At 34.1% G+C, this 72,089-nt stretch overlaps 6 protein-coding genes across 7 annotated transcripts in view; 4 read left to right on the top strand and 2 right to left on the bottom strand.

Annotated features, from left to right (window-relative positions):
• The first annotated feature begins 1,358 nt into the window (after positions 1–1,358).
• Positions 1,359–4,688, top strand: LOC120115076 (probable serine/threonine-protein kinase abkC). Its single transcript, XM_039135836.1, has 5 exons — positions 1,359–1,601; positions 1,848–3,192; positions 3,353–3,622; positions 3,852–4,007; positions 4,313–4,688. The coding sequence occupies exons 1-5, from the start codon at positions 1,594–1,596 to the stop codon at positions 4,430–4,432; spliced, it is 1,899 nt and encodes a 632-aa protein (XP_038991767.1). The 5' UTR covers positions 1,359–1,593; the 3' UTR covers positions 4,433–4,688.
• A 12,819-nt stretch (positions 4,689–17,507) lies between these two features.
• Positions 17,508–19,575, top strand: LOC120219137 (transcription termination factor MTEF18, mitochondrial-like). Its single transcript, XM_039216012.1, has one exon. The coding sequence runs from the start codon at positions 17,791–17,793 to the stop codon at positions 19,573–19,575; it is 1,785 nt and encodes a 594-aa protein (XP_039071943.1). The 5' UTR covers positions 17,508–17,790.
• A 205-nt stretch (positions 19,576–19,780) lies between these two features.
• On the bottom strand, positions 19,781–22,522 carry LOC120115087 (BTB/POZ domain and ankyrin repeat-containing protein NPR1-like). Its single transcript, XM_039135840.1, has 4 exons — positions 21,910–22,522; positions 20,962–21,718; positions 20,244–20,438; positions 19,781–20,164 (listed from the first exon to the last, which is right to left on the bottom strand). Exons 1-4 carry the CDS (start codon positions 22,474–22,476, stop codon positions 19,905–19,907), a joined length of 1,779 nt encoding a protein of 592 aa, XP_038991771.1. The 5' UTR covers positions 22,477–22,522; the 3' UTR covers positions 19,781–19,904.
• Positions 22,523–38,571: 16,049 nt separating this feature from the next.
• Positions 38,572–44,227, top strand: LOC120115067 (phospholipid:diacylglycerol acyltransferase 1-like). Its single transcript, XM_039135829.1, has 7 exons — positions 38,572–39,170; positions 41,055–41,277; positions 41,415–41,698; positions 42,437–42,764; positions 42,881–43,140; positions 43,496–43,970; positions 44,061–44,227. The coding sequence occupies exons 1-7, from the start codon at positions 38,662–38,664 to the stop codon at positions 44,091–44,093; spliced, it is 2,112 nt and encodes a 703-aa protein (XP_038991760.1). The 5' UTR covers positions 38,572–38,661; the 3' UTR covers positions 44,094–44,227.
• Positions 44,228–52,545: 8,318 nt separating this feature from the next.
• On the top strand, positions 52,546–58,093 carry LOC120115056 (probable phospholipid-transporting ATPase 4). Its single transcript, XM_039135826.1, has 10 exons — positions 52,546–54,347; positions 54,440–54,550; positions 54,671–54,947; positions 55,032–55,120; positions 55,234–55,306; positions 55,398–55,607; positions 56,091–56,216; positions 56,902–57,000; positions 57,104–57,295; positions 57,389–58,093. Exons 1-10 carry the CDS (start codon positions 52,570–52,572, stop codon positions 58,055–58,057), a joined length of 3,624 nt encoding a protein of 1,207 aa, XP_038991757.1. The 5' UTR covers positions 52,546–52,569; the 3' UTR covers positions 58,058–58,093.
• A 1,390-nt stretch (positions 58,094–59,483) lies between these two features.
• The window catches only part of LOC120115039 (ubiquitin carboxyl-terminal hydrolase 6-like), a 15,758-nt gene continuing 3,152 nt past the window's right edge, over positions 59,484–72,089 (bottom strand). For both annotated transcript variants that reach the window (XM_039135812.1, XM_039135818.1), the window contains exons 5-18: positions 71,343–71,443; positions 71,110–71,236; positions 70,633–70,692; positions 70,483–70,550; positions 69,981–70,031; positions 69,367–69,475; positions 68,163–68,251; positions 67,901–67,970; positions 67,650–67,730; positions 67,461–67,556; positions 67,329–67,377; positions 66,692–66,811; positions 66,522–66,596; positions 59,484–59,688 (exon numbers count right to left, since the gene is read on the bottom strand). In XM_039135812.1, coding sequence (XP_038991743.1) covers positions 59,633–59,688; positions 66,522–66,596; positions 66,692–66,811; positions 67,329–67,377; positions 67,461–67,556; positions 67,650–67,730; positions 67,901–67,970; positions 68,163–68,251; positions 69,367–69,475; positions 69,981–70,031; positions 70,483–70,550; positions 70,633–70,692; positions 71,110–71,236; positions 71,343–71,443 — 1,152 coding nt within the window. In that variant the 3' untranslated portion in view covers positions 59,484–59,632. The remainder of the gene's footprint in view (positions 59,689–66,521; positions 66,597–66,691; positions 66,812–67,328; positions 67,378–67,460; positions 67,557–67,649; positions 67,731–67,900; positions 67,971–68,162; positions 68,252–69,366; positions 69,476–69,980; positions 70,032–70,482; positions 70,551–70,632; positions 70,693–71,109; positions 71,237–71,342; positions 71,444–72,089) is intronic.

Here is a 72,089-nt window from a genome sequence, read left to right as displayed (position 1 = left end):
TTTTAAATTTTTTAAATTAAGTTATTATTAATATTAATATTTATATGTTAATTTTAGAAAACGATACAATGCAAGACTTTCATATACTTAAGTTTCGGGTTCGAGCTTCAATTTTTTATTTTGAGTGAAACTTGAAATTTTTAAGTTTGCGAGTTTTCGAGTCGAGTTGAACTCCAATTTTTTTTTATTTTATGGTGTGCTTATTTTATAACTTATAAACTTATTTTTTTATCAAAATATAATTATATGAGTAATGAATCATATATAAATTGAAAATATTATATCAATTTTTAGATGAAAAATATTTTTAAATTATATATATTCTCATGAAAAATGTATAATTATTATAAACTTACTTTTTAATAAAAATATTTTTATATTATTATCCTATTTTAAGTTGATATATTTTATGTATTATACCATTAAAATTTTAAATAGTATTTGAATGTATAATTTTTAACTTATAACATAATATTAAAATGGTCATTTACCCTTTTAAAAGTACATATTAACAATAATGTTAAATACTTAAATTATAAATTGAACTTTTCAAAATATTTTTCTATAACACTTTTTAAAAATATTTCCCAACGAAAATAATATTAAACTAGTCTTTAAATTAATAAAAATTGTTGGGGTGCTAAAGGAGTAATTTAATTATAGTGTAGGAGCCAAAAGAAGTATTAAATCATAGTTAAGAGTATGCATTTAGTGCATAAATTATTCATTTTGGTCTATTTTAGTACCTAAATTTTTAATTTTTTTAAAACTATACCTAATGTTTAGTTTTTATTTCATTTTACTATCCGTTGTTAAAAACTTAACGTGTTTAGTACCTAAAGTATCATTTTTGATCTGTTTTAGCACCTAAACTTTCATTTTTTTTCCAAAACTTAACGTTAAATTTTGTTCAACTATTTCAACTATGTATTTATTGACTTATTTATCCATGCATTGTATTTTATCTTTATTTTTAATTTTCTTACTGCCGGAGGTCTTTCACGGAAGCTGCTCTCAACCTGGCGTTGGGGCCAGCCTACTACCCCACCTCCCCCTTATCCCATTGCATATGAGAATAGGGTTTTGTTGTTGTTGTTGTTGTTAACGTTAAATTTTGAATGGGATGCGAAAATGAATAAAAAATAAAACTTTAATTATGGTTTTGAAAAAATTATAAATTTAGATACTAAAACGGATCAAAATTAATAATTTAGATATAAATGCGTAAGTTACCCTAAATCATATTACCCAAGCCCAGAAAGAATGGATAAAAAAATAGCAGAGTTGAATTCATCTTCAATCTTCTTAGGCCCATTGAGGTTGGCGCGGATCTCTTTTTCTTCTTCTTCTTCCTCCTCTCGCTCCGCTAGGTTTTAGCAGACCTACAGAAAGTGAATGAAGAAGTTTGGGCAATTGGAAATTCATCGGAGCTTTGATCGTTACTTAGAAGGGAAACATCAATGAGACAATGCATTCAAGATCTTCTTCTTCGCCTTCGTTTTCCTATTCCCATTCTCTTATTCACCGCCTTCGCTCGTTAGCCTCTCCGACGCTCCCTTTTTTTCACCTTCTTTTTTCTGTATACATACCTCCATGTCCAGGTTCATCTCTTTAATCTTCTTGTTATGATCACATGTATTGATGAATTTCACAATGAATTATTAGATTAAAATCTGTTTCCAATAGCTTTATATGTTGATTTTGATGAATTAAAGAATTCTTGGTTGCATGCTGTCTGAAATTAACAATTGGAGTTGGAATATTTTCCTTTCTGCTTAAGTTATAAATTGCTTATAAGGTTTTATAGAATATGCTTAGTAAATGATGCGAGAATTTTCGGGATGCAGACTTTTGACATTTGCAAATATTAGGAAAGCTGCAGCATCTGCCACTTCAAACCCAACTAGGAGCCATTCAGAATTTAGCAAGTATGGAACAGTCGTTGCTATGGGGCTGCGATTACCTCAGTATAGAGTATACTCCCATTTTAGGTTCAACATTGGAGGACTGGCTCCATTGTTTTTGCATAATGCCAAGGAAGAGATATCTCGAGGTTCTTTTTCTAGGTACTGTTTGTTCCTTTCTGCAAGTAATGCTGTGACTCATAATGCCCAAGTTGCTTGGAAAAAGCTCAGGCGAAAATGTTCTTCTGGTTGTCATACGCTCCCCTGCATGAGCAGGATTGCTCAAGCAGTCAGCTTGGCTTTGTTTCGCTCACATTTGATAGTTCCTGGTATTTTTGGATTGGGATGCGGACAATTGGCATTGGCACTGGCACAGAGGAAGGTAGTAGAGACAGATTATTTCCCATCACCGAATTCTTTGTATATGCGTGCACAGGATGGGCATGCGTTTGTTTCATCTATACTACTTTCAGTGATGGAAGTTGTTATCTTGTTAGTGAGGGCTCTGTATCTTGGTGTTTTGTTCTCTCCGAGCATAATAATGGCACCATTTGCCAACTCTTGTGGCCTCCAGTTCAGGAAAATGTGGCTTGAGGTTGTGCATCGCACACTTGAAACAGCAGGTCCAGCATTCATAAAATGGGGTCAATGGGCAGCAACACGACCTGATCTCTTCCCTAAAGATCTATGCACCAAGCTTTCAGAGCTTCACAGCAAAGCTCCTGAACACAGCTTTGCCTACACAAAGAAAACTATTGAGAGAGCATTTGGACGCAAGCTTTCTGAAATTTTTGAAGGCTTTGAAGAAGAACCTGTGGCTTCTGGAAGTATAGCTCAGATACACCGGGCTTTTTTGAGGTTCCGCTATCCTGGTAAACGGGTCAAGCCCATGTTAGTTGCGGTAAAGGTTAGACATCCTGGTGTTGGTGAATCAATTAGGAGAGATTTTATTATTATCAACTCTGTGGCAAAATTATCAAAGTTCATTCCAACTCTTAACTGGTTGAGATTGGATGAAAGCGTCCAGCAGTTTGCTGTTTTCATGATGTCTCAAGTTGATCTTGCCAGGGAAGCGGCCAATTTGAACCGTTTTATATATAATTTCCGAAGCTGGAAAGATGTCTCTTTTCCTAAGCCAGTGTATCCACTTGTGCACCCTGCTGTTTTAGTGGAAACATATGAACAAGGGGAAAGCGTTGCACACTATGTCGATGGATTTGAAGGACCTGAAAGGATTAAGACCAAGCTTGCTCATATTGGAACTCATGCACTTTTAAAGATGCTTTTGGTAGGCAACTACTTTTACTTGGTTTTCTTATGCTTATGGGGGGAAAATGATTGATTTCTACTTGATGATGCTTGATTCCTGTTTCCCATTGTCTTGTTTATTTGAAATATAAGAATTCGGTGCGACTCGGGTAACCAAAAGATTCCTTTTCTTCTTCCAGGTGGACAACTTTATTCATGCTGACATGCATCCTGGAAATATCCTTGTTCGAGTGTCTCAGCGCAAGTCTTCTCGAAAACAACTCTTTAAATCAAAGCCTCATGTCATTTTCCTTGATGTAGGCATGACTGCTGAACTTTCTAAGAGTGATCGTTTAAATTTATTGGAATTTTTTAAGGCTGTTGCCCGAAGAGATGGCCTGACCGCTGCTGAGAGTACACTTAGATTATCACATCGACAAAACTGCCCAAACCCAAAGGCTTTTATTGAGGTGATGTAAATAGATAAAATCTAAACTGTGCTGAAGGCTTTCAGGACAGTGAGGAGTTTGGAAAATGCTTTCTTTGTTATCTTGTTAGTGTCCCATTTAGTCAACCCGTCCAGAATGCTTTTTTTATTAACCCTTCCTCTATGTTTGTCATTTTAGGCAAATGCTTAAAGGTGTATTTCTATACATGTGTTCATCTTCTGCTTGGTTCTCTAATATCGTGTTTCAACAGGAAGTAGATGAAGCATTCACTTTTTGGGGTACTCCAGAGGGTGATCTAGTCCATCCGGCCGAATGCATGGAACAACTGCTTGAGAAAGCAAGGCGTCATAAAGTCAATATTGATGGCAACGTATGCACTGTGTTGGTCACAATGTTGGTTCTTGAGGTAACTCCTCCACTTCACGAGAGTCCGAACATTCATTTTGAATCTTTTACCGATCACTCAAGACGTCTTTTTCAACCCCGACTCCCCTCGTCTTTTGCTGTCCTTTATCTCCTAGGAAGGAAGTCCTTGTCTGTGTGTTTACTCTTGTTTACATGTTAGGAGGATTACATTTTCTCGACTAGTTGAGCCTGGAAGATAGAATCGAGATCATTTCGTAATAGTCCTAGGGCTGAAATGCCTTTACAATATGAAAATAGACGCATTTAATCGTTATTGAATTCGATATTGTGTTCTGATGCTTGTAGGGTTGGCAAAGGAAACTTGATCCCGAATATAACGTGATGCAAACGCTACAAACATTGCTACTCAAAGCAGACTGGGCAAAATCTCTTTCCTACACCATTGATGGCCTGATGGCTCCATGAAACATGCATGACGCCTCGCTCTCGAGATGGTAAGGTTCACGTTTTGCTGTTTCTAGGAAACAATTTTTGATAGAGCCAAGACACTAGAATATATACCAGTGTGGAAAAGCATATCATCATTTCATCTTGAAAATTTTGAGCTAATCTGAAGTTTCATTCCTTTAGTGTAATTACTTGCTACTTTCAACAATGACTCACAAAACAAAAACAGGGGAAAAGAGGAAATAAAGTGAAAAAAAAAAACTATTCTTTTCCTTCAAATTGCTTGTACAAAATGGAGTTCAAAACAATTCCAAGTTTACAAGTATTGTGATAATAATCATAAATCTCTTGTTTTATGTTGTGATCATTTGTAATGAAATATAGGATTTGCTTGAACCTGAGCGGCCTCATTAGTTAAAGGGTGTGTATATTGTCAATGGTTAAAGAAATATTATAAACATATATTGTCTTGTAATCGTCCCAAACAATTAAAAAAAATAGAATTTGTGTGGTTTGGTCCGGTACGTTAGTTTGGTATAAAGATTTAATATCTAATCTATTGATAGATTAATTGGGATTCGAGTACCATAAGGATTCATTATGGGATGTTCTTCTCGATTTAACTTTTTGCATTTTTATAATGTTGGGATTCAAACGAATTAGGAAAATCATTAAGCCAACTTAGGAAAATCATTAAGCCAACTTCTTTAAACGAATTGTAAACAAAAACGTCTATTTAATTTTGGGTAAACTACACATTTCGTACCTAAATTATTACTTTTGCTCTATTTTGTTACCCAAATTTTATCTTCTTTAAAATCATACTTAACATTTAGTTTAGATTTCATTTTGGTACCCATCAATAAAAACATAACAGTATTATTCACGTGTCACCATAAGATAATGTCGCATCATCATCGAAAAATAGAAAGAATATCTCATCAACCTTTCTATTAATTTTTTTAACAACGAATATCAAATTAAAACTTAAACTAAACGTTAGATATAATTTTTTTAGGATATAAAGTTTAGATACCAAGACGCAACAATAAATAATAATTTAGACCATTGATTTATTTTCTTTAACTTCCAAATAATTAAGACTATGGTTCCTCTCATAGTTGGGTAACTCCTTTCTACACCACCACCATGAATTCCTTCCTCAATATTCAATCCCTTTTCTACATGCCTTGCCAATGTTACATCCGAATACTCCCCAAGACTCATTCTGCTGTACATCTCATCACCATAACCCTGGGAGGGCAAACCATTTTCAACTTCCGAATGTTTACCAACTTCGACATCTTTCTGAACTTGAAGGGACTGCTTTGACTGCCATCGACCCGAAGAAACCTTTTCAAGAGCACTAGCATGAGCCAACTTTGAGGCGGCACTTTGCTCAGACCATGCCGATTGTACAGGCTCCAGAGCACTTAATGTCACCTCCTTCCGAGATGTCCCAGCATTAAGGGTACAATCCTAAAGCAGCCTGGGCAGCATTCAAACCCGAAGTCTGAGAACCCAAACCAATATGTGCAGCTTCAGATACTCAAGAGCATGAATGCCCCCTCCAGTTGACAATGGAGACACCGGCGCTGATCCATGCCGACCTGAAACCCTACCCGAATCAAAGGCTAAGCTAGACATGTGCAATGTGCGCGACGCAACAGGGTCCCGGAATAGCAAGGGTCCCAAAAAATTCACAATGAAATTATTGATATTACCGTAGATGATTAAACTATAAAAAAGGAACCCAAAAAACTTTGTTCGAAGGACGATATGAGAAATATCAATAATTAGTATTATGCTCAGCTATAAAGGTTATATCATTTTTCTTTATCTAACTCACTTTACGAAAAAAATTCCTCTTTTTAAGAATTTGCACAGGATTCCAACGTCCTAACCCCGACCATGACCCGAATAAGCAGACTCCAGCTTAGCTCCACATGTCTAGCCGGAACCCGAAAACTCTCATCACTGACGGTTCTAGGCGGAGCAGAAACCCCATCTAACGACAATATAGCCCGAGTGTATTAGGATAGTCGAAACTTGGGCCCAATATTTAAGCAATCTAATCTAACTTTGATTTGGGCTCAATTATTAACTACAGTCGAGAATATTATATTATGATAAGTTCTAATCTAAAATGTTATTTGGTTATTCAAAAAAAGTTATATAATTAATAATAATTTTATTTATAATTAATAATATCTTTACGATAATGTTTTAAGTTGTAACCAGAATAATTATGTAATTCGTTATAAAAATATAATATTTTTTATTAAATTTAAAATGTTGTCCAAATTACTCTAAAGAATTATACTCTTAATAGATTTTTTTATTAAAATTGATTTTTATCGTTTTTATTAGAGGTTTTCAAAAATACCCAACCAATCAACCCGTCGATTCAATATAAAATTATCGAGTATTTTAGAAGTACACACTCGATTTTGCGAATCGAGTACTTGGCCTGTTATTTTTAACGGATTTTCGGGTCGGGCCCGGTCACAAAATTACCCTTAATCGGGTACATGCCAACTTGGTTCCCTTTTTTATTTTATTACTATTTTTTATTTTTAATTAGATTTTTCATTTCTAATTTCAAAATTATTTTACTCTAATGTTTTAAATCTCTATTTTCTTCAAATTATTCCATCTTAACATTTAATTACTTCTTAAATTATTTCTTTTAATCCTAAATTATTTTAAATTTAGTTGTAATTTTATTATTTTATTTTATTTTATTTTTTATATTTTTATATTTTATTTTTAGACTATATATTTTGAATTTATAAATTTTATGTTTATATTATATATTATAAACTTTTAAGTTTTAAATTTTGTGTTTTTTCTAAAAAGATTATTCTAAAAATTAATATAAATTAATAAAATAAAATAAATATTAACCTTGTAACCTAACCTGAAAATACAAATACCCGAGTTTTATGGGTACTCATCTTTTACGGGCTAAATAATGGGTAGAATTTTTGTGTTCAAAAAGTCTCAGGTACCCAAATTTGAACACCCCTAATTTTTTATCCATATATTAACCTATTATATTTTAGGGAAAAATATGTAAATGGTCATCTAATTATAGGGTATTATTTTGTTGAGTGCCCGATTATTAAAAGTAACAAAATGATACTCTAACTATAAGATGTTACTTTGTTAAGTCCATCGACTAATAAAAGTTATAAAATAGTCATCCAACTATTTATATGTTTCAAACTCACTGTTGAGTTAATCAATCGACGGAATCGGCCAAGAGGGGGGTGAATTGGCAATTAAAAATTTCGTGGAAGCTTTTGCAGAAAATTTGAAAGTAATTGCACAGCGATTTACAGTGGTTCGACTTTCTCAAATAAAGTCTACGTCCACTACCTTAGCTATCCACACTAAGGATTTTCCAACAAATTCACTAATTTGTTCTTTCTTTTGAGGCCAAAGAGATAACCTTACAAAATCCCTCAAGAGTATACCCCAACTCTTGAGAACACTCTTTTTCCCAAAGAGAAGATTACAAATTTGCAAACTTACAAGAAAACCTCACAAGGTAAGATGTTTGCACAATTCTAGAACAAGAAAAAAACACTCAAAGATAATTACAAATGAGCACAAATGGTGTTCTTGAAAGCAAAATGAACATTGAAAGGAAAATTGGCTTGATTTGCACAAACTTGGTGTTTGATGCTTTCTCTCTTGTTTCTATATGATTTCTTGTTGATCAAGGGCTTCAGAACTTGTTTAAATACACCTTGAATCTCTTCTGAACGTTGGGGATGATTAGTGAAGATCATATAGCCGTTTTAGTGTGAAAACAATTAATAAAACAGTTTGGAGCGTGGGGGGAATCGGTACCCCCTATGGGGAATCGGTTCCCTAAGTGTAAAATTCAAATATTTCGACCGTTGAACAGGGGGAATCGGTACCCCCTATGGGGGAATCGGTTCCCTCCGAGCATTCTGGAAATCTCGGAGCCAAACCATTCAGGGGGGAATCGGTACCCCCTTGGGGGGGAATCGGTTCCCTCTGAGCAATCTGGAATTTTTGGCTTTGAAATGGTTCGAAATACTTTGAAAGATTATTTTGAAATTGTTTTAAGATTAAAACTTAATTTTACACTTAAGTAAGGATTAAAAATGATTTTTGAAATATTTTGAGTAATGTTTTGATATTCGAATAATTATATCGAATATACTTAGAAAATCATTTTGGAAAATCTTAAAATTCATTTAACTTAATTTGTTATATCGAAATATCAAAATGTTTTCAACAATCTCCCCCTTTTTGATATAACAAAACATTTTAGTAATTTTAAGATTTTGAAATCAAGTTTTGAAATTACTCCCCCTTACTTTAACACTTCTCCCATTTATCATTTTAAAAACACACTTAAAACACACTTCTCCCCCTTTTTGTTAAATCAAAAAGATTCAAATAAACGTGAAAAATATTAAGCCAATTGATTAGGTATATGTATGCATAAGCTGCTAAGATCACAATTAAGAGAAACGTTAGCCATTAGTTCCATAATCAATATTCATAAACAATGTGATATGGTAAAATTGGTCATATTGCTAATAATGATGTAAATGATGCAATAATGAATAAATCACACCAAACATATAAGTATATAAGTTCAAATATCCATTTATCCAACAAATTCAAACACCCAAAATAAAACAATCCATGAACATCAAAATGTTTCACAATTAAAAGTTCTGAGTTCAGGACGATAAACCCATTGACCCAAAGACCGAGTTTGATAAACAAATTACTAAGGAGACAACCATAAACCAAGGTTTCTATATTCTTGGAAGGAACAATGTTTATGGAAACTCACTAAAAATGATCTGTGGCAGATAAATCTTCTTTTTATGTTGGATACAATATATCCACCATATCTATGTTCCTAAGGGAGGAGTACCTACCTCCGGATGGTCTAAACCACCAAGAGATCAAATAATGAAGGAATCTATCACGATGAGTTCTTAGGGTACTCTCACTATCCTTAGACTTATAGGGTGAATCCACAGTCTCTTTTTCATTAAACCTGAGGTATCTAGTCCAAAATGGGTAGCGATTGTGCCGGAGTCAATAAAAATGAATTGTCCTAAAAGATAGGATCAAATTCCTATAGTTTCAGATCGGAGCTCGTTTTGGTCACATACCACATTGGAATAGAAAAATAAGGACTAATTGATGATAAACCAAAGGTTTGAGTTAAAAGAGTTTATCAAACTTATAGGATTTAAGAGTAGGAAGATATTGGAAGTCCATATCTTCTATAGCTTGGATCGAAGGGATACACTCTTCCCAGATTTTATAGGACTCAAAACAAGTATGGTACATATGGTATAGATCTTGTCCATAACCAGGTACGTTGAAACAAGAGTTCATAATGGTCATATTTTGGTTATTTGGATTGGGTGGAGGAATAAGAGGTCGGTTTTGACTTGAGCGACTAGACAATGTCCTAGGTCGTTTAGGATTTGACATGGTTTAAGAATCGGAATAGAATATGTAACCTGCAAATTTAAAAAAAACACATGTATGTAATTCAATCAATCCCAAAACTCAATTGAGTCCTCAATATTTCAAGGTTCTCTAAATCAATCCTAATGGGCAAAGTTTTTGAAAACTTTTGAAAAATACGGTTTTGAGAAACAATATAGTTTTCATAACAACAACATAATTCAAGCAAAACACAATTAATGCCTGATCTAAAGTTCATCCTAGAACTAATTAAAACTAGTTCTATGTTTATAAATTGATGAAATAGAAGTTTTGGAAAAATACCTTGAAGGATTTCGGATTTGAGTGAGATTAGATGAAGTTTGCACATTTTTGATGATTTCAACAGGTTTAGAAGATGATATTTGAAGTGAATTCCGATTAAGAATGTTGATTTGAGGCAAGAATGGAGATAGGGAGAGAGTTTAGAGGAAACGGCGGCAAGGAAGAGAAGGGTTTTGAATAAAAGTAAGGGTTCTGCCCATGTATAACCAGAACCCCATGGGGGTATCGATTCCCCTGTGGGGGGAATCGGTTCCCCTTCAAAGGGGGAATCGGTTCCCTCAAGGGGGATCGATTCCCTCTGCACCAAAATGCTAAAATCTGACTTTTAAGCACATAAAATGCTAAATTAATCTTCTCTAGTGGTATAGGCAACTCATATATATTGAAAAATAATTATGTTCAAACAATTAAATTAATCTTTAAACATTATTTGAACATAAAATTAATTTTCACTAAGAATCATAAACTCCCCCTAACTAATAGCAAGAATGCAATCAAAAATTATTATTATAAGCATTTTTCAGTATTTATTAAAAGTGCTAAATTATTTTAAACACTAAGTGAAGATAGGTTAGTTAAACCTAATTCTCTTCTAGGTGTCCAAAACCTTTCCTTGTCTAAGGGTTTTGTAAAGATATCCGCTAATTGATGCAAAGTATCAACATATTCTAGAACTACATCTTCCTTAGTGACATGGTCTCTAATGAAGTGATGTCTTATTTCAATGTGCTTAGTTCTAGAGTGTTGGATGGGATTTTTAGTGAGACAAATAGCACTAGTATTGTCACACTTGATAGGAATGGTACCTACTTCAATTCCATAATCAAAAAAGTTGTTGATTCATCCATAAAACTTGTGCACAACAACTACCGGCTGAAATGTATTCCGCTTCAGTGGTAGATAATGCAACACAATTTTGTTTCTTTGAAAACCAAGAAATCAACATATTTCCAAGGAATTGGCAAGTACCGGAGGTGCTTTTCCTATCTAATTTGCATCCTCCATAATCCGCATCAGAAAAGGCATGCAAGCTAAAGCTAGAGTCTCTAGGATACCAAAGTCCTAAACTAGGAGTGCCCTTAAGGTATCTAAAGATTCTCTTAACAGCTACTAAATGTGATTCCTTAGGACATGATTGAAATCTAGCACATAAGTAAACACTAAACATAATATACGGTCTACTTGCAGTTAGATAAAGTAGAGATCCAATCATGGACCTATATAATTTAACATCTATACATTTAGCTCCTTCATCTAAGTCAAGCTTTGTTGAAGAGCTCATTGGAGTGTCACGAGGTTTCTCATTTTCCAGTCCAAACTTCTTGAGCATATCTTTGACGTACTTAGCTTGATTGATGAAGATGCCATCTTTTCTTTGCTTGATTTGGAGTCCCAAGAAAAATGAGAGCTCCCCCATCATGCTCATCTCAAACTCACTTTGCATTAGCTTAGAAAATTCTTGGCAAAGAACATCATTAGTAGAACCAAATATTATATCATCAACATAAATTTGAACTACTAATAAATCTTTACCTTTATGCTTCAAAAACAATGTAGTGTTAACCTTCCCTTTTGAAAAACCTTTTTCAATTAAAAAATTTGACAATCTTTCATACCAAGCTCTAGGAGCTTGCTTTAAACCATAAAGAGCTTTTGTCAATTTTAAAACATGATCTGGAAAATTTGAATCTTCAAAACCTGGAGGTTGTTCCATGTACACTTCTTCTTTTATAAAACCATTTAAAAATGAACTTTTAACATCCATTTGATATAATTTAAATTCATTGAAACATGCAAATGCTAATAACATTCTAATTGCTTCCATCCTAGCTACGAGAGCGTATGTTTCATCATAGTCTATGCCCTATTCTTGAGTATAGCCTTGAGCAACAAGTCTAACCTTGTTCCTCACTATATTACCACTTTCATCAAGTTTATTTCTAAAAACCCATCTAGTACCTACAGTAGATTTATTACTAGGCCTTTCAACTAATGTCCATACTTTACTTCTCTCAAATTGATTTAATTCTTCTTGCATAGCCATAATCCAATGTTCATCTTTTAATTCTTCTTTGATGTTGTTAGGCTCTATGTATGAAATAAATGCAACATAATTATAGATATTTCTAAGAGAAGATCGAGTAGTTACCCCTTTTAATGGATCACCTATAATTTCACCATCCTTGACATAGTTGTACTCTCTTGGAAAAGATACTTCCCTTTCTTCACTGGTTGGATTCTCGAGGGGATCATGAGTTTCCTCATCTTTTGTTTCTTCCTTTGATGATGATTCTCCAACGTCATGTCTAACGTCATTTGCTTGTACAATACCTACATCATCATTAACAGAAGAATCCTTCCTCGGAAGGGGATTATCATTGAAAACAACATGTATAGACTCTTCTACAACTAAAGTTCTTTTATTAAATACACGATAAGCTTTAGAATTTAAGGAATAACCCAGAAAAATTCCTTCATCACTTTTAGCATCAAATTTGCCAAGGTTTTCTTTACCGTTGTTTAAAACAAAACATTTACATCCAAAAGGATGAAAATAGCTAATGTTAGGCTTTTTATTTTTGAGAATTTCATATGGAGTTTTCTTTAAAATTGGCCTAATCATTACTCGATTTACAACATAACAAGCGGTATTTGTGGCTTCCGCCCAAAAATATTTTGGCAAATTATTTTCACAAAGCATGGTTCTAGCCATTTCTTCTAAAGTTCGATTTTTCCTCTCAACAACTCCATTTTGTTGAGGGGTTCTAGGTGCTGAAAAATTATGGCTAATACCATTAGAATTACAAAACTCAATAAATCCAAGATTTTCAAATTCAGTTCCATGATCACTTCTAACACTAGTGATAGAGTAACCTTTTTCATTTTGGATTATTTTTGAAAATGTGATGAAATTTTCTAATGCTTCATCTTTAGTACTTAAGAATAGAACCCAAGTGTATCTAGAATAGTCATCTACCAAGACAAATGCATATTGTTTTCCTCCCAAGCTAGTAGTTCTAGTTGACCCAAAAAGATCTAAATGGATCAATTGTAATACTCTACTAGTTGATACATCATTAATAGATTTAAAAGAAACTCGTTTTTGTTTTCCTTTAGCACAAGCATCACAGATTTTATCATTATCAAATTTAAGCTTAGGCAACCCTCTTACTAAGTCTCCTTGAATTAACCGTTGCAAAACACTCATAATAGCATGACCTAGTCTCCTATGCCATAACCAACTATCATGCTCATCCTTAGCAACTAGGCATAAATTAGTCATATCAATAGAATCTAAATGCACCATGTAAATGTTTCCTATTCTATGACCAATAAGCATAATCCGATTAGATGCAATGTCAATGACTTTACAACCATTAATTTCAAATAAGACATTGAATCATTTATCGCATAATTGACTAATACTCAATAGATTATGCTTTAATCCATTCACATATAAAACATTCTTAATTTGTATGGAAGAGGTATTACCTATTGTACCAATACCTTCAATGTGACCTTTTGAATTGTCTCCAAAAGTCACTTCTCCTCCATTTTTGGCGTTAAGCTCAATGAACCGGCTTTTGTCTCCGGTCATATGTCTTGAGCATCCACTATCAAGGTACCATGAATTTGAATTTGTTTCCCGTGCCTTGTAGCAATGCTCCTTTCCCTACAAACATAGATTAATTTTTGATTTTTGGTACCCAAATTCTTTTGAGTCCATATTCATTAGTTTCCAAAATCCTAGTCCCCTTAGGTATCCATTTGTGTAGGATATTTTTATCTTTAGTAGTAATGAGTTCTTTAGGAACCCGCATACTTCTAATGATTTTTCCATTAGAAGTTCTTTGGGGACCTCTATGATTGTAGTTTCTAAAACTTTTTCTAACAAAGTTGGATTTTGAATTTCCACCTTTTTCAAAATGTTTTGTTCCAACTTTATCAAAAGAAGTTTTAAGATCATCAATTTTCTTTTGATGATCATCATTGATCTTTGAAAGTAAATTTTGCAAATCTAAATTTTTCTTTTCAAACTCTTCTAGTTTGATTTGCAAATTTTTGATTTTACTTTCAAGATCGTTGTTGGTTTTGGATATGAGTTTGTTTTCATTTTTCAATTTTGAAACATCATTTTTATATTTTAAAAACAATTTCTCATAATCCGAAGCCAACCCATTGTACTCCTCAAATAACTCATCATAAGATAAATCATCAAAATCGGATGAGTTAGAGGTTACCTTAGAATCTTCCCCGAATGCCATCAAGCACAAGTTTGCTACTTCTTGTTCCTCTTCATCGGAACTTTCTTCATCACTCCATGTAGCCACATGAGCCTTGTGCTTATTCTTTGATTGACCCTTTTTCTTCAATTATGGGCAATCATATTTGACATGCCCTGGCTTTTTGCATTCATAGCAAATGATTGGGTCTTTCTCTTTTGGTTCATTTTTTAGGCCTTCGTTTCGTTTGAATTTTCTTCCTTGGTAAGGTCTCATCATTTTTCTGAACCGTTTGGCAAACAATGCCATTTCCTCGTCATCATCATCATTATTAGAATCACTCTCATCTTTTTTGGATTTGAGAGCAACTCCAATATTTTTCTTCTTCTCCATTTCCTTTGGTGTCTCTTCAACTTTATCAAGGTCCACCTCATATTCAAGCATCATCTCATGAGTGAGGAGTGAACCGATAAGTTCTTCAAGAGTTAAGGACGATAGGTCCTTAGACTCGATGATTGCCGTCTTCTTTGATTGCCATGATTTTGGGAGGGAGTAGACTAACTTCCTCACAAGCTTTTCATTTGAGATGATCTCTCCATATGATTTGAGACCATTGACAATCGTTGAAAATCTATCCGTCATAGCTTTGATGTCTTCATTTGGTTTCATCCTGAAATTTTCATAGCTATGCGTTAGAATACTAATTTTTGATTTCTTTACCTCATCTGTACCTTCATGTGTGACTTGAAGCTTGTCCCATATTTCTTTGGCGGTTGTACACGATGAAACTCTTCCGTATTCATCTGGTCCAAGAGCACAAAAAATAATATGGATGGCTTTGGAGTTGAGCTGGAACATTCTTGTCTCTCCTTCACTCCACAACCTTGGATGAGTGAGAGGTTTGATGTATCCTTCTTCTACAGCATTCCATGCTCCCATGTCACTTGCTTTAATGAAGTACATCATTCTATTCTTCCAATAGGTATAGTTAGCTCCATTGAAGAAATGAGGCTTGTTGACGAGCATCGAATCGAGACCGGAGTCGAAGTTTGAAGCGGAGGCCATTGATGACTTTAATAATCGATATAACTCTTCCCGAATCAACTCAAGAGGCGATTAAACCTTCAAATGAGTTAGGCTCTGATACCAATTGTTGAGTTAATCGATCGACGGAATCGGCCAAGAGGGGGGTGAATTGGTAATTAAAAATTTCGTAGAAGCTTTTACAGAAAATTTGAAAGTAATTGCACAGCGATTTACAGTGGTTCGACTTTCTCAAACAAAGTCTACGTCCACTACCTTAGCTATCCACACTAAGGATTTTCCAACAAATTCACTAATTTGTTCTTTCTTTTGAGGCCAAAGAGATAACCTTACAAAATCCCTCAAGAGTATACCCCAACTCTTGAGAACACTCTTTTTCCCAAAGAGAAGATTACAAATTTGCAAACTTACAAGAAAACCTCACAAGGTAAGATGTTTGCACAATTCTAGAACAAGAAAAGAACACTCAAAGATAATTACAAATGAGCACAAATGGTGTTCTTGAAAGCAACATGAATATTGAAAGGAAAATTGGTTTGATTTGCACAAACTTGGTGTTTGATGCTTTCTCTCTTGTTTCTCTATGATTTATTGTTGATCAAGGGCTTTAGAACTTGTTTAAATACACCTTGAATCTCTTCTGAACGTTGGAGATGATTAGTGAAGATCATATAGCCGTTTTAGTGTGAAAACAATTAATAAAACAGTTTGGAGCGTGGGGGGAATCGGTTCCCTAAGTGTAAAATTCAAATATTTCGACCGTTGAACAGGGGGGAATCGGTTCCCTCCGAGCATTCTGGAAATCTCGGAGCCAAACCATTCAGGGGGAATCGGTACCCCCTTGAGGGGGAATCGGTTCCCTCTGAGCAACCTGGAATTTTTGGCTTTGAAATGGTTCGAAATACTTTGAAAGATTATTTTGAAATTATTTTAAGATTAAAACTTAATTTTACACTTAAGTAAGGATTAAAAATGATTTTGGAAATATTTTGAGTAATGTTTTGATATTCGAATAATTATATCGAATATACTTAGAAAATCATTTTGGAAAATCTTAAAATTCATTTAACTTAATTTGTTATATCGAAATATCAAAAGTTTTCAACACTCACCATTTTCCATTAAAAAATTGATGATCATCTAAGTTGGGCATTAACCTACTAAAATATGATAGTCATTTGAGATTTTGAGTTTAAAACATATGAATAATCAAATAACTATTTTACAATTTGTAGTAGTTGAAAGATTTAACAAAATAATATCCTTTAATTAAAAAATTATTTTATATGAAAGGATCAAGAAACTAGGTGTTCACTTGATAAATTATTCCTTTTGGACGAAAGTGAAATATTGAGGGTGCGTTTGGTTCACGGAATGTGAGATTACCCGTGGGAATGTAAGATTACCAGAGAATATGATTATTGGGAATGTTGTATTTTGTGTTTGGTTGGTTTAGCAGGAATGTAAGATTACTGTGTCTGGTTAAAAGAATAAAATATTATTGGAATGTATATTTGACCAAATTGTCCTTATTATATATTTGTTTTTAACAAGTTGGAAAATATTTATATATTTTCTTTAAAAAATTTAAATTCATAAAATTTATATAATTATTTTTACAAAATTGAAAATATAAAAAGATTTAATGAAATGGTAAAATTTTATTTTAACCCCTGAATTTAATATAAAATTTTAATTAGACTTTTTTGTAAATATAAAATAGTTTAAGGATAAATTTGTGATTTATCATTCGTAAAATTTTTATTATTCAATGACAGAAGAATGATATTTTTGAAAAAAATAATAATTTAAGGTCATTTTAATATAAAATACCAGTAATCCAACAATACCTAAGTAAATGGAGATAATGATATTTTCGATAATATACTTTAAAAAATTCACTATTAGTAATCTTATATTATCAAAAATGAAATTTCTGAACTAACCAAACGGAGAAATATGAATCTAATTGCCATGAGAATCCCCCACTCTCCCATCCACCTCAGTTGACGCTGCTGAGTAGTTAAACCCTAAAAACAGGGGTTGGGTTCTAAATTCCGCACTGCCTGATCTTCTCCAAAAACCACCATTTTTTTTAATCCTCTGTTTGATCTTAACCCAAAAAGAAGCTTGTCTGGTGATAAACCCCTTAATCAGGTAAGCAACCCAAATGAGTTGTGTAGTCCATTTTCATGTTCTTGCCAAAAAAAAAAGAGAAAAGAATTAATAACCAAGTATTTTCTATTGATTGTCTCATGAAAACAATTTCGGGTTAGTTTCTTTTGAAAGAAATCGTGTCTTCATCTTGCCATGTTTATTTGTAGAACCAGCAGAAGAGTCGCTAAGTTGTCTAAAATGATCGCTAATTTGGACAAGTTTGTTGTATTGTCTGATGTTGTGTGTGAAAAATCCAAGGTTGTTCAAAACCCATGTTCTGTCTCACTGAATGTTAGATGTTTTAGGAGTTCTAGGCTTGTTTTTAGTGCAGAAGAATCATCTATGGTTGAGTCCATACAATCGAGTTTTGGAATAGCCGGTCGGATCTCTCGGTCGGCTAAAACCGAGGCTCGGGTTGTCCTATTTGATTACTTGCACTCCACTAGGGGCTTTAGTTTCATGGATGCTGAGCATATGAGCAAGAACTCACCTCATTTTCTTCACAAATTGTTGTCCAAGCTTGATCCTGAGAAAGATGTAGCAAAGTCTTTATCTAAGTTCCTTAGATACAATCCAATTAACGAGTTCGAACCGTTCCTAGAGAGTGTTGGTTTGAGCCCTGCGGAGATAGAATTTCTTGTTCCGCAACGGTTGATGTTTTTGACGGATGATAGCGTCTTGCTTGACAATTTTCGCTTTTTGTGCGACTATGGAATTCCTCGTATTAAGATGGGAAAGATGTACAAGGAGGTCAGGGAGATTTTTGGATATGATTACGGGAAATTGGCTTTGGAACTTCAGGCTTATGAGAATCTGGGTCTCAGCAAACCGATAGTTATAAAGCTTGTTAGTTATTGTCCGTCTCTTCTGGTCGGTTGTGTGAATGCCGACTTTGCTGCGGTTCTTGAGCGTTTCGAAGCATTAGGAATGAAAAAGGATGAGATTGGAGGGTTCGTATCGGGTAAGGGTATGTATGATTGGAGTAGAATGCTGGACGCACTTGATTTTCTTGAGAGAGTGGGTTATACCAAGGAGCAATTACGCGATCTATTTAAAACGAATCCGACATTGTTGTTTCAAGGTTCTGGAAAGAAGGTTTATGTACTATTTGGCCGCTTACTGAAACTAGGTCTCGAGATGAACAAGGTTTATTCCTTGTTTATGCTGAACCCGCATATATTGTCCGTTAACGGCACCAAAAATCTTTGCAAGGCATTGGATTTCTTGTTTGATATCGCGATGCAATCCGAAGATATCACATGCATTGTCTCTGCCCACATGGAACTAATGGGTTTGTATTCTTTGAAAGGACCTAAAACAGTTTGTAGAGAGTTGAATGTTAAGAAAGATGAGTTATGCCAAATTATAAAGGCGAATCCTATAAAATGGTTCACTCTGGCTTCTAAATCCGAGGTCCAATGCAGTATGCAGGTAGCTCAGAAGCACCCGAGTACTTATCTAGAGAAAACAGCATTCTTATTGAGATTAGGATATCTCGAAAACTCGGATGAGATGTTGAAAGCATTGAAGAAGTTCCGAGGCAGAGGGGATCAATTGCAGGAGAGATTTGATTGCTTGGTAAACGCGGGTTTGGACAGTAATGTCGTCAAGAACCTAATCAAACATGCTCCGATGGTGCTTAACCAGTCAAAGGAAGTACTGGAGAAGAAAATAGATTGCTTAAAGAATTGGTTAGGGTACCCGATAGAATCAGTCGTGGCGTTCCCGACATATTTATGTTACGAGATGGAAAGAATTAATCAAAGGTTTTTGATGTACGCGTGGCTAAGGGAGAGAGGAGCAGCCAAGGCGATGTTGTCATTGAGCACAATCCTTGCATGTTCCGACACTCGGTTCGTGAAGTATTTCGTAGAAGTCCATCCTGAAGGTCCAGCCAAATGGGAGAGTCTAAAGAAATCATCATCGAGTTCACTGTAAGATAATTACATTCATTATTTGTACTCATTATACAGTGACTATTTCCTTTGTTAAAATTTTCACGTCTTCATAAGTATACGAATGGTGAATGGTGTTCGTTCGTTTCTTGTTTTAATTCTTAATCTTAATCTTGTTTTATTTTGTTTTCACAACAAGCTACTCAGGGTTTTACTTCAAAAATACAGTTAAAACCAAGTCACACAGGTCATGAAAAGGGTTAAAGAGATATGAACCAGTTGTGATTTTCTATGCAATCCAACCTCTGAAGATCACTACTGACATTTTAATGGTTTTTCAAGCTTTAATCTCACAAATACACCCACATTTCTTCATAATTTCCGGAGCTTATTCGGTCCACCATCTTTTAACGAGGACGATGACGACGAAGTTAATCTGTTGCGGTTAAATTCGGCCTTGTCTTTGTTGAATGCTTTCTGAACATCCTCCTTCAGCTCCCTGAAGCGCGATCTCTTTAACTTCTGCTCCTCCAGAGAGCCGCGCTCGAGGTAAAACAAATCGGGAAGGTCGTCTTCCATGAACTTATCTAGCACTTCCGAGCAATGCGGGAAATAACGACGGCCCATTTCAACTGTCGGAAACAACAATCACATCATTTAAACCAACAGTGACACCAAAAACATGCAGGGTTATATAGAACCTTCCATCACCTGTTTTCATAAGGGCCTCCATCCTTGCAAAAAGTCTCTTCTTCTGCATCACAGGCGTCTCATTCAAGTCCACCTGACTTAAATTTCCATTCGAACCCTTCGAAGAGAGGCCGGAAAACTCCGAGGTTCTTTCAGCATGTGCTATGTCCATGGCAAGTTTTGCTTCACTCGGGAAAAGTAACCTCGCGAACGAGACTGCAATACGCAACATTACTCGGAGATGATTTTCTAAAGAAAACAAACTCACAAAGAATCGTATGCAGCTTTTAAGTGCAACGATGAATGCAAATGAGCAAAGCTATACATTAAACCAAATCACAAAGAGAAAGTGTTACCATGAATGAGTCGATTGAAAAGCCAACTAAGCGAAACCCGAAACCCGACTTTTACCAAGTATTTCATTACATCATACTTTCTCAATTAACAATGAGTCTTTCAGCTCAGAAAATGAACCAAAACATAGTTAGCTGTTAGTCTGCAATCTTAGCCATATGCATACTGGGGAATGGATCCAAGTCCAACTCTTTCATGAACACACTCAAACTATGTGGCTTATTAAGACTTATAATCTCCTAAACATTATTCAGAAACTCGATACATGGTCGATTCGTTTCATGCACACGGATACTATTTGCAGAAACTCGAGACGGCATATAAAGATATATTACAGCTAGAGAGTAGATAAAGAGCCAAGGGAAATCCCTGCATAGAGTAATACCTCGGTTCTCTAGGTACAGAAGTCGCATATGCATGTCATCGGCCAATGTATGAGAAGTAATGGAAACATCTCCTGCCATCGGATTTCTCCTCATTTCCCTCTCTAAAACGTCGATGCATATCCGATCTTTATTTGTTTCCTTTCCCTGCTCTGTTTTCGCATGATAATCCTTCGGTCTCGTCAACCTCTGGCAGATGTTAAAAGCACTCCGTCCATCCCACGTCAATTCCGAAGCAGATGCCCCTTTCGCAAGAAGCGACATTATCACCGACGGTTCTTTACGCATTGCAGCTACGTGAAGAACGGTATAACCACGAGAATTCCGTTGATTGACATCAGCCAGGCCCAGGGCGAGAATCTCGGAAACAATCTTGGGATCACAATAAGCAGCTGCGTAATGGAGGGCAGCGGCATCATCCAAAGTTATGTGCGACTCCCTTAAAAGCAGTTTAACGAGTTCAATGTCATCCGAGTCCAACGCTTTGTGTATTCTCCGTATTCTTTTCTCTCTAGTAGGATCGACGACAGCTGCCTCGCTATCTTCGCCTTCAGGCGGAGGCTTGCAGCGAAGCATCCGAATACTCTCCGCAACCTCATAAGGAAGCTCTTTCTCGATAGAGATGCTATCGAGATCCGACCTTGTCACCCTATCAACACATTGCGAAACAAGCTGACTACACTGGCAATGGAAAGCAACCTCAAGAATCGGAATAATATCTTCTACCAGAGCCTTATCAACAAAATTAAGAAGCCGTCGCTGCAAATATATATCCATGCTTTCAATTACTACGAAGTTAAAGGCTTTTCATTACATATTCACAGAAGACTGAAGAATCCATAGGCTATTCACATCCAACACGTATGCTTACAGAGATTACAACAATCAACAGTAAATAAAACCGGTAAGAAAGAAGAAGAAAACCATAAAAAAAACTCAACTTTACAGACCTGAAAAAGTGAAACCATCTCAGGCACTTGAAATATCGACGAAGCATACATCAACTCGACAGCAAAATTAATGGCGGGACGACAAGCATCATTTGCACAAGCAGTGTCAACACATGTGGAAACCTCCATGGGAGAAGCCTTGAGCTTCCCTGTATACAAATAACTCAACAAAACCTGAAAAGCTTCAACCCCAATCTTGCCATAAGGCAAGAAATCACTCATCTTGTAGCTTGGTTTCTTCTTCCCCACACCTTCTTCTTCCCCAGACCCATTTTCTTTCTTGAACAGTTCATTGAAGAACTTGCTTCGAACAGCTAGAATACATCTATGGACACCCACTGAAACACCTTCAACAACCACATCCGCATCGCTAAAAGGGGGGGAATCGTCTGAAATAAGGTTCTCTAAGCTTGAACTAAGCTTGGTCAAGCTTATAACTTCGAGGTTTGCACTTGCACCAGTTTCGGGAAGGGAAAGTGAAGGGATATTGTGAGTGATTGAGTCATTTGAGGGATGGGATGATGAACTGAAGCTCAATGAAGATGATGGCTCGGACAAATTAGCCATTAAAGCTTAATCTAAGAACCCCACAAATTAAAAATTAAAACTTCGTAACGAAATCACATGACTGAAATCAAATAAATAAATAAAAACTTTCTTGAATTTCCAGGACCTCTTGATTATCATAACAAGGAGAAAAACAAGGGTTTTTAGAAAAGACCAGGAATCAGATCCTTGAAAAAGGAAATCCCACTAAATATTAATGTGATTTGCTTTATAAAATGTAATAAAAATGGAAACTTGGCAGAGATCAAAGAGAGAATTTGATGCTTAGTGAAGAGCCGAAGACTTGGGGAAGACACGAAGAAAGTCAATAGAGGGATAATACTAATAACAATTATTAAAAATTATATTTTTTTCTAAAAAAAGAGGAAATTTTATATTTCGCTTTCGAAAGGGCGATGAAGTGGTTTGGATGACTTCGAAGATGACGTGGTCAATTGGAGCTGGGTTCCACTGATGTCATGCATGACATCATCTTGTGAGGTGATTGGGGCTTATCTTCAATCATCAATAGTAAGGGTTAGTTGAGAGGTAAATTACGTATTTAGTTATTCCTCTATTTATACGGTTTTATTTTTATCATTTAATATTCTTTTATCATATTTAATATTATATTTTTATTTCATTTCGATTATTTGCTACTAAAAAATAGAATAAATTATGTATTTAATTACTTAACTATTTGCGGTTATACTTTTGTCACTCAATAATTTTTTTTAAAATCATAATTAATGTTATGATTTTGTCTTATTTTTACCATTTATTATTAAAACATAACACTGATGTTGACATATCACCATAAGATAATATCACATTATTATTGTAAAAATAAAAAACGTTATGTTAACAGTTTTATTAATTTTTTTAGTGACAAATGATTTAAATGAAACTAAAATATAACATTATATATGATTTTGAAGAAAAATAATCATTAGGTGACCAAAACATAATCACATGAATAGTTGACTGACTAAATTCATATTTTACCCTAAATATAAAATAATGACATGACAATTTTTTATATATTTCATTAATGACATGATCTTACCTCTAGGTATATGCATACGATCCCATGGGGTAAAATGCATACCATTATTTTTATATTATATATTAAATATAATTTAATATATTAAAATAAAAAAAGTAAGAAATTGTGTATACCCATTATTTTACTCCAAATTGATTAATTAAAGAAAATTCTTCAAATTGACAAGAAATCTCGAGATTTGCAATACTCCGTCGGGAAAGTTATCTCACCTATTTCTTATCTGTAAAGAATATTCTATATTTGAATTACTTAAAAATTAAATTAATATCGAAATTTTGCATAAAACAAAATATGACTCAATTTTCTAAAACACACGTCATTAATACCAACATTAAATATAAAAAATGAAAAATAAAATAAAAATACCATTATTTTAATAAATACATAAAAAGGCTTGTGTTTTCAAGTTCATATTTCGTTTGAACGTCGTATCAGATTATACTATTTCGATCAAGTAGTGTTTTCCACGCCCGTTCTACAAATAAAGTGTTCTTGAAAATATTTGAGTCAAATACATAGAAAGGAAATTATCAATATCAAGCAACTTATAAGTATATAGGTTTAACAACTACGTCATAAATTAATTAAAGTTTACTATAATAGTAAAAAATCTATTAAATAATATGTATACATATGGCATAAAAAACAAGGTCCTAAAAAACATAATATTATAAGGACCAAAAAAATACACATATATCTTTAAGAGAGACCTGAAACAAACCTAATTAAAATAACAAGGTCTAAACATGTAAATAGACTAAACTATATCTAAACAAGGACTAAAATTGCCTACAAGCTAACTTTAAGGACCTGGTACATAAATTACCATTTTCGTGAAGTAAAATAAATGACTAAAAAAGATGAAGGGAAAACAAGTTGGCATGATTCAACATCTACCCTAAAAACTAAAATAGTGACCAAAATACAAAATTCAGAAATAAAGAGGACAATGTCTAATACTAGCAAAAATATATAATACACAACAAGTGACCAAAATGAACATTACATAAATAATGAGCTCGAAACAATAGAAAATAAAGCTTTATTAGTGACTAGAATAAAAAGTTACAAAACGAGAAGGCCCCAAAGTAGAGTTCACCCACACGCTAAAGTGATATCTTGCCCCTTCCCGAAACGGTGTAGTTTGAGGCCTTGAATATAAAGCCAAACAACAGGACAAAATTCGACCAGACCCTTCATTTGTCATATTTCACCATCTCTCTTCAAAACCATATAGAAAAAAGCTCTCAAATCCTCTCTTCTCCTCTCCTATTCTCCTCACATCCTCCGCTGAGGAAAGAAACCACAACTCCCCGACCACCTTATATCGGTGGCCACGGGGAGTAAAAATGTGCCAAAAGCCCCATTCTTCACTCATTGTCTATCTCTCTCCTCTGTCTTTCTCTAAAAAACTCGAAAAACCTGAATCCCAAAACCAGCTCCATAAAATACAAGACTTTTACCTTCAAAGATAGAGGTTCCTTGGTTCGATGAAGCAACGATTGATGATTTTTCTGGGTAAGGATTATTGTTTTCTTTTTTAGTCTCGTTTGTTTTTTGTTCTCTTTTTTTTTGGTTGTTTGAAGTACCTTCTTCTTCTCTGGTTTCTCCTTTTTATCCTGCATGTGATGGTTTTGGTGAGATCCTTTTGTTGTTACCGAGAGGATAAGATATTATTATCCTAATTTCAATGATTGACATAGTAGGATTTGTTTTGGATTTGTTTTGACTATTTTATGGCTTTTTCCTTATATCTGATTTGCTTGGTGATTGACTGGTGGATGGTCTGCTGAAACGACGATGGCAGGAGCAGACAGTGGCTGTGACGGGACTGACTTGGCTCCGACGACAGCGGCGGGGGGAGCTGTACATGGTTCAGCTTGAGTGGCGACAGAGAGCTTTAGGGTGAAAACCCTAACTTGTTATCACAATCTAGATCGTTGGATCTCTCACAGATCCAACGGTTGATACTGTACGACGGCTGGGAAAAGTCTAGAACCCTTAACTGATGGCATAGGTCACACGTGGACTGTAACATCCCAAATCAGGACTGGTGACTAAAATGCAATTTTTGAAAACTTTGTGCTTAATTTCGAAATAAGTTAAAAGTTTAGGAACTTAATTAAAAATATTTTGTAAAAGATGATTTAGTAAAGATCGAAAGAAAGAAGGGTAAAATGGTTATTTGACATGAAAGATTTTTATCTTTCTTTTGAAAGCTATACAGCACGTGGAAAAGATAGAAATTCTCCAGAGTCTTCTTCAGTTTCTTCTTCCTCTCCACCACCGTGGGTTCTTGCATAAGGTAAGTTGGTCTCTAGTTAAGATTTTCTTTTGTTTTAAAGTTGGATTTTATTCTTGGGATAGTAAAGAAGCTTAAGCAAAGCTTAAGGTAGCTTAAAACTCTAAGATAATTAAGTTGGAAAGGATTAAAGATAACATGATTATAAGTGAAATCTTGGAATAGAGTTCATAACTAGAATTGGAAGTTAAATTTGACTTGTCATCAATCTAATTAAGACGTATGAAGTGTTAAAATTAGAATTCAAACATGTTGCAAAGTTGGTGTAATTCTTGAATTACATATGGATGATAGGATTTTAAGGTTAAAAAGGTGATTAATGAATAGAAATGAGTTTGAATATGAGTAGGTGAGTTAGTAATATGTAAAGGAATGAAATATAAAGCGTTGAGCTAAAAATGAAGTATTTTTGTACTCAAAATGCAATTTTGGGCTAGTGTGTATCGATACACATTCAACATGTAACGATAGATCAAGGGTAAATTTTCAGAAAATATTCAGAGTGTACCGATACACAGGAAGTGTATCGATACACCCCTTAAAATAAAAAATTGAATGTAATTTGTGTACCGATACATAGGTAGCGTATCGATACACACTTTAAGGGATGTATCGATACACACGTTAAGGGATGTATCGATACCCCGTAGAGTGTATCAATACCTACCTTATATAAGAAATAAAATTACCTTTCTTTTAGTTTAAGGAATAAAATATTAGAGTAAGTTATTTAGAATACTTATATGTATCAATATATGATTGTGTAGATATTGATCTAGAGCAACATCCGAACAAGTCGACAAGAAATAGTCATCGAGAAAAAGATAAGAGATCGATATTGACTAGTGATGACAGGTGAGTGTGTATTAGTTAGTATATTACGATGAATGGAAATAAGACTTGTGACAAGTCTATTTCCTATATTAGCATACATATAAGCATGTTATTGATATGAGCATATTTTTGATATATTATTGTATATGTGGTATGATCTGTGTGAATATATGCTATTGTTATGTGATTAAGATATCAATTATGTGATAATGAATTGTATGGATATATGAAAGGTGAAGTAAGCTAAATAACGTGGACCTAGGTGACTATGTGTGAAAATGGTATAAATAGTGTGACCATAAAGTATGTGAACATATGTATATGAGATAAACCATGTGGATATGATCTATGAGAGTATAAGTGATATGATAAGAAACTATAATAATATATGTATATGTGATATGGCTATATGAATATATGGTAAACATAATAATAATGCCCATATTACGTGTCATGAGAACTAGAGGTATAGTTGGCATGCCAAGAGTCGAGGATTCTACGTGGTCCTTCAGGACATATATGTAATTATGTGGAACATACATATGGTACTTCAGTACACTTATTTGGTCCATTATATTATGTATATGGTTCTTAAGGAGTGGTCATTCGGGACATAGTGGTCCTTCGGGACATAGTGGTCTTTCGGGACATAGTGGTCATTCGGGACAAATATACAGTGCTCCTAGTGGGAATTTATTTGAGTTGTTGTGACAGCATCAGTGCACAACCTCAATGAACTCACATATATTTAGTTCTCTAAAGTGTACATGGGCCAATAAAGAAATAATATACCTAAACTTACTATGATTGTTATATGTGATTGAACATTTGGATATGAATGTATGAGTTTCATTTATTGCATATGTTATAGGTTCTATGTAAAATATGTTGGTATGATATATTGAAATGAAAGTGAATATAATATAATTATATGATATGTTATCAGTAATTACATGAGAAATCTATTGAACACTATACATATATGCATAGGCAATGAAGTGGTGAACTATATGATTAATGAAAATTGAGATAAGCAGATAGTATATTAACTATGAAGTATGTATATAAATAAGTATAAGAGTATATTAGATAAGTTGTGTAGGAAGGTGTATACGTTTAAAATAGAACTGTGAACTAATCTTGCTAAATTAATAAAATATATGAAATTTAGTATAAGAATCTAAGAAATCGTATGAGAATGTCAGGGGAATCAAATAACAATAAGTTATGCAAATGTATGTTTTTGTAATGAAGATTAGGCGAGGAATGAATTAAGAGAATATAAGAAATTAGTATACCAGAATATGATATAGAATATGTAACGAGAATTTATAGGTAAAATGTTAAATAGAAACATATAGAAATAAGAGATAAGATATGTAGGATTATGATCAAAATTACATGATTAGGAATAATGTAAGTAAACATCTTAAATGAAGATAGTAGAAGGTGATATAAGCTAAGTAGTGTAAATTAAATGATTATAAGAATATGAAATAATAAAACTCATATGTGATATTATAATGTTTGTGTATGTATGTATTTATTTTATGAAGTGGACATGAAGATGTATATTATAATAGCATTAATTATTCATGCATTGTTAGAAGTTATAGTTTATATTATATGTTTATATGCCTCACTAAGTCATAGACTTAGCGTGTGAGTGTTTCACACGTAGGTTCCGGAAAGCGAGAAGTGAAGTGATGAGGAGCAAGACATGTCAGATTCTCCTTACCATAGCTCTGATATGTTCTGTAAAAATAATTGATTTTAATAAATGAAAAGTAATCATTTTCTTGAATTATGAATTTGAATTTTAGTCATTTTATAAAGGAAAATGTTTGAATAGTCATTGTGACACCTCGGACTCGGATCCGGGTCGGATACGGGTTGGGGGTGTTATATGGACCTCCTCTATTGGGCCCAAGTTGGTGGGCTGCTAGGCAAATACATTGGGCTTCGGGTTGGCTGGGAGTAACTATAGCATCCCAAACTACGGGTTAGTGACTAAATTGTAAATTTTCAGAATTTGGTGATAAAAGTAGAATAGTTGAATAATTCAATGATTTATTTGGGGATATTTCCTGAAAGTTGTTAGTAATTATCCAAAGAATTAAAGGGTAAAATGGTCATTTGACAAGAAAGATTTTTTATTTCCTTATAAGATAAGAAAACCCACGTAGATTGTGAAGGATGATAATAAGCTTTCATAGTTATCTTCTTCTTCATTCTTCTCTCAAACGTAAGAGCTCAAAGGAAAAGGCAAGTTTCCTCATTAGTTGATTATTTGTTCAATTAAAGGTTGGGTTTTGATCCTTAGATGATAATTAAGCTTAAGGAAAGCTTAATTTGTCTTAAAATCAAAATATTAAGAAGTTGTGAAAGATTAAAGAAAATGGGTTTTAAAGAGAATTTCTAGAAAAGAGTTTATAAGTTGAATTTAAAACTAAATTTGACTTGTCATCAACATAATTAAGAGATATGAAGTGTTAGAAATGAATTCAGAACATGTGGAAAATTCGGTATGATTCTTAATTTTAAGAATCATAATGAGATATGGAATATAAAGATGGTTTATATGGATATAAGTTGGTTTAAGTAATGGTATCGATACCCCCTAATGGTATGATAGTTGCTAGAGTCGCCACCGATCATTTGGTTGACTGGATACCTTAATTTATCATCTTACTTGATCTGCGTTTTGTCATAAATATGTTGGATTCGAGAGTCGATTACAACCAATGAAGGATTAGCACCCTTGTACTTCCCTTTCGGTACCAAGTTAATTTATCTATTGTATTGATTGCGAAAATTAAAAGTTAAACTGAAATTTAAAGAGTCAATCCTAATTACTTACTTTTGACCGATTAAAGTTGTTCCTAAGAGAAGATAAAAACAAGTTTACATATATAAAAAAAATGGGTATATATATATATATATATATATAAAATAAAGTTACGTAAAAGAAATAAAGAAATAAAAATATATAAATAGGAAAAATATTAAAAAAAATAGATATGCAAATATATATATACATATAAATGTTAAAGAAAAAAGGGAAAAAAGAGAAAAATGTTAAATAAAAAAATAAAAAAATAGGATAAAATAAAAACATATGTAAAGGACCGAATCGAAACAAATTGGAATTTATGGATCCAAATAATGCTAGAAATGGGCTTCCAGGAGAAATAAGAAAAGTTAGGGGACTGAATTACAAAATACAAGAAATATGATCAAGGATTGGAGTGAATTAATTGAAAATTCAGAGGCAAAATTATAATAGGTGACCAAAATGAACTACGTATCAAAAGTACAGGGACTATAGAAATAATTTAAAAAACTTATAATTACAACCTAGTCCTCCTATAAATACCCCTAAATCACCTAATTCTCTCATTTCTCACCCTTTCTCCTAAACCAAATGTCGATACAATTTTTCGCCTGGGCAGGGAAAGATCGATACCGACTCGGGGGTTTTCTCTTTGAAAATCTTTCGAAAATGTGAGAAGTCGCCACCAATAATTTAATGTGAGATTGGAACACCATAAAAAATCTTAGATGATTAAGAAAATTAGTGCTTAATAAAGTTAAGCACCATCAAAGAAAGATAGAGATTCTGGTTTTCAACTTTAAACCGAATATAATTAGTTGTATTCTCTGGCAGAGAATAAAACCAATCAGTTCAGATGTATTGGAAATTAAAGTATTAAAGGAACTTTATCGTTCTGAAATAGAATAGTTTCTTTATAGCTTGGACAAGATAAAGTGGAAGAGATGGATGTTAATTAGAGAATATTAAAAGATCAAGGAGGGGTTAAGAATATATATATCAGTGATCAGTTATAAGACAAAGATAAATGGAATGGTTGAATTTGAACCAAATGAATTGTATTATGGACGAGTGAGAATGAAGGTTTGATAAGTGAAGAAAATAACGAATGGATTATTTTGACTGGAAAGAATATATATATATGGATAGTTTGATGAAGGTTTATGTTTTGATTGAAAGAAATAAGTTGAATAATAAAGTAGTGTGATAGTGAATGTATTAAAGTTAAAGGATGTGTATGTTTGACGGAAACTAAGGATTGATAGAAATGTTAAAAAGGATAAAGAAGGAAAAGTATAAATGATATGAAAGGAATGTAAAAGCATAAGGGGGAAAAAGGTAATGAAAGAATTAAAGTAATGAAGTGAAGATTATGATAGCACGAAAGATTTATTGAAGAGGTGATATGTGAAAAGGAATATTAGACGTGTAAATAGTATTGTGTATAAGCAAGAGTGTGGATATGATCAGGGATTTGCATTATAGATGGAAAGAGTTAGCAATGGCTAACAAAATTATGTGATGGAAATGTATTGAAATTATAAGATATTGTCAGGTTATGATAACCAAATATGAAGTGGATTCAAATACAATGTATATTTTCATTATGTAATGTGATGTGGTAAAGGAGATAAGGATTAATATGTTTAAGAGAAGATAAAGAGTAATAGAAAAGTTTGAGAATGAGTATGTCAGTGAACAATTTATAAGATAAAGGAAGTTATAACGTTTGATTTTGAAACAGAGGAATAATACTGTGTGTGAGTAAGAGTCCGAGTTTGAAAAGTTGAGTAAGATATTGTTGAGGAAATTTTTGATTGAAAAGAAGGTATATGATTGAGTTGATAAGGGTTGTACCCTATATTAAAAAGTTAAGGATTGCGTTCAGAAAATTAAATGCGCAACTGGATAATGTTAGAGGATCTCCACTATTCTAAAGTGAAAAAGTTAGATGAAATAATTTAGTTGCTATGCGGTTGAGTTAAAGTATGGTAAATAAATATTATAATGGGAATAATAGAAGATTCATTGATATGATTATTGTTTTGGAAGAGTTTAAAGAAATAGGTACATTGGTGATTATTTTATAAGATAGAAGATGTTGAAAGGTTGAGTGTGAACAAAGGAAATTTCATGGTGCATAAGAATGAATGTGGATTTGATAAGTTAAGTAAACTATAGTTGAGATAATTCTGATTGGAAAAAAAATATATGATTAATTGATTAGGGCATGTGCCCTAGATTGAACAATTGTTATTGAATAGCTGTAAGAGTAAAGGTGATAGAGTAATAAGATTTAAAGAAAAGATAAAGTGAGTTAATCAAGTATAATATGGATCTAGATATGGTTATGTATTTTAATCATATAGATATGATGAAGGCAAGGAGATGAATATTTACATTTTTAAAAGGGAGCTTTGAGGGGGAAAAATATACCAAGTACAAGAAATGGTAAAGAATGAGGTTCTATATAAGTGAAAATGCTTATCAAAATTATAAAGATGTGATAAAGATCGGTAATTAGAGATGAATATAAGTGAGATGAATAAAGTATGAAAACACTGGTGAAAGATATGATTTAGTTATGGATAAGGGGATCTTGATTATAGAAAGATGGAGTTTAAAGGATCAGGTATGATAAAGGTTTTATGAAAGTGTAGATTATAAGTTCAATGGAGAAGTAAGAAAAAATGTGCAAGGTAATGTGAAAGATTGTTTGATTCCGTAAAGTATATGTTTAATCACAATTGAAGAAGATGTAAGGTTATGTTCTTGGTTAAACGATGATGGAATAAAAGTTTGGTTATTGTTGCAAGGTAATTAAAAATTTATAAAGAATTTGATTGATTTATGATGTTAAGTGATGAAAATGAATGTTAATGTCTACGTGATGAGTGACATTATATGAATTTTAGAAAGATCAAAAGAAAATGCATAATCGAAGGAGAGAAAAGACAAAAATGGATGAGGTTACTGGTTACTGTTTATATGATAAAAGACAGTAGATGAATGAATAAGGGGAAAAGTTAGTTGAAGAACTAAAGGAATGAAAGATTAAATAAAGGAAACAATATGAGAGTATTAAAAGATATGTTCTTGTCAAAGTGTAAAATGAAAATTCGAGGACGAATTTTCTTAAAAGGAGGGGAGATTTGTAACATCCCAAACTACGGGTTAGTGACTAAATTATAAATTTTCAGAATTTGGTGATAAAAGTAGAATAGTTGAATAGTTCAATGATTTATTTGATGATATTTCCTAAAAGTTGTTAGTAATTATCCAAAGAATTAAAGGGCAAAATGGTCATTTGACAAGAAAGATTTTTTATTTCCTTATAAGATAAGGAAACCCACATGGATTGTGAAGGATGATAATAAGCTTTCATAGTTATCTTCTTCTTCCTTCTTCTCTCAAACGTAAGAGCTCAAAGGCAAAGGTAAGTTTCCTCATTAGTTGATTATTTGTTCAATTAAAGGTTGAGTTTTGATCCTTAGATGATAATTAAGCTTAAGGAAAGCTTAATTTGTCTTAAAATCAAAAGATTAAGAAGTTGTGAAAGATTAAAGAAAATGGGTTTTTAAGAGAATTTATGGAAAAGAGTTGATAAGTTGAATTTGAAACTAAATTTGACTTGTCATCAACTTAATTAAGAGATATGAAGTGTTAGAATTGAATTTAGAACATGTGAAAATTCTGTATGATTCTTAATTTTAAGAATCATAATGAGATATGGAAGATAAAGATGGTTTATATAGATATAAGTTGGTTTTAGTAATGGTAGTTGAGTTTAATGGTATGATAGGGGCTTAAAATAGAAGAATTGAGTGAAGAGTTAATGATTTTCAGGTTTAAACAATAATTTTTGGGTAAAATTTACAGATTATGCAGAGGGTACAAATACCCTATGGGGGGGTATCGATACCCCCTAAAGGAAAAATGGAATTCTTGGTTCATTAAACTAGCTTAAGTTATTAACATCAAGTTTAAGGTTTAGGCTTCTGATAATTATTTTGAAAATTATATTTATGTAGATACAGAGCCTAAACAAGTTCCAGAACAATTAAAGAATTAGGATCGAATCAAAGCAAGGCTAAGATGAGTGCAAATTTAATTGTACTTATGTTATCGAACAAACATTGGTTTGCGATGAGCCAATGATGGAGTTACTATAGTAAGAAGTGACTCCTTAAATGTTATTTGAATTTTTATTTATACGATGTTTATGTGGCATGAGTGTATGTGATATATATTATTGTATATGTTACATGAATTGTATGAATACATGAGTAAATGGAAATGAGTGTATGTAATATGTAATAATGAATTACATGAATAAAGGAAAATATGACATAAGTTATTTGGCATTGATATACGAAATATATGTAAGTATGTACATCAATATATGTATAAGTTTATATGCTATGTGATTATATGCAACATGTGATATATGTTATATGATATGATATGATATGATATGATATGATATGATATGATATGATATGATATGATATGATATGATATGATATGATATGATATGATATGATATGATATGATATGATATGATATGATATGATATGATATGATATGATATGATATGATATGATATGCGAGTTTACATGAACAAATGAGAAATGATATAAACTATATGAAATGATCTATGTGAATACATGTACTTGTGATACATGTGATATGACATAAGACATACGGTTACACATACATGTGGTATGTGACAGAAAAGAAAGAACAAGTTATATGAAATGAACAAATGATAATGCCCATGTTATATGATATGAGAGCTATAGGTATAGTTGGCATGCCAAGAGTCGAGGGTCTACGTGGTCATTCAGGACATATATGTAATTCTATGGAACATGTATGTGGTACTTCGGTACACTTATTTGGTTCATTGTATTATATATGTGGTTCTTAAGGAGTGGTCCTTCGGGACATATGTGATATGTGATCCTTCGGGACATAGTGGTCCTTCGGGACATTTCTAAGCGGTCCTTCGGGACAAATATTCAGTGCCCCTAGTGGGAATTTATACGAGCTGTGGTGACAACATTTGTACACAACCTCAATGTACTCACATACCTTAAGTTCTCACTGGTGTACATGGGCTAATAAAGAGATTAAACAAATATATTGAGTGTGATATGTATATGTGATTGGTTATATGAAAGGATATATGTTTTTAGTTATATGAACTGTATTACATGAATTATATGATGTTAAATGTATTTCTTTATGAAATGATATATGTGACTGTATGCATTTTGATATATGAAATGTTTTATGGTTTTTATTATATGTTTTATATGCCTCACTAAGTCAACGACTTAGCGTGTGATTGTTTCACGCGTAGATTTTTAGAAGAGGAAGATTGATAAAAGTTATGCAAGACATGTCAGTTCCTCCTTTCCAAAGATCAAATCAGAAAAGAATTAAATAGTATGTATTTTGTAATAATGATAGTGGTTGACATGTAATAAAGATTTGAATTCGATATGTTTTTATTGGTTTGTAAAATCATATGATTGAATTTTGTAATGTTTTAAATGTGTAGTTGTACATGGAAATTTTATACGAATGAAAGATTAGTATTTTATGAGTTTTATACATATTTTGCCGAGGTACTGTAGCAGCCTGTAGCAGGAAATCTGTTCCCTATAGCAGGGGAATCGATACCCCTGAAGCAAGCTGGGAAAATTTTAACATTCGGTACTGTTCACGATATTGTTCATTAATGTTCACGGTACTGTTCATACCATATTTTACTGTTCATAAAAACGTATATTTTCTTAAATTGGTTATAACAAACATGATTCAACAATATATTATCATATTTTCTTAATATAAGTTAAAATATTTTGCTATTTACCAAGAATATGGTTTCGAAAAGTCAATGTGACATCTCGGACTCATATCTGGGTCGGGTATGGGTTGGGGTGTTACAGTAACCGGATCTGGGTTGGGTTGGCCCATTTGGGCTTTGTAATTTGGGTTTGGGCCAAGTTGTAACCTAATAATAATAATAAAATTATTAATAATAGTGATAATAATTAAAATAATAATAATAATAATTAACAATTAAAACCAAGATAAAAACGAGTATCTACATGTAGTATGTGTCGAAGATACATATTTATACGAGCATATGTCGAACGAATGATGGTGGTGACGACATCTATGTATTTTATATTTAATAATTCAATAAGTACATGTTTAAAATATTTTTTTAAATATTTTTTTAAAATCATATATAATAATGTGAGATGTGAAAATATCATGATAAAAAATTATTGATTTTAAGCTATTAAAGATAATTCTTAAACTTGATTAGACTTATATCAATACGATAATCAAAACAATCATTTCATTGTGAAATACGTTAGGATCACAATATCTATAATTGTCTATGATCGCCGTATTAATATGAATCTGATCATATTTAAGAATTATATTTGACAATATACAATCGACAAGCTTTTGTCGTATTGTTTATATATGATTTTTTAAAAAAATTTAAATATAGTATATTAAACAACCACTCATTAAATAATATATATATATATATATATATATATATATATATATATTATTGATTATGAAAAATCGTAAAGTCACGTTAATATAATATCACCAAAAACAACTTAGTTAAAAATAGTTTAGAAAGTAAAAGATCTTATATTTAAGTCTCAAGTAGTATATATTTATTTTATTTTTAACTAATTATTTATTTACGTACAAACTCAATATTAAAACGTATTCATATAATATATATTTACAATAATTAAGAATTACTTATAAATAAATTAGTTGTTAATTAAAAATAAAAGAAATATATAGGAATACTTAAGATCTAAACAAAAAATCCTTTTTAAATAAATTTGGGTAAATTACATGTTCAGTACCTAAATTATTACTTTAATTCCTTTTTAGTACCTAAACTTTTCTTATTCAAAATCATACCACACAACAGTCATCATTGAAAAAAAATAAGAAAAACGTACCACACGAAAGTTCTATTAATTTTCTAAAAATGGAGTATCAAATTAAAACCTGAATTAAGCATCTGGTATGATTTAAAAGAAAATAAAGTTTGGGTACCAAAATAGAATAAAGATATTAGTTTTGATACTAAAAGTGTAGTTTACTCTATTTTTCAAAGAAAGTAATTGGATAAACTACAAGTTTAGTACCTAAATTATGGGGTTTGAAGGTTTGCCAAGGTCGGTTTTTGTCAAACGAGGAACGGGTACGACGACACTTGGCTTCAAATGCCAGTTGCGTTGTTTGCGGTGCTTCTGTAGAAAGCACGTCCCACATACTTCGAGATTGTCCGACGACCTAGGCGTTATCCGATCATGGAGGATGATTAGGATATTCTCTTCGAAACGATGATTTGGTGTCTCTGGACTCGCAGGAATAAACTGATATTTGATATGGGATTTACATTCGGGGAAAGTATTATTTAGTAGAGTCGGTCGACGACTAAAGGAGGAACGATAAATGCCTATCGGAGGAAGAATTCTGGGAGAAGTTCTCGTGGTCAAATAGCGAATTGGGAGGCTATTTGGTCGACACCTCCGGATGATTGGTTAAAGTTGAATACGAATGGTGCTCGACGAACTTCTGTCGGATGGGTGTTATTCGTAATCAACAAGCGACATGGATAACGGGTTTTTCTTAAAACATTGAGTATTATACTGTGATTGATGCAGTGCTGTGAGGTCTTTATACGAGATTAAGTATGGCTTGTGACATGAATGTTTGACGGCTTATTCTTGAATCCGATAGCAGGGAGGCAATTGTCGTGCTTCAACGTCAACCTGGGGTTGATGGTATTTCTACGATGGCCTCCCATGTCCTTGCCTTCGTCCAGTTGGCTTCTTCAATTTAAGTATGTTCTCAGAGAGTGCAACCGCGTTGCTGACGGTTTAGCCTGGTTAGCTGGAAACCAATCGGAGGTTTTTCAGGTGTTTTGGGAGCCACCAAGGGAAGCGGTGGACCACCTCCACTCGGATGCTCAAGCTGCTTTGAACGCTTAGTGACTAGCTTATTTCCTTCGTACTCAAAAACAAATATAATGTCTGGTTTTCAAAAAGAAAATATTTGTCGGTATTTGACATTAAAATATTTTACAAATATTTTTTATAGTATAGAATTACTTTTATAATAAACTTTTTTCTTTAACCGTTAATTGAATCGTTTTTTTTAAAAAATGTTAATCGAATTAACCGAAAATTTTTATAATTTATTTAATTATATTAATTTGAATATAATAACAATATTTTTCTTATTTGGGTTAAAATTTTAATTAGATATTGATAATTTAATAAGTTTAGTGTGGTTAAAAAATAATTAAGTCTTAATTCTTAAAGAGTTCAATTTTAAAATATGTATTTAATAAATATAATATTTTTCATATTTAATAATTTTAATTAATTTAATTAATTCAGTGAAATAATCGATTTTGAACTGAATTAACCGTTAACCGAATATTAAAAAAAATGTCAACCGTTCTTCGACTGAATTAATTCGATGACCGACCGAATTAATCAAATTAATTTAATTCGATCGGTTAATTCGGTTAAAATAAAAAAATAACACCCCTAAACCCAAACGTTCAATAATGAAAATGTTTCCAACAGTTAAGTGGCTTATATTCAAAGCAGGCCCACTTCCCTCGAATTGATGAACGAGGAAGACGAAGCCTCCATCACCATTGATGACCCATCCGCCAACGCCCTATCAACAGCGCAGACAAAAAAAAAAACTCCTTTATCTGACTTTTAGACGGTTCTAGCAGTTTTATTAAAGTAATATTTTTATATAAATTTGTAAGTTTTATGTATTTTCTTGTGTTTATAGTGTGTGGTATGTAAAATTTTATACGTTTAAAGAATTTTTTCTGTCATATTCTTACTTCAATCATAAATTTATATGTTCAAGAAAAAAAGTATGGCAGTAAATTGGATAAGCGTAATTGCTTTGGATTATTGATCCTTTGATGCCTATAATTGCTTTTTCTGTCTCATTTCTATTTTCGATCTAAACTTAAAAAAAGTTCTCTTTTTTCTTTCTTGAGTGCTTCAAGTGATTTTCCCCAGAAAGAAAAGAAAGTTCTTTTAAGACCGACTATATTCGGACAAAAGGGAAAAAGGAAACATGTCACTACTTAGGAGGAGGAAACCCATCAATGAATCTTCAGATTCAAAACCCTTATTGGAGAAAGAGGAAGAAGAACAACACCAAGGTCATGATGAAGACGACGACGACGATGGTAATGGTAAAAACAAGAAAAACCCATCAAAGATCAATAAGAAACGTGGGGAGAAACCACCATCGCCACCGTCACCACCACCGTCTAAGTGGTCGTGTTTGGACACGTGCTGTTGGTTCATCGGTTGCATATGTATAACGTGGTGGCTGCTGTTGTTCCTTTACAATGCAATGCCAGCTTCGTTTCCTCAGTATGTAACGGAGGCAATAACAGGTCCTTTGCCCGACCCGCCTGGCGTGAAGCTTAAGAAGGAAGGGTTGGAGGCTAAGCATCCGGTGGTGTTTGTTCCGGGGATTGTCACCGGTGGGCTTGAGTTGTGGGAAGGAAGAGAGTGTGCTGAAGGGTTGTTTAGAAAGCGGCTATGGGGTGGTACTTTTGGTGAAGTGTATAAAAGGTATTAATCTTTTAGCTGCCTGCTTTCTTTTATTGGAAGTTTTTTGTGTGTGTTTCTCATCTAATGAAGGTATAATTTTGGGGAAAACAGCTTGCCAGTTGTTGCACTTGCCATCTAGCTGGGAATTAGGTGAACTTTATGGTGATTTAACTGGTGTTTTTATAGGATTTTTAGTTGATTTCGTTGAACAAATATTGATGATTAAAATTTGGTAATTATCTACTTGCTAGCCATTTTCCAGGTTCAAACCCCTTGATTAAGTGTAGTTTTATGGTTTGGATAAAGTGTATTGAGCATTTGAGTATTGTTTTTAAGGTTGCGTGCTGATTTTGTGCACCTGATATTGATGACTGCTGTTGCATTTTTTTGTTGTGTGATAAAAGGTCTTGTTTATGAATTTTTGGTAATTAAAGTCAAGTGTCTACTTGCTGTCGTTTTCCGGATTCAGAACACCGGATTTTTTTTTTTTTTTGGTTTTGTATAAGGGGTACCGGTGATTAAAATGCTGTTCTTAGGATTGTTTCTTGATTTGGTATACCAGGTATTGATAATTTGATGTATATTTGGTTGTGGGATAAAATAACTAGTGTGTGAATTTTCAGTAATTAAGGTTAAGTATCTACATACTATCCCTTTCACTAATTCAAAACCCCAGAAATCAGGTGTAGTTTTATAATTTTCAGTAAGGGGTACTAGTGATTTCGATGCCGTTTTTAGCACTGTTTGTTGGTTTAATACATTGATGATTTATGTTGCAGTTTTGTTTGCCTGATAAAAGGTATAGTTTATGAAGTTTTTGACAATCCTATTTTGATCATGGATTCAGACCTTGGAATTAGCTTCTCTATTTATAAACAGGAAGAAAGATGCATACAACCGGAGAACTGTATATAGAAGAAGCTTGTGCATCGCGTTGGAGAATTAACCTTGCAGTTTTTGGTGTTGTACTGTTGCTTCTAATTATAGTTATAAGTAACTATGTTTTATTGATATATTTTGGAACTCCAGGTCACTTTTGTTTAGTTATTTGTGAGTATTTAATTTGCAATTTATATGAAAAGTTGAATATTGAAGTTTTGTTGTGATTTGAGGTTATAAAGGGGTAGTTGTTGAATGGAATCTTAAGTTGGTTTGTTACTTATAGTGGCTAAATTGTAGGTAGGATTAGTTTAACTTTGTGCAAGCTATATTTCTAAACTAGTTTACAGTTTTGGTAGTCATTTGAGTTTTTTTCTTCTTTTCCACCTGATTTTGAATGTCATGGTGTGTCTACCGACTACCACCTATGTTGTTCCGACTCTTCATATCCGTGTTGGACACATACACATATCCAACGAGCACTAAGTCCGAGTAACATATGCTCATATGGTCTTGTCATGAGGGCTATCTGTTTATTATGTGCTTCTTGTTTTGAATACTGGTTTTCATGCTTTTCTTGATATGGCAGACGACGTATTGGAGTTGGATTGATATCACTACTCTTTCAATTGTGTGCCTTGCTGTTTTAAGGTGTAACATGAAGTTGCATGATGTATTAAAACAATAAGGAACCAGAAGGACCCTGTTAGCTTTTTGTTTGTTTACGGTAACCTGCAACAGATTGATCATCTTAAATGTATTTTACGTACTGAAAGCAACATTTCTTTAGAATGTAAAGTGTAGTACAGTTGTTTAAAGAATTTGCAATCTGGTAAAAGCGAAAAACATCATATTGTATTAGAATGGGGATAACTTGTTGTGTTGAATGGCCTATTGCAATCTGCTTGCTCCTTGTTCTGGTTCAATAGCATTTTGATTTGTAAATGACAGTTGTGTGTCTAAATTATGAACTCCTAGTATCGCTTGGATAATTGATGTTATCTGGTTTTCTCATATGCTATGTAGACCTCTGTGCTGGGTGGAGCACATGTCATTGGATAATGAAACCGGATTAGATCCTTGTGGTATAAGAGTGAGACCCGTCTCTGGACTAGTAGCTGCGGATTATTTTGCTCCAGGGTATTTTGTGTGGGCAGTTCTTATTGCTAACTTGGCTCGGATCGGATACGAGGAGAAAAACATGTATATGGCTGCCTATGACTGGAGACTCTCTTTTCAAAACACTGAGGTAAAAAATTTCCTGAACTAGAATTTTTCTTGATGGTAGGCTCGTTGGTAGTATAATTAATTGATTATGCATTTTCTTTTTATTATTCTGCTTTTGTTTTGAACACTGTATGCTGTTGACATCTTTCAATTAATCAGGTACGTGATCAGACACTGAGCCGTATTAAGAGTAACATCGAACTGCTGGTTGCTACGAATGGAGGGAGAAAAGTAGTAGCCATTCCACACTCCATGGGAGTTCTGTATTTCCTACATTTCATGAAGTGGGTTGAGGCACCAGCTCCCATGGGTGGTGGGGGTGGCCCAGATTGGTGTTCAAAGCATATTAAAGCTGTGATTAACATCGGTGGGCCGTTTCTCGGTGTTCCAAAAGCTATTGCCGGGCTTTTTTCTGCTGAGGCAAAGGATATTGCAGTTGCCAGGTACCTTACAAATATACTTTCTTAGAAGCAACCAACTATATCTTACATTAGTTGATCTTTGATGTCATTATATCTCTTTCCAAGCAATAACTTTGGAGTTTGCATGGTGTCAGGAAAATTTGAAACACAAATGAACCCACATTTTACTATTAACAATATTTTCATACATTCTAAGTTACCTTAGAATTTGGTTAGGTGTTAAGTTTTAAACATGCCGAAAGCAACCATAGATCTCATTTACTCGTTAATGTCATGACATTGGGCCATTTTCTAATTTGTAGTAAGTTGCAGTGTGTATAGTATGGCAGATTATGTGAAAAGAATATATGCATACAATAGAACATTATTCAAACTTAGGTTTTCTTTCATCTTACGGTGATCAAGACTGTAAACAAACCCAAGTTTGAACGAACATATCTTTGTTCATGTTCTTTTTTCATTTTTAAGCTTGTTCATATTTGATTCATGTTCCTTGAGAATTTTAAAATTGTGTTCGTGCTCGTTTATTTAAAATTATGTGTCCATGTTCATTTATTTAAAATTATGTGTTTGTGTTCGTTTATTTAAAATTATGTCCTTGTCAAAAAGCATCCGGTAATTTTGCCTATATTTTTCGAGCTCGGAAATTGGTCCACGTGTAAGTTACTTTACTAGATGATAATATCATCTATTTCAAAAGCACATCCAGGTAATTTTGTTTTTTCTTACAGTAGTACTAAAAAGGAACCCGAAATGCAGGGCTCTTGCACCAGGTTTTCTGGATAATGACATATTTCAGTTTCAAACATTGCAACATGTGATGAGAATGAGCCGGACTTGGGATTCAACCATGTCGATGGTACCGAGAGGTGGAGACACAATATGGGGTGGTCTAGACTGGTCACCGGAGGAAGGATATTCTTGTAGCAAAAAAGGAGAACAGAAGAATAACACTCAGATTATGGACCAAACCGGTGCTGAAAATGCAGTTTGTAAAGGTAGAAGTGCAAATTATGGAAGGATTATATCTTTCGGAAAAGATGTTGCCGAGGCACCTTCATCCGACATAGAGAGGATAGACTTCAGGGTAATTCATTTCTCGTGTAATCTTGGAGGTTCCCTGTTAGCTTATTGCTCGAGTCCCTGTAGCATAGTTAACTTACCATGTTGTGCTGTATGACTATTTTTTATGGCAATGTTCAGGGTGCTATTAAAGGTCACAGTGCTGCAAACACAACTTGTCGAGACGTGTGGACGGAATATCATGACATGGGATTTACTGGTATCAAGGCAGTAGCTGAGTATAAAACTTACACTGCTGAATCAACTGTTGACTTGCTTCATTTTATTGCTCCGAAAATGATGGCTCGCGGTACTGCTCATTTCTCCTATGGAATTGCAGACAACTTAGATGACCCTAAGTATAAACACTACAAGTATTGGTCGAATCCTTTGGAAACAACGTGAGAAACCTATCCCATCATTTCGTTTCGTTTCTTGTTGCTTGGTTTACTCTTCATTTCCTTTTTTTTTTGGTCTCCTCTCGGTTTTTGTATCTTTAATCTGAATCTGTTGCCTATAAGTTGATAGAAGTCCAATCTACACTTATCTGAGTTAAGTTTTGATTATTTTCTTGAATTATACTTAGTTTTCCTTTCTACTTGCAGCCGGCCACGATATAATGCACTTTTTGGCCGGCCGTGATTTTTGTTTTCATGTCGATTGATTTAGATAATGCCTATTGCAATATGTATGTGTACACTCATTTGGTTCATAAATGTTCACCTTTCAGTCTTCACTGTCACTCTTATTCCGCAGGTTGCCAAATGCTCCAGATATGGAAATTTTTTCTCTATATGGAGTTGGCCTACCGACTGAACGAGCATATGTGTACAAGTTATCTCCGCATGCCGAGTGTAGTATTCCATTTAAGATCGACACATCGGCTGATGATGAAGACACCTGCCTGAGGGATGGTGTGTATTCTGTTGACGGGGACGAGACAGTACCGGTTTTAAGTGCTGGTTTCATGTCTGCTAAAGGTTGGCGTGGTAAAACTCGATTTAATCCATCTGGGATTCGAACGTACGTAAGGGAGTACAATCATTCGCCCCCAGCCAACCTACTCGAGGGGCGCGGCACCCTTAGCGGTGCTCATGTTGATATCATGGGAAATTTTGCATTGATCGAGGATGTTATAAGGTTAGCTGCCGGTGCTTCCGGTGAAGAACTGGGAGGGGATCAAGTTCATTCAAATATCTTTAACTGGTCCGAGAAGATCAAGTTGCAACTGGTACGTACTCTGTTCTCTCTTCCTTCCGAGTTTTGTTATTTCGACTCTTCATTTTTCCTGAAAACACTCGAATACGAATAACATGTGCAGGACGACGAGACTCCGGTACATTCATCCAGGTGATTCAATGAGGTGGCTTCCATATTGCTTGAACAAATGAGGAACATAGATAATTTCTTTGTATGGTATTTGAGAAGTGAAGCAGGATTATTGGATTGTAGATATCATTGTTTAGCTGCTATACCTTTACCTCAACATTATCTAAATTGTAACATAATTTTACCAAGGATTATGCATTGAACCTATTGGGGGTTGGATTTTTTTATAGGTATATTATATTTTTTATTTTCTTGAAAATATTTGTATTTGATGCATACAGTCATTAGTATGCAATATGACAAGGTTGTGGTTTCAGCATATTTTGATATAGATAATATATTGTAGGTAAGTTTAGTATTATTTTAGGCATAATATCAAAACTAGTACTCAATGTTTATCAAAATAATCATTTTGATGTAAAATTTGTGGAGAGTATTTTGGCCTTAATTGTTTCATTTTAGGGCAAAAAGTTCTTATAGATGAAAATCGTTAGTTAATATAGGATTAATTTTTTAAAATAGGGTTTTTTAATCTTAAAATAAAATGTTGTGGACTAAAATGTTTTAGAAAAATAATTTAGGGTTAAATTGACTACTCTATCTAATATTTGGGATCTTTTTACCTTAAAATAAAATGTTAGAGGTTAAAATGCTCTCAATAAAGAATAAAGATCAAAATGATTATTTTAATACACGGATACTAGTTTTGATATTACGAAAAAGTCTAAATAATAGACTTTAATTTAAGGCTAAAGAATGATAAAAATAAGCACGATCGAAAATATGATAAAAAACATAACGTTTTAGATTGTAACTTAAAATGTTATGAATGTCACATTTTAAGTACGTCCAACTTAAAATATTATACATGGTTAGTTACACCTATTTTCACCATTTTTAACCTTAAATTAACGTATTATACCATAAAACTATTACGAAATTATGTCTATTTTTAAAAAGTGTATTTTTTAAAAAGTTTAATATTAAAGTGGTTTAGGGTATTATTTTTAGGAAGTGTTCTTTAATATTTAAAAATATTTATATTAAGATATTGTTTTTATAAGATAAAAGGTTTAATTATATAAATGAGGAAAGATGTATAATTTTTTTTTTCACTGAATGTGAATTTTGAGAGAGCAAAAACTTGTAACACTAAATAGGAAAACAAAAAAGAAAGAGAAGGTTTATCAGACTCGGAAAAACAATGAGAGCACCGGCCTCGATTATCTTCGGAAATGTAATCTCATTAAAGGAGGTCGGCAACGTCGACGGCAGCTCCTCGATGATAACTTTGTGGAACTTCTGGATATCGAACAACATCCTCTCATCATCTAGAGTCACAAAGTTAATGGCAACACCTTTTCTTCCAAACCTTCCACTTCGTCCGATTCGGTGGAGGTAGTTTTCTGGTTGAGTGGGCAGATCGTAGTTTATGACAAGAGAGACTTGCTGCACATCAGTACCACGAGCCAAGAGATCGGTTGTGATGAGAACACGAGAAGAACCAGAACGGAATTCACGCATGATGACATCACGAGTATTTAGGTCCATGTATCTATACCATCTGTAGGATCTAAACATCTCATGCATAGACTATAGTTTCTCTCTATATCTCTGCAATCAAGCTATGGAAACATGCTTAACAAATGTTACTAAAAATATCAGATTATTTTGAAAAAAAGAAAACACAAAATCGAATATGCATGTTTAATGCAACCATTTGACCCTTATGCATCCAATCAATCCACGGTAGGGGATAGTCTTTTCGAACTTTAGTTCACTCAAATTTGGGCATACAACTTTATGGTTCTATCCTTCTTTTGCATGACGTGGTATCTACACGGTTGTGTAGGAATTGTGTAAAGGTTTTCATTGGCGTATTGGCATTGATAGTAACCTTCGGGTTCACCAAAACCATTGGAGTGGTACTGTGCCTATCCAATTTGAGACGACATATGTTGACAGCCTCTCTCAACCTCTACACTGCCATGATTTTATGTTACTTATGGTCATCCAATGGGATTCACAACGTGTACATCAAGTGTTTTCCTCTATTGACGTAGCTACAATTTAGAATTGTCCTATAACTTTGGTTATGGTGGATATTGTCTTTTGGAGCGATCATTCATTTGGAACATATTCTGTGAGGTCTGCATACTATTGGCTTAGGAGACAACAAAGGACAATGCTTTCAGTCTCGTGACTTTGGATTTACTTGTCTCGTTTATGTACTGTTACAGATTATTGGGCTAATTATTTTTTAATGTAATATATTATGTTACCTAGTTTAGCATGATTAGAGTTGTGTATATACCCTCTCTACTAATCAATAAAATACTAGTGAAAATTACAGTCTATATTGATTTCTGCATAGTATCATATGTTCTAAAATATTTGAGTGGTTGAAAGATTTTTTTTCTGGGGTTGTTTGGGTATGAAAAAGAAAAGGGTGTTTTGGTCTTTTTCCACAGATAAATTTTGGAGGCTCCTCTCTCGACACCGCCAGCACTAGGAGGTCCATCGTGCACCGATCGACCAATTTGGAAAGACTGTCTCTACTTGATTCCGGCCACACCCTATCATCGCTCCTTGTTTTTGGTTCATTTTTGGGTTGGGTGTCTTTATTTTGGTGTTATTTGATTACTCATTTAATTTCTTTTGTGGGTTGTTGGTAACTCTCCAAATGAGTTATCATTTAAGCTTGTTTCACCTAGGTTAAGCTTAATCTTTAGCACGGTAACACGTATGTCTTTAGCACATTAACACTTAATAATTTTCAAAAGATTTGCCTCACTATGTTCCAAACTTAATCTTTTTTATACTTAATTTGCTTCGAATGCAAAGTCAATCACGATCTGTACAAAATCATAAATTATATCGATACATATGTTAGTATTGTACTAACATAAATATATTTCCGAAGCAAAATCCATAATCTTTCTTGAAACTTATTCACCATCAAATACTTCAACACTTATTAAATCTTTTAATTTTGGCACCAACTTTTTCAACTTATATAAAATGGTCCTTCACCATTTTATCACTTAAACTTTCAATACCAAAAATTTCAGCATTGAAATAATTACCACCCACATACATATACAAAGGCACAATACATCCTAACACTCATTTCAATTCCAAAACAACAATTTTCAGCATATTACATCAATTATAGAACAATTACACAACAACCCATTATTTTCCAAAAATTGCCAATTTGGTCCCCCAACTTTTTGAAAATTACCAAATGGTTCCTATATTTTTATAAGGCTTGTAGAATACTTCCTACATCATTTCCAGTCCTTACATAATTTTTCTATAATTTTTCTCATCCATACAAGCCATGGTCAAATGTTCCAAAGTCCTAAAACTTGGGTTTTCATGATTTTGCTCAATTTTGATTCGATTCAAGCATGAAATCAACCTTCACTCAGCCTTATAACATCTCTACAATCAAAGCCCTAATCAAATTCCATTAAAACACAAAGTCTACCCAAGTTATAGTTTGGTCGAATATCAAAGAAACATTTCTAGGAATATTGAACATGTTTTAATCATCACACAAGCTTGAAAATGAATCTACAACCTCAAAAACATCAAGATTCATCATCAATTCCATAAACCCTAATATGAACATAGAATTTGGGATCTTTGAAATCAAGCAAGATTAGCAAGCATAAATGGTACCAAAAGATAACGTTTTTCGCGTAGAATAATTTTCTATTTCACGACATAACTCAAAATCCAAAGGAAATTACTCAAAATTTGAAAAGAAACTTTCTCTCACCTTTGGAGGAGCTCACGGCTTGGGATGAGGAAGATGAACAAAATAACATGAAATTTTATATTAATTTCATGTTAATTTACCTTTAATTTAAGCTTAAATAAATATTTTATTCATTTAATGGAGAAAAGACCAATTTACCCTTAATGAAACTTCATATTTACCATAAAACCAAGACACTTAACATTATCATCTTCCAAAAGTCAAATATGAACAAAATATATCCCACTTTACCATTTTTCCCTTGCAATTCCCCAAAAATTACAATCTTATCACTTTAATCCAACGATCCAAATTTAACATGGAATTAAATCATCAAATCCAATGGTTATAATATTTTCCATTATTTTAAAATGTGGAAATAATATTTTTAAGCCTAATTGACCATCCTTCAAATTTTTCCAAAATTTCTATGCGATCTAATTTACCGAATTTTTACCGGACTTTAACACTTTCTATTTTTTAACTCAATTTCCAGATCAAGAATCTGATTTCAATAAAACTCCAATTTCAAGAGTAAACTATCTATTTATGCAATAAAAATTATTTTTTGGAAAATTACCACTTAGGTCCCTGAACTTTTCCAAAGTTTATACTTTAGCCACTAAACTTTCAAATTTTACATTTTTGGTCACTAAACAAAATTTGGGGTATTACAACTCTCCCCCTTAATTAAATTTGTCATCGAATTTTAATATGTACCTGATGTGAAGAGGTGTGGATGTTGCTTTCTTATGTCCTCCTCTCTTTCCCACGTAGATTCCTTGACTTTATGATTTCGCCAAAGCACTTTAACTAGAGGAATCGTCTTTCTACGCAGTTCTTTGATTTCTCAAGCCAGAATCTGCACTGGTTCTTTTTCATAAGTCAAATCCGGTCGAATTTCAATTTCCTACGATGCAATGACATGTGAAGGATCCGATCGATACTTCCTAAGCATCGACACATGAAAAACATTATGAACTTTGTCCAACTCCGGAGGTAATGCTAACTGGTAGGCCACCGATCCGACTCTCTTTAATATCTCATATGGTCCAATGAATCTTGGACTTAATTTTCTTTTGAGCCCAAAACACAATATCTTTTTCCAAAGTGATACTTTAAGAAAGACTTTATCACCTTCGTGGATTTCAATCTCTTTTCTCTTCAAGTCTGCATAAGACTTCTGCATATTATTTATCTCACTTGCAACCACTTTTGATTACCATATATGACCTTGATATTCCTATTGTCCTTCAAAAAGTTAGACGTACATGTACATACCCAATTTCTTCTATTGTTTCCTATAATCGTTTGTCATCCTCTTCTCGTACTTTTCTTACATGTTTAGATACTATTTTTATCCCCAAAAACTATTCGAGAGGTATTAGCTTATCCAGGATGATGTACAACTATGCTATAGGAAATAATTGCTTTAGAGGACAATGGTACGTGGAATTTGGTACCTTTAGCTACTGGTAAGCAAGTTATTAGATACAAATGGGTGTTTACTTTTAAATTCAATCCTAATGTCTCTATTAATCGATTGAAAGCTTGACTTGTTGCTAAAGAATATGCTCAGACCTATGGTATAAATTATTATGTTACATTTTCTCCCGTTGCTAAACTTGTTTCTATCAGATTATTTATCTCACTTGCAACCACTTTTTATTAGCATTTGCATCAGTTGAATATAAAGAATGCATTTATTCATGGTGATCTTCAGGAAGAGGTGTATATGGAGCAAACACATGATTTTGTTGCTCAGAGGGAGTATGAGAAAGTATGTCGTTTGAAGAAATCTCTATTCGGCTTGAAACAAAGTCCTCGGGCTTGGTTTGAGAACTTTAGTCAGGCTATTGAGAAATCCGGGATGTAGAAAATAAGTCTGACCATTTTTTCCTTAGAAAGTCTGATGAGGGCATTATTCTATTAGTTGTGTATGTGGATGATATTGTAATCACTGGAAATGACTCTAGTGGAATTTCATCTCTGAATTTTTTTTTAACATACTGAGTTTCACACTAAAGATTTAGGGATAATAAAAAAATTTGGGAGCTGAGGTGAATAGAAGTAAAAGAGAAATATTCCTATCCCAAAGAAAATATGTTCTTGATCTATTATCGGAGTTGGGAAAATTAGGTGCTAAACCTTGTAGTACTCCAGTGGTCTCAGATATACAATTATTCAAAGATGGTGAATTATTTGATGATACTAAAAGGTATAGAAGACTTATTGGAAAATTGAATTATCTTAAGTCATGATATTGCTTATCTGGTTAGTGTTCTGAGCCAATATATGTCATCACTAACTGTCGATTATTAGAAAGCAGTAGAACAAGTCTTGTATTATTTGAAAAGTACTCCTGGATGAGGAATTTTATATGGCAATCATGGTCATAATCAAATTAAATATTTTTTAGACTTCGATTGGATAGGATGCAAGGAAGATAGAAGGTTTACCTCGGGATATTGTGTGTTTGTTGGAGGAAACTTGATTTCATGGAAAAGTAAGAAACACACTGTGGTCTCACGCTCTAGTGCAGAAGCCAAATATAAAGCAATGGCCAAGTTCTTACGTGAAATCATATAAGTGTATCAGCTCCTCAATGAAGTAGGAATTAAAAGCTCAACTCCTACAAAACTTTAGTGTGATAATCAAGTTGCACTTCACGTTGCTTTCAATCCAGTCTTCTATGAACGAACGAATATGTTGAGATTGATTGTCATTTCATTCGCGAAAAGATACAACAAAGATTGATCACTACTGGATATGTGAAGATCAGAGAACAACTAAGAGATATCTTCGCAAAGGCTCTCAACGGAATTCAAATTAATTTTCTCTGTAACAAGTTGAGCATGATTAATATCTATGATCTCACTTGAGGGGGAGTGTTACAGATTATTAGGTAGATTCTTAGGCTAATTATCTTTAGTGTAATATATTATGTTACCTACTTTAGCATGATTAGAGTTGTATATATATATATCTACTAATCAATAAAACACAAGTGAAAATTATGTTCTCTACTGATTTCTACACGTACTTTGTCGAAAGTTCAATTCTTGTAGGTAGTTGAAATCTGTGTGGGATGGGTGAGGAGACTATATTCCATGCGCTCTGTGATTGCCTCGACGTGCATCACTTTTTTGGTGCTTGGCTTAAGTTCTTCATGGATGTCATAAGCCTTCTCGGTTCATAAAGTTACTTCTTTTGCTCTATAATATATGGCGACGTCGCAATGTGTACCTGCATGAAGGTCGAGTTCTGTCGGTATCATTGACGCTCACGCTATATTATATATTGTGGTATTCGTATTGCTACAACCGTATTGCTACAACCTACAATCGATATGTCGATTCTGTCTCTTACCGTTGTTGAAGCTCGATCACTGTTGAATGTGCATCTCCAATTCATCTTCAGGCTGCGCATCATTCAGCTAATCAAGCAGCACATGGCCTCACCGTTCATGCAACATACTCATCCATTTTTTAATCCTGGACTATGATTGTCCGTCTTTTATTCGTGATGATGTTATAAACGATACGTTATATTGTTAATGAATTAATTCACATCTACTTTAAAAATGTAGATAATGTGGAATAAAATGACCTCAGTTAAGGGATTGTTGTTATACTGTGAGGTTTTAGGTTTGAACACTACGTATATAGATGTATAAGTATTTATTGTAAAATGATCGAGAATATTTGAACAAATATTAATATATTACATTATATTTATCTAGATTTATAAAAAAAATAATGTAGATAATAGATGAATTTTATAATTTAAAAAGTACAGATAAAAACAGCCTTAAAATTCTTTAAAACTGAATAAACCGAAAAACAAAAGGGAGAAAATTTAAAATAGAAAAATAGCATTATATTATTTAAAAAAGCCAAAGGGACTCCGGGAATTGCTGTGAAAGAGAGAAAATTCTCTCTCTCTCTTAAGCCTAAATGACTTTTTCTAAATTTTACCTCATTCTTTCCTCTCTAAATTTCTTCCCTTAATCAAAATTAACAAAAAATTAAAAAAATTGAAACTGTGTTTTAATTGTATTCCTTCATTTCTTGATGTGCAAAGGATATATGACTGTTTCTTCTTGAATAGTTTTGAAAATGTATCTTTTTTCTTTTGTTAATTTTGTATTGAAGATGAACCAGCCTCCATATTCAAAGGTAACTCTCTTTTGTTTTTTGAAATTCTTTCTTGATGGTATTTTCAAAATGTTAATGATATGCTCATTTGTTCAAATTTTGAAGTTCTTTGTTTGCATTATCTCATTGGTTTTGGTTGTTTATTTGGATATGAGGTGAAATATGGATTTGTGTATGACATTGTTTTTCTAGCTATCTATCAAATTTGATATATTTTGTTGGATTTGTCTCATCTTTCTCTTATTTTATGATTTGTTCCTTGAACTTAATAGCCTATAAGACTTTCAAATCTGGGTTATGTAAGATATTGAATGTGACTTGCATATGGCATGTTTCAGAATGTTTGTGCTTATAAATTTGGCTTTTTATGTGGAACCTTAATTGTACTTGCAGGCTTCAATTTATAAATGATAGATGTGTACTTATGTTTAATTTCCATTGGTTCCATGAACCAGGAGGTAAAGCAAGCAAATTGTGAATGAGTGGCTGTAATATCCACTGGCAAAGGCTCGATTTGGGGGGTTTCCCTTTGTTTGATAGTTGTGTCCTGCTTTTCGTTTAAAGCTTGATTCCTAGAGATGGCTAAGGGTAAGATTAGAGCGAAGATCAGGCGGAGTCAGCTCTATACGTTTGCATGCGGGAAAAGGTGTGCTGGAGCAGGTCCACATCCTATAGAAGGGCCTGGATGCTCCAGAGTGGTGCATTGCAACCAACCTCACATGCATAGGAAAAAACCTTTAAAGTATCGATCGAATTACATATCGACAACTAAGTATAATTTTCTCACTTTCTTACCGAAATCTTTGTATGAACAATTCCACCGAGTTGCCAATTTGTACTTCCTTGCAGCTGCAATTCTTTCACTTACACCCCTTTCACCGTTTTCTGCCGTGAGCATGATTGCTCCCTTGGCCTTTGTTGTAGGGCTTAGCATGGCAAAAGAAGGTTTGGAGGATTGGAAAAGGTTTATGCAAGATATGAATGTTAATAGTCGGAAAATACAGTTTCATAAAGAGGAGGGAGTTTTTGATAATAAGCAGTGGCAGCAACTTGAGGTTGGAGATGTGGTGAAAGTGGAGAAGGATAATTTTTTTCCAGCAGATTTGCTACTCTTGTCAACAAGTTATGAGGACGGAATTTGCTATGTGGAGACTATGAATTTAGATGGTGAGACAAACTTAAAGGTAAAGAGAGCTATGGAGGTAACATTGTCTTTGAATGAAGATGAGATTTTCAAGAACTTCACAGGAATGATTAAATGTGAAGATCCCAACCCTAGCCTTTACACCTTTGTTGGTAATTTAGAATATTGTCGTCAAACTTATGCTCTTGAACCTGGCCAAATTCTCCTTAGAGATTCGAAGCTTCGCAATACAAGTTATGTCTATGGGGTTGTGATTTTCACCGGTTTTGATACCAAAGTCATGCAGAATTCCACCAAGTCCCCATCAAAGAGGAGCAGAATAGAAAAGAAAATGGATTACATAATATATGTTCTTTTTAGCCTTCTTCTGGTAATCTCATTGATCAGTTCTTTAGCTTTCGCTTGGAAAATAAGGTTCCAAATGCCAAAATGGTGGTATATGCGGCCCGATAATACAGAGGATTTTTATAATCCCCAACAGCCTTTAGTATCAGGGCTTAGCCATTTGGTCACTGCCCTCATCCTTTATGGTTATTTAATTCCTATTTCACTTTATGTTTCAATTGAGGTGGTGAAGGTTATGCAAGCATCCTTTATTAATCAAGACTTACTAATGTATGATGATGATACTGGGATTCCTGCTCAAGCTCGGACATCAAATCTAAATGAAGAGTTGGGCCAAGTGGATACAATCCTTTCTGATAAAACAGGCACTTTGACATGCAATCAGATGGATTTTCTCAAATGTTCCATTGCTGGTACTGCATATGGTGTGCGTGCTAGTGACGTTGAACGTGCTGCTGCACAACAGATGGCTAGTGACCTTGCGCAGGACGAAACAAAATCATCTACTTCAAGTAAAAGTGGCAAACTAGATATTGAATTGGAGACTGTTGTTACTTCCAAAGATGAAAACGTTCATAAACCTACCATAAAATTTTTCAGCTTTGAGGATGGCCGCATGACGGAAGGGAACTGGAGAAACGAGCCTAACACCGATATGATTATGTTATTTTGCCGAATTCTGGCAGTTTGTCACACTGCTATTCCTGAGCTGAATGAAGAGACCGGCACTTATACATATGAAGCGGAGTCACCTGATGAAGGAGCATTTCTTGTTGCAGCCAGGGAATTTGGTTTTGAGTTTTATAAAAGAACTCAATCTAGTGTTTTTGTCCGTGAAAGATATTTAGCTTCTGGACCAACTGAGAGGTGGGGGGAGAAAAGTGCCCGATTTTTGTGCTTTTTTGCTACTCTCTGCTGAATTTTTATTTTAGCATCTTAATCATGTGGTTATCTTGTAGGGAGTACAAAATTCTGAATTTGTTGGAATTTACTAGCAAAAGAAAGCGGATGACAGTAATTGTGAGGGATGAAGATGGACAGATTATTCTAATGTGTAAAGGGGCTGACAGGTTAGTCTCTGTATTACCCTTCTGGCTTCTTCAAGGTATTAATAGATGAACACCAGTCTGTACCCTTCAATGGCCTGATAATTTGTGTTTGACTGATTTTTTTCCCACTGTTGGGCACAGCATTATTTTCGACCGATTAGCAAAGAAGGGAAAATTGTATCTGGAAGATACTACTAAGCATTTGAATAATTACGGAGAAGCTGGATTGCGTACGTTGGCACTGGCTTATAGAAAGCTTGAGGAGTCTGAGTATTCTGCTTGGAACAATGAATTTCAGAAGGCAAAAACTTCTATCGGGTCTGATAGAGACATAATGCTTGAAAAGGTGGCAGAGATGATGGAGAAAGATTTAATTCTCGTGGGTGCTACTGCTGTTGAAGACAAATTGCAAAAGGGGGTATGTGATGTCCTTTCTTGATTCTTTAACAAGAAACTTGTGTTTTGGTTTGCTTCATCCTGATTTAGCTTCTCTAAGTTTCAGGTACCCCACTGTATAGATAAACTTGCACAAGCTGGCGTAAAGCTGTGGGTCTTGACAGGGGACAAGATGGAAACTGCCATAAATATAGGGTCCATCTTTTTTTCTCTTTGATATTAATGGCTCCATTTGGCCTCAAATTTCGTTTCACAATCACAAGGCACTCCATGAATCTATTTTGATGAAAGCTTTTCTTGTGTTGCAGGTTTGCTTGCAGTCTGCTGAGAGAAGGCATGAAGCAGATCTGTATTACAACACTCGAATCGGACTCGAAAGAGGTAGCTATTTCTTCATGAAAGAGGACTAGAATTTTCTTTAGGAAATTGATTGCATTTTCATTTTAGACATGGTCACTTTTTTATTGATCAGGCAATAAAGGAGAACATATTTATGCAAATTACCAATGGTTCACAAATGATAAAACTAGACAAAGACCCGTATGCTGCATATGCATTGATCATTGACGGGAAGACTCTTGCATATGCCTTGGAGGAAGATATGAAGTTTATGTTCTTAGGTTTAGCAGTTGATTGTGCATCTGTTATATGCTGTCGTGTATCTCCAAAGCAGAAGGCACTAGTAAGATTTATTTTTCCTTCCTTTAAGCATTTTGCTATGTTTGCTTCATGAAAAATGGCTCCTTATAAGAAATATGATTTTTGCATAAAAAATTAACTTGAATTGAGCAAAATATTATTGTATCAATAATAAGTTTCTAATGTACCAACAACTACCGGTTGGTCTAACCTAATGAGGTTCTAGGTCCCTTAAACAACATTCATTGTTCAGATTTTAGCATTGTGAATAGGGTAAATTGAGTTGGGAGGATTGTCTCAATATTTTAAATGCAGATTTTCTGGAAAATAACCCTGCAATGGAAAACATTTCATATGTAATGATCCAAACATCAGAAAATCTATACTTTCCGGAAAATAATTTTGGATTTTTTTTCATTTAAAACAAACATACCCTAAGTTTTAAAAGGACTAAATCATGTAATATTCATGAAAGAGGAAATCTTATTGTGTGCTTTATTTATTTATTACATTTTCTTGGTACCAGGTAACAAGATTAGTAAAAGAAGGGACTGGTAGAGTGACTCTAGGAATTGGTGATGGGGCAAATGATGTTGGAATGATTCAAGAAGCTGACATTGGAGTCGGCATCAGTGGTGTAGAAGGTATGCAGGTTGGTAACATATCTAACACACTCTTATTATAGTTGCAATACATTCCTCTAGTAATTGTAGCAAGTGAATCATTTCTATAGTTTCATATTAATGATATTTCATGGTTATGAATTGTTGAAAAGAATATATTATCCCATTAAAGGTGAGCTTTGGATGGGAATCTGATCCTTTGGTCCTTTTCTGAATTCATGCTATATATACAGGAGAAAGAAGTAATCATTTTTTCGAGCTTTATGGTTCCTTTCGTCTTCTCTTCTGTGCATCCTCATCAGGAGATAATGATATTATTAGGCTTCTTTTAATCTGTTACTTGGGCTCAGGGTTGAGTGTCAATATGGGTATGCATTCGACATGAGTATGCTCTTATTTTCTAAAATTTTCCATATATTTGGAGAACCATACTCCCATCCCATGTCCGAATGTGTGTCAAAGCTGGGTATTCCTAGGAAAACGAAGACTCGGTAATGTTGGTTTTAATTGTACGAAAAGATATTGAAGTACTATATTATAGGCTTTAAGTGCTCTATCTTGACATTCTTCAAAAAAAATAAAAAAGGTGCTCTATCTTGACATAATATTTTTAAGACAAATAGTACATATAACTGTTCTTTCTTGACAATGATGCTTCTTAAGAGAAGTTATTATTGCATGTCAATGAACACATGACTTGTCCTGTTTTTGCAGGCTGTAATGGCTAGTGATTTCTCTGTCTCCCAATTCCGTTTCTTGGAAAGACTTCTCGTTGTTCATGGACACTGGTGCTATAAGAGGATTTCACAGATGGTGACAATTAGTGATTGTCTTCATTGGGTTTCTTTTTCTTGTACATTTTATGCTTTGTCCTCCTCTAACTGTACCAGGTTAACTCTGGTATTTTTGGATTCAGGTCTGCTATTTCTTCTACAAGAATATAGCATTTGGCCTCACCCTCTTCTACTTCGAGGCATTCACCGGCTTTTCTGGACAATCAGTTTATGACGACTTGTACATGATATTATTTAATGTCGTTCTTACCTCAATGCCTGTAATTTCACTAGGAGTTTTTGAGCAAGATGTTTCTTCCGACGTGTGCTTAGAGGTTAGTCTGCAATCAATTCTTTCATCTGTAATTCATCCATGTTAGCGGTGACATTATTATAAGCATTTGCATATATGCCTATTGGTGTTGCAGTTTCCCACATTATATCAGCAAGGACCTAGAAACCTGTTTTTTGACTGGTATAGGATACTTGGGTGGATGGGAAATGGTCTATATTCCTCCATCGTCATTTTCTTCCTCAATATCGTCATCTTCTATGACCAAGCTTACCGTGTCGAAGGCCAGACTACCGACATGGCTATCTTGGGTACGATAATGTTCACTTGCATCATCTGTGCTGTCAATTTCCAAATCACTCTCATAATGACCCACTATACATGGATCCAACATGTCTTAATCTGGCTCAGCGTTATCGCTTGGTTCTTATTTCTCTTCTTTTACGGCATGTTATCTCCAACATATTCGAAAAACGTGTTCCTAATCCTCACAGAAGCCCTTGCCCCTGCACCCATCTATTGGACAACAACCCTCTTAGTTACAATAGCTTGTACTCTTCCATACCTTGCTCATATATCTTTGCAAAGATGTTTCCAGCCAATGGATCATCATATCATCCAAGAGATGAAGTACTTGAAGAAAGATGAGAAGGATCAAGTCATGTGGAAAAGGGAGAAAACAAAGGCGAGAGAGAAGACAAAGGTCGGATTCACGGCCCGAGTTGATGCATACATCAGCAGTCTTGGAGGGAAGTTGAATCGAAAAACACGTTCGCTCGAAAAGAACCAAGAGAATCCTTCATAACAATGCTCTTGAATTTAGTTTCATTTGAAGGTTTGCCATCATTATTTTGTTATTATCATCATTCTCTATGTTGCTCCGATTCTTCATTCTCGTCGAAGTACCGATGCCTCATGTCCGGCATGGATCCGTCAACTTGGACAAAACTGAATACATCCCTGTCGGATACATATACTTACCCTAGTCTGAGTAACATAGATTTTTACTACTACTATTATTCTTTTTCATTAATTGATTCTTTGTGGGGTAAATTGTATTTACAGTTTTAGACTACTTGACACATTCGAAATTGAGGTTATATTTCATCCCTTTTATCTGAGTTTCTCCAATCTTGTTTGTAGGGCTCTGTATAATGTACAATTTTGAAACCATTGACATAAATTTATATTCAACTTCTTTGATGTTTAAACATTGTCTTCTTCATTGGATCTACCTATCCCTATGTTTGGATAAATATTAGTAAAGGAAAATGAAAAGAAAAAGAAAGGTGTTGAGGGTTAACGAAATGAAATGGTACATTTTTTTTTGTTAATAGTATAGGGTTACGAGGTAGTATATGTTTAAATTAAATTAATTTAGGTGAGCTTCGCATTCTAATTAGGGATCAAAATATAAATATGTTAGTAACAAAAGTGCAAGTTTTAATAATAAAATATTTAATTATAAAAGTACGAATTAGGGTGTGTGCGTTATCAATGTTTAAGAAATATTTTAAACAAATACTACCTTATAATCACCCCATACGATTAAAAAATCTAGATTGAAGAGTCAATAATTAGAAGTTCAAATATCTCAATTTTAATATTAAACAATGATTAGGTATATTTATTTTTTATTCTTACACTGCCATTAACAGTTTATTCTAAATAATGAAAGCTTTTAAACCCATCAAGTTCCCTCACTCTTGATTAATTTTTTTTAAAATAGATATATCTTATAATCATCTTAAAATATTAAGATAAATATTCAAAACTTCAATTTAGGCCAAGCTTACGTATAAAAAATATACCTCATTTTAGGTTTATTTATTGTATTTATAAACAAATAAATTTATTGTTTTCATATTTTCCTTTTTATTAAATACTCTAGTCGTTGGTGCATAAATCTAAAACTTCTAAGAATAGTAATAATTCTTCTAACTACTAAAGTAATTTAATTCGTACTTATTTTCCCCTTTTTTTATAATGATGTAATGAAAATTTTAGTTTACAATTTTAAAAAGAGAGTATCAAGAATCATTCTTTAGTTACATTTTTCTCATTTGGATGGTTATTGTATTATTTTCGTAAAATGTCACGTCCAATCCAACGTACAAAGAACTATAGGGTATATAAACATTGTCGGTGGCTGAAAAAATCTTCTGAACATATACTACATTATAAATTACAAAGGATGCGATAACAAAATTAAAGATATTGTAAATGTAAAATTAGGGTAATAAACATTCAATCAAAGTGAATGTAATAAACAAAAGTATAAAAGTACAACACAATTTCGTAAAATCTATTTGGCCATTTCACAGGTTCATGCTCGAAGCAAAACAATACCAAAAGTACACTTCATAATGAAATAAAAAGATTACATTGAAACAGTGCGAGCCTTGTACATGCAGATGTATGCCATGTGCCAATCACCTAACACCCAAAAAATAATATAAGTTACCAGTTACGAAAACTATAGGGTCACAAACCACGCTCATCTTAATCATATACTACGACACGGTTACGACTACGAGTTTGAATTCGAGTATGTGCGAGACACAAGTAATTTTAATTTTTCGAAGTTTTTTCCATCTATTTCGAGAGTTATATCCCCATACCTTTGCCTGAATGTGCTGGACATGAGTCGAATATGAGTAATTCAAAAACAATAAAGAATCTGAGCAACATGGTCCTAAAATACCACTGCCTGAAACTTATTGCCAGTGCCTATAGGGGCATGAGTATGGGGATATTACCCTCCAAAGACATCAACTACTTGGAGAAACTAGAAAAAAATAAATGGCTAAACTACATGTTTAGTACTTAAACTGTCACTTTTGTTCCGTTTAAACTTTACTTTTTTTCCAAAACCATATCTAACGATGAGTTTAGGTTTTAATTTGGTACCCACCATTAAAAACTTAATGGCACTGATGACATGTAATTTACATTACTTTTTTTATAAGAATTTCACTCATTAAAAACCCCCTTCTTGATTAATGGATCTTTTAGGAAAGCTCCTTAATCAGCGGAAGGAGGAAAAGAGTGCCTCAGGATTATATTAATCATAGGAAAAGTACATAAGATACAACCAGAAGACACTTCACAGAACCAAAAAACACACTCAACAGAAAATGAAAAACACTAAAACGACCTAACCACCCTTAAACATCAATACTATCTCAGCCCCAAACAACAGTAAGCCACCAAAACCGTACTGAAAATCCTCTAAAAACAACATAAGTAATCATCCAATTCCCTGTTTAGCCAAAGTATCTACCTCACAATTGCACCTCCTCGGGATGTGTAACAATAATCTCCTTATCCGAGACTAGGGAAACGATTTTCTCAACCATTGAACTAAAAAAAGGAGCAGAAGTCAGCAACAAAATCCAATCCACTATTGATTTACAATCACTCTCAATTATCAGCCTTCCCTTCGTAGCCCAAGCAGACGAGAGAAAGAAATCAATGCCTTTCTCAATGGCTTTCAACTCAGCCAGAGGAGGAGGACCTGGACCAACACCATTCGAAAAAGACCCTAGAATTTTACTGTTCAAATCTCATAAAATGCCCCCAATTCCCCAGCCGCCCGTCCCCACTGACTACCCCATCAACATTAACTTTAAAAAAATGTACAGGAGGAGGAAGCCACCCTGAACGTTCATTCTCTTGAAGATAGAAGTCTGATGCTTGTCTGCAAGTGTGGGGTCCCCAACAAGTGAGTCGACCTGAATAGTGACATCCGGATGCTTAGCAAGAAACCATTTAGCCAATCTAAATCTGGAAATAAAGAAAAGAGTAGATCTGTCCAGTTTCCAATTATCAAAAACCACCGAGTTTCTAGCCTTCCATATTGACCACAGAACAACTCCTGGAATAAAATCCATATTTCAGATCTTGGCCTAATATCAGACCATGAACTCAGCACAGAAAATGGATCTTTAGGCAAGACTGAAGAGATTTTCCATAACCTGAAAAAACTATTCCATAAATCCCCTGCAACAAAGCACGAAATGAAAAGATGCTGAACTGTTTCTTCCTGCTTTGAACAAAACGGACAAAGGACATCCTCCAATGTAACACCTCTTCTTTTCAACTCTGTTCTAACCGCCAATCTTTGATGTGAAACCTGCCACAGAAAAGTTTCGACTCTGGGAGAAGCCAAACCTATCCAAACGTACTTTTTCCAGTTGAACATACCCCCAGATTTGGTAAAAAAGTCAGCCTACATGCTTTTGTCGAGAACAGTCCATCACCTGTCCCCGACCAAGACAGAAAATCATCCACCGAATCAGACATAACAATATTCTCAAGCAATGACATTAATTGAATCCAGTAATCCAATTCCCAATCGCATAAATTCCTTCTCGTTTGAATATTCCAAACCCATCTGTTGCTCACTAGACAGCCAAACTCTGAAACTTTTCCCCACTTGTTATTTGAAAGAGCATAAATCCTTGGAAATTGATTCATTAAAGAATCCTCGTTTATCCAAACGTCGTGCCAGAATAAAATAGACTTTTCATTGCCTACTTGAATCTTAGAGTGAGATCTAAGTCCCTGTCCAATAGCATCATTTTTCAAATAGTTCTTATTAATACCTTTCCAAATCCATGAGTCCAAAGGAAAGAATGCCTTATTGATAGCTAGGGACAGATTACTAACATTATGTTTGCTGCAAATCAAATTTTTCCAATGGGTGTCTTTTTCATTTGCGAACTTCCAGACCCATTTACCTAGCAACACTCTGTTTGCAAAATTCAGATCCAAACCTCCCTCCTCAAAGGGTTGACACACCCTTTTCCAATTCACCCAGTGAATACGACTTTTTGATGGACCACCCCCCCAAAGAAAATTGGCCATCAAAGAATTTAACTTCCTATAGACCTTGCTCGGAATTCTGAAAAAAAAAATTTGATAGGAAAAATAGGCCTTCGTTAAAAACCTCCCTCTTAGTTAACTCTAAGAAAGAGTAACTAGCGGAAGGAGGAAAAGAGTGCCTTAGTTTATTGAATAGAGAAACTATTACAATAAATTACACCAATACATTTAGGGCATCAGAATAAAACTATAATCTTAAAACACCCTATAAAAATACCCTTACAATCGACCAATCCCATCCTTAGTTAATTTATCTGCTTCCCAATTACATCCCCTAGGAATCCATCGAATAATAACCGCCCTCTCTTGAACTAAAGACGCAATATCCTCAACAAGTGAACTGAAGAAACTAGGAACAGAATTAGGCAGCAGAATCCAGTCTACAGCAGATTTACAGTCACTTTCTAAGATCAATCTTCCCTTTATAGCCCAATCTGATGATAGAAAAAAGTCTAGGCCTTTCTTAATAGCTTTTAGTTCAGCCAACGGAGGAGGGCCTGGACCAATACTAACAGAGAAGGTCGATAGGATGATGCTATTACAATCTCTCAAAATACCTCCAATTCCTCCGGCCATCCCATCAGACTTGACAGCCCCATCAACATTAAATTTATAAAAATCTGTAGGGGGAGGCTGCCAACTTTGTTTCAAACTCCTGTGAGTATTCTGGTAACCAAACCTGTCTGCTAAAGAGGGGTCCCCTACCAACAAATCAACTTGTATTTGGATATTAGGAAACTTAGCTAGAAACCATCTAGCCAACCTAAATCTTATTAGGAAAAAGAGAGGAATAAAATTGGCATAGAGGACAGTATTGACTTTAACAACACCAATCTGCCCGCCATAGATAGTGTGGAAGCTTTCCAACCAGACAATCTCTTGTTAAAACTTTGGATGACCGGCTCCCATAGAAAAGGGGAAAATAATTCCACATCATTGTTTCTGTCAAGAATATCTAAATTAAATATTAGATAGGATCAATTTTAATTAGATAAAATCAATTTTTATTCTATTAGTTATTAGATAGGATCATTTTTAATTAGATAGAATCAGTTTTTTATTCTGATGCTAATTTTATGCATCTTTTTATGTAAAGTTGTTACATTGTAAACTCTATTTAAGTAAGCCATATTCAGCAGAAATAAACACGATTTATTCGGAACAAGTTTTTCCGTCTTTATGGTGTCAGAGCCAAAATGGCCAAACCCTACGATGATACCTCTGGTATCGACTCTATGAGTTCTACTCGCTCACCTTCAATCACCCTAAACACTGAATCATTCCAAAACATATCCATCACTTCTCACAAGTTGAATGGAAATAATTTTTTACAGTGGTCACAATCTGTGAAACTGTTTATTCGTGGCCGTGGAAAATTTGGCTATCTCTCAGGTACCACTACGAAACCTGCCGAAGAAGATGAAGAATCTGAAAGATGGGAGGCAGAAAACTCGATGATTATGTCTTGGCTCATAAATTCCATGGATCCGAGTGTAGGGAGAACTTATCTCTTCCTACCTACTGCTCATGACATTTGGAATGCTGTGAACGAGACCTATTCTGATCTCGGGAACGCAGGACAATGGTTTGAACTAAAAACTCGGTTATGGAGGCTAAAACAAGGAGAAAAAACTGTCACTCAATACTACACTGAACTCAAGACCTTGTGGCAAGAGGTTGACATGTTCAGCGACTACGAATGGAGTTGTGCTAAGGACAGGGCTCTATTCCAGAAGATGGTGGAAAAAGAACGCGTCTTCGAATTCCTTGTCGGCCTTAACAAGGAATTGGATGAAGTCAGAGGGCGCATTCTTGGTCGTGAACCACTACCAAGCACAAGAGAAGTCTTCTTCGAAGTCAGACGAGAGGAGAGCCGGTGGACAGTCATGCTTGGAGGCCACTCACCAAATCCCACTGAGTCTTCTGCCTTGTTCTCGGGTCAGCCACCACGTCGCAACGATCGTCGGAACGACAGAGATCGGCCAATCTGCGAGCACTGCAACAAGCCGGGACACACTAAAGCCAAGTGTTGGAAGCTACACGGGAAGCCAGCCGAGAATTTTTCAGCCAATCGAAATTCTCGTAATGCAAAGGGATTCCATGCCTCATCTGAAGATGCTTCTGAAGAGCCGAAACCTGCCTCAGAACTGTCTGCCTTCAGCAAAGAACAGCTAGAGCAATTGTATCAACTAATGAGTTCTCATTCCATATCCAACACTCCTAACCCATCATCTTATATTGCCTCTTCATCATTAGCCCAGAAAGGTACATATCCTACAGCTTTCATAGCCGGTTCTAAATCAAACCCTTGGATCATAGATTCAGGGGCAACATATCACATGACCGGTAATTCCTCCATATTCTCATCTTATTTTCCTTTAACTGGTAATCTGAAGGTAAAAATTGCTGATGGCTCCCTAACCTCTATAGCTGGAAAAGGCTCTATCATTATTTCTCCATCTCTCACATTACTAAATGTCCTACATGTCCCAAAGCTCTCTTGCAATCTCATCTCTGTTAATCGTATTATTCATGATTGCAAATGCATTGCTACAATAACATTTGATGGATTTGAATTTCAGGACCCTTGTTCGGGGAAGATGATTGGCAATGCTAAGGAGGTTGATGGACTCTATCACTTGGTCACGGACAATCCTTCAAATAAACAAGTTCAGAAACCGAGATGCTTTACTACCTTGTCTTGTGAGAATGAAATAATGTTGTGGCATTATAGGTTAGGCCATCCTAGTTTTAATTACTTGAAATATTTGTTTCCAAATCTTTTAAAAAAAACGACAGTTTTTCTTTTCAGTGTGAAGCTTGTGAATTGGCAAAACATCATAGATTTGTTTATCCATCTTTAAAGTATATGCCATCAAAACCTTTTTCTCTTGTGCATAGTGATATTTGGGGCCCTTCACGAGTAAAAACAGCCTCAGGATCTAGATGGTTCATCACATTCATTGATGATCACACTAGAGTCACGTGGATTTATTTACTAAAAGAAAAATCCGAGGCAGCAAGTGTTTTCAAAAATTTTCACTCACTGATCAATACTCAGTTTCAAGCAAATATTCAAGTTCTTAGAACCGATAATGGTCGAGAATATTTTAATGCAATCTTAGGTGATTTTTTGAAACAAAAAGGAATTATTCATCACAGTTCTTGCGTTGATACTCCCCAACAAAATGGAGTTGCTGAAAGAAAAAATAGGCATTTATTAGAGGTGACTAGGGCTTTACTGTTTGCTATGAATGTTCCTAATCGTTTTTGGAATGAAGCACTCTTAACAGCGTCTTATTTAATAAATCGAATGCCTACAAGAGTTCTTAATTATATTACTCCTTTGCAAGCTCTAAAGAATATGTTTCCTGAAAATAGATCTTTCACTGATTTAACACCTAAAATTTTTGGTTGCATTGCTTTTGTTCATATACACGGCCAAAATAGAGGAAAACTCGATCCCCGAGCACATAAATGCATATTTCTAGGTTTTTCACCAACACAAAAAGGGTATAAATGCTTTGATCCTAAATCTGGGAAGTATTATGTGAGTATGGATGTCACGTTTTTTGAAAAACCTTTTTTTGACAAAAACTCTCTTCCGGGGGAGAATGACTCTGAAATGAGTTTTTGGGAACAAACATCCTTGCCAAAATCGGTTGTAAATGGCGATATCTGCATACCGTTTGTTCCATCATCAGAGCAGCTCGCCGATGTTCTCACCAAGGGACTGTTTACTACGATGTTCGAAGGATTTCTGTCCAAGCTGGGAATGATCGATATCTATTCTCCAGCTTGAGGGGGGTGTCAAGAATATCTAAATTAAATATTAGATAGGATCAGTTTTAATTAGATAGAATCAGTTTTTATTCTATTAGTTATTAGATAGGATCATTTTTAATTAGATAGAATCAGTTTTTTATTCTGTTGCTAATTTTATGCATCTTTTTATGTAAAGTTGTTACATTGTAAACTCTATTTAAGTAAGCCATATTCAGCAGAAATAAACATGATTTATTCGGAACAAGTTTTTCCGTCTTTAGTTTCCACTAAGTTTTTAATGACTGGTGTCAAATTGAAACCTGAACTAAACATTACATATGGTTTTGAAGAAAAAAATATAAAGTTTAGGTACTAAAACGAACAGAAGTGATAGTTTAGGTACTAAACACGTAATTTACCCTAAATAAATATACACACAAAATTAAACATGCCCGTCTAAAACACACGTATCTAAGCCTCAATAACATAGTAAAGTATAAATAGTAAAACATTTGGTTTACCAATTCAAAACATTAGTGTTTGCTTATAAGCAAAAAAAAAAAAGGAGTAACAGAACAAGACTTTAGAATGACATAAAAACGCAGGTTGAGATTTACCTCCTCCGGAGAGTTTAACAATGTCTTCCTCTCGCTGCGGGATAGGGTTATCATCATCAAACTCAATCCATTTCCCTGTGATTAGCAACAATTATTAGTTATTAAAACAATATATACATAAAATACTTGTCATAGAAACAGTCCCAAACAAATTATTCCCAAGAACTGACCACTTTCTTGCTTGACCCATGCTACGTAATGCCCTGAATCAGCACTTCGACCCTTGTGGGTCAGCACAGCAACCAAATCATAAATCCCGGTTAAACGTGTTTCCTTCTCGGAGGGAACCCCTGAAAAAACAAAGTGAGAAATTAATGTCAAAAGTGTTCGAGTATTCGGGTATATAACTGCATCTTCTCAGAACTATGGCTAACAATCAACTCTAATTTATTCAAGAGGTTCCCTTCAGCTACAACGAATTGGAAAATTATCAAACATATCAGCTTAAAACAATCTGACGCCAAGAAACTCTCTATGAAATGGGCTTTTTATTCATCAGAATTTGGATGTCCATTTACAAGGACTGCATTCATCGCAACTACTTGATAATATGTATCTGGAGAATAAACTGCACATAACTACTCATGTACTATGTAACTCGGACTCCAGTGCGAATGTTGTATACAGGTATGCATCCAAAACGTTGTTCAACTTCTTCAAAATTTTACCAGGATTTTGGAGGGTAATATCCCCATGCTACGGTCCAAAAGTTTTCGGAAAGAGGTATATCAAGAATAAGAGTCAACATAGCTCATGTAAACCAGTTTAGGGCCAATGTCAACAAATTATGGTCATAGAGGTTTTTACCTTCTTGAGATATAGTCACAGACGATTCTCCACTTGCATTAGAAGACCCCTGCAAGCAAAACATAGAAAAATAATTTAAGGCACTACTCATAGTCATTCAAGTTGGCACTTTCAGCTAAGTAGTCTAGTCACCTCTGCACCAGTCATCTTGACATCATCGTCTTTTGAGCTGGAGATCTTCTCATTAGCTTTCAAACCAAGCTTTCCACCTTCGTTGTTCCTCAAAATCTAAAAGTTGCATATCAAGAAACAGTTGCTTAATCCACTGCAAACTAAAATTTAGTTATTCACTGAAACAAAACAAGGTAAAAAACTGGCTACCTGGCGAGGACCTTCCAATTGTTTGCGAAGTTCATCTGAACATAGATCATAAATATCCAACTCCAATGGATAATCAACTTTCTAAGGAAGGGAAACACATATCATGCAATATGATTACAAACATTGTTCACGAAGTAAACAGAAGAGTCAATATTATATGTGCCTTTACCAAGCTATATCCTGCTGGTTAAAATAATAGTACATATTTAAGAAAATCATGTACGCTAAGTCACAGAATAAAGTTAGCCTACCCGCAATATCTTGGCCTTTTGATTTGACTCCCTCTTCCAGAAAAAACGTACAAATTGAATAGTCAGGTACCTTCACAATTAACCAAAAAAATTTGACTAAAATACTCTGTTTCAAAATTGGATGATAACATTCAAGGTATAAAGAATCAAAATGCAAATGGAATCTAGATCGGTGAAGTGACATCGGAAAGAAATGTCACCAGATACTATAGCAGACTATAGTACAAAATACATGGAAAGCAATAACCAAGCTATGAGTTACCTTGGCAAGCCATTAATTCGGGACTCTTTCAAGTAAATAGCACTGCGTCCCAGGGCAGGAGAAGCCTTTTCCAATTCTGATTTCAAAGCCTAAATTAAGAACAATGTTAACAATCACTGAATTAAGCTATTCATCCAACTGACATGGTTTAAGGGGAAGCACAGGAGTGAATCAATAGATGTATGGCTGGAAAAACGAGTAAGAAAGATGAAACTTCAGAAAACTTAGGGTTACAAAAACCTTTAGTTACTTTCTCAAGGAAATAAGAAAAATAATGTGGCTGTAAATATTTTACAGCTTATTTATACCAGGGGACACAGTTTTAACGCTCATCCTAGATTTAAACCATAAAGATATAATCCTAGCCCTAGGTTGAAACCCTAAAGATATCTTATGATCTTAGTCATCCATGAGGACTTATAATTAATAAAAAACTGAAATAATAAAATTATTAAAAGTTCCTGCATCATTCTCTCCAGCTTGGAAAATCAAATCCGGTAAGAACTTTCACCACTTCAGCATACATTTCTTGACTAGCTATCTTGCCTAACCATGTCACCAAAAATCTCTTACATCAATAACCCCTTCTAAACCTAGCTTCTTTAACGTCGACCACATCTTCCACAACCTTGTTTTAGCCTTAGGAAGCAGCAGAATATTATATGAATTTTCAACATCATTTATTGTGATGTTACTTTCTGCAATATTTTTTACCGAAACAGTTTTTTGCTTCATAGGTGGAGCATCGTCAAGTTTATAGACAACTACACAAAGAAGTTCAAACAAATATTTATTGTTTGGATGCAAAGGAAAACATTCTGCATAAGCTAACTAAACGAAGAAGTTTTTCCATGTAATTGGGAGATCCTCAAAGGGTCATATCCCATAACATATCTGGATAGGTGTTGGACACAAGTGTCAAGTATGGGTACTTCAACCAAAATGAAGAGTTCGAACAAAATAGAAACTAACATTCTTCATTGGAATGTCAATGAAACTACAGAAGAATGAATGATAATAGACATTATCATAAGTTTGTAATATGATGAAGAATGAATAATAATAGAAATTACCATAAATTTGTAATATGATAAAGAAAAAGGCATCGCACAAACGACTGAAAATAGTTTAAAATAGAATAGGGATTGTAAATAAATAAATAACAATATATAGAATAGAAAAGAAGGCAGTGGATATAACCTACATGCTTTAGACCTTCGTGCAAATGATTCACTTCTTGTGAAATGTGGCATTTTAGTGAATAAACCGATTCTGTCTCAGAACTTTCTTCACAGCTCTCTTGGCAATGAATCCTAGCAAGAAAACACAGATTACATGATACTATAAGGGTATCAAGAACCAGAAAAAAATATGAAAGTAAATTGTACAATGCATTTCTAGGTAATACAAAAACTTGAGCATATGGAACTGTGGACAAATCAGCCAAACGTTGGGTAAATAACTATCTTGGAAGTAACATAAACCAAATAAAGAACACAAAAATCTTAATATCACTTAAACTTAGAAACTGCAAAAACTACTTCAATGTAGGCATGAAAGTGAAAGGGTGTTCTGGGTTTGCTTGTCTAGTGTAGTTGAAACTTGATACTCATCATCTTTTCCCCAGTTAGAAAAAGATGGCTTACTGTTATATGCAATTTTTTCCATGAAAAGAATCAGCGACATTTGACATTTTGAATAGCGGAAACAATCAGAACAATTATAGAACATGGCATGGGGCAAATACAAACTTCCTAATTTGATAATGTCAACATTAAATAATAATAATAAAAGACAATCAAGTCTGAAGATATCTACCTGCTTGCAAGTTCAATACCAAAAAGGTCCTTTACAGTATCCATACTTTCACTGTAAAAAGAAAAGAGAGAGAGATTAGTATCATTTTTCTAAATAGATAAAGGATAATTATTTGAAACACTGGTGGTGAATTTTTAAATTCAGTTAAGAAACAGCCGTGCATCCTTAATTGATATTTAAAGGAAATAAACATAAATAAATGAGTCACATGCTAGTTCCTTCACCTTGCTGGTAATGTTAAAAATATTCCACTGCCAGTTTACTAGATAGTAATCCATAGATCTATGCTTGTAAAGCATTGTAGTGCCAAGAGAACCATGCAAGGCAACAGTGCTCCAAATAAAAAAATCCCTAACTTAGATGAAAAAGTTTGATAAAACAAAAAGTGACAGCTTTAGTGAAGCTGTTTTAATTATCAAGTGCATCATGGATTTGCTCAAACTTAAGCCAGGATGTATAACTTAGTATAATTGATCAAAATGACAAAGAACAATAAAACCACCTGGAACCCAGTGATCGAAGAGACTGAGAGAGGGTGTATAAAAGTTGGGTCCAACATTCTTCAGCATCCTGTCGAAAAATACAAATTACATATCAGCATATAAACAAATATAGTACAGAAGAGTATTGTGTACGGGTGACTAAAAATAACCTGCTGCATGAAGACACCATTATGCAACTGGCCGAATTGAGGATACTTTTTACGTAACACCTGAAACAAAAAGATAAAAATAATAAGTTTCTGTACTTTTCAAACCAAGTGCCATATAGCAACAAAAAACAGAAATAAGAGAATCTTTAATGAACTTGAAGTGCAGTGCAACAATTCTGTTGACGGCAGCTTAGAAAATATTTGCATGAAGTTCCAGCAATAAATGATAACAGAGATTAAATCACCAAGGAAATTCCACAGAATCGGCCCAAAATGTTATTCAAGGCACAATATTACACTGTTTTCGTGAACTTAACCTTATGTAAATATCATTATTGAATATAAGTGAGAACACCAACAGAAATGTTTCACCTAACTAGCAGATATGTTTCTTCCACCAAGCCATATCCTATGAATTTCACATATCAGAGAAAACATGGGGATTCAAATTATATATAAGGGAAAAAGGAAACAAACCATCCAGAATTGCATCGGGGCAACTGGCTTCACACTTTTATCAAGTTCACCAAACAAATCACGAGTTGCAACAGTCAGCATATGAGAAGTCTGATCCACATCGTTGTTTCTTCCAGAATGTGAATAACTGATCACAAATAAGACAGTACATTATGCCTACCTCATACAAAAAACATACAAATCTAGTCCATATTCTCACATAATACATTGTTAGGTACAGACAAAAAACTTACTTTACTAAAGCAGACTTCAACTCTGGAACAGAATGCAGGCATTGTACGGTGGAATTCATGTAGCAGGTATTTCCCAGATTAAATAGCCCAGCACTATGACCCTAAAAGTACCCAAAAAAATAGGTTAGAGTCCTCAGTTGCAAGGCTACGGAAAATCACTATGACCCTAACCCCCTTCATAATTGTCGATATACCATAGAGGTAAACCGACAAAAAGCGGAAGGATGAAAAGAGTACGTCAAGTATTATTAGAAAAAGGGTTTAAATCAACCCCCAAAGATACAAACAGATCATAAAAGACACACCATTAAAAGAATCAAACCACCTAGACTTTTTTTGATAGGAATAGTAGGACTCCTTAGGAACCTCCCTCATAGTTTACATTTGATGTAAACTGATTGAGGGAGGAAAAGAGCACCTCATTTTATTGAAAAACCAGAATTACATAAGATACACAAAACATCCTGATCCTGAGAAACACAGGATAAACATAACACTCTAACCCTCGAAAATACACCATGACCATAATACACAAAGCGATGGGGAAAAAAACACCCATCAGCCTAACCCCACACCAACACTATCGTAACGAACAACACTATCGTAACGAACAACACTAAGCCTTCAACACTCAACCGATTCCCTGCTTAGCTAACCTATCTGCCTCCATATTGCAACTCCTAGAAACCCATCTCAGAACAACACCCTTTGTAGAAACAAGAACTCCTATTTCCTCCACCAACTCAC

Source organism: Hibiscus syriacus, unplaced genomic scaffold (assembly GCF_006381635.1).
Source record: "Hibiscus syriacus cultivar Baekdansim isolate YM2019G1 unplaced genomic scaffold, ASM638163v2 tig00000778_pilon, whole genome shotgun sequence".
NCBI lineage: Eukaryota > Viridiplantae > Streptophyta > Magnoliopsida > Malvales > Malvaceae > Hibiscus > Hibiscus syriacus.
Note: the sequence above shows the minus strand (reverse complement) of the source record. Positions and strands in the feature narration are given on the sequence as shown.

Bases quoted from the DNA above. Each gene is read 5' to 3' on its own strand.
- LOC120115076 (XM_039135836.1), top strand. The intron at 3,193-3,352 runs GTAGGCAACTAC...TTCTTCTTCCAG, and splicing joins CACTTTTAAAGATGCTTTTG to GTGGACAACTTTATTCATGC. The intron at 3,623-3,851 runs GTGATGTAAATA...GTGTTTCAACAG, and splicing joins ACCCAAAGGCTTTTATTGAG to GAAGTAGATGAAGCATTCAC.
- LOC120219137 (XM_039216012.1), top strand. From the start codon at position 17,791: ATGTTTATTTGTAGAACCAGCAGAAGAGTCGCTAAGTTGTCTAAAATG.
- LOC120115087 (XM_039135840.1), bottom strand. From the start codon at position 22,476: ATGGCTAATTTGTCCGAGCCATCATCTTCATTGAGCTTCAGTTCATCA. The intron at 21,719-21,909 runs GTCTGTAAAGTT...ATATATTTGCAG, and splicing joins AGATGGTTTCACTTTTTCAG to CGACGGCTTCTTAATTTTGT. The intron at 20,439-20,961 runs GTATTACTCTAT...TGCGTATTGCAG, and splicing joins TCTGTACCTAGAGAACCGAG to TCTCGTTCGCGAGGTTACTT.
- LOC120115067 (XM_039135829.1), top strand. From the start codon at position 38,662: ATGTCACTACTTAGGAGGAGGAAACCCATCAATGAATCTTCAGATTCA. The intron at 39,171-41,054 runs GTATTAATCTTT...TATGCTATGTAG, and splicing joins TTTGGTGAAGTGTATAAAAG to ACCTCTGTGCTGGGTGGAGC. The intron at 41,278-41,414 runs GTAAAAAATTTC...TCAATTAATCAG, and splicing joins TCTCTTTTCAAAACACTGAG to GTACGTGATCAGACACTGAG.
- LOC120115056 (XM_039135826.1), top strand. From the start codon at position 52,570: ATGGCTAAGGGTAAGATTAGAGCGAAGATCAGGCGGAGTCAGCTCTAT. The intron at 54,551-54,670 runs GTTAGTCTCTGT...TGTTGGGCACAG, and splicing joins ATGTGTAAAGGGGCTGACAG to CATTATTTTCGACCGATTAG. The intron at 56,217-56,901 runs GTTGGTAACATA...CTGTTTTTGCAG, and splicing joins GTGGTGTAGAAGGTATGCAG to GCTGTAATGGCTAGTGATTT.